The 52,087-nt window shown below is 42.6% G+C and overlaps 1 long non-coding RNA gene across 1 annotated transcript; it reads right to left on the minus strand.

The window, feature by feature from the left end:
- Positions 1-17,455: 17,455 nt before the first annotated feature.
- On the minus strand, positions 17,456-48,049 carry LOC135176749 (uncharacterized). The gene is made up of 3 exons (XR_010302809.1): positions 47,938-48,049; positions 17,863-17,978; positions 17,456-17,783 (listed from the first exon to the last, which is right to left on the minus strand). It is a non-coding gene; the product is annotated as an uncharacterized LOC135176749 (long non-coding RNA).
- Positions 48,050-52,087: the final 4,038 nt, after the last annotated feature.

Genomic DNA, 52,087 nt, shown 5'->3' on the forward strand with positions numbered 1-52,087 from the left:
ATCCATGGAGAGAATAAATTGTTCCTCTCTCGTTATAAATCGTGTTCTTTGGTGGTGTTTGTTTTGTTCATTTGGTGTTATATTTTGGTTTTTAATTTCAAAATGATAATAACTGCAGCAACAATTTCTGTTATCTCTTTCCAGTGCTATACTATTTTAAGCTGAGCCCTTCTGTGAAGGAAAAACTCCGAGGCTAGACTATATGATTTATAATCTAGTTGAACTTGGGGGAGTAAAGCAGCTGCACCACCCCTCTGGGTGAGGGAAATGACTGTCCAGGCCATGCTATTTGGTCCCCCTTTTTGCAGTGGCAAGGCTGGAGCTCAGACAGCCAGATTGGACAACCAGCTCCAAGCTGCCTCAAGCGAACAGGTTGTAAATGACAAACAGAATCATAGAGTCATGGTCTAAGAGACAAGAGCTTCAGTTACATTCTTGCACCACCAGGAAATGGCGTCCTGGGAGTACTCAGCAGCCCATTAACAGACACAGTTCATATGTCACCCACTCCAACACAAACCCCACCAGCAAGAGCCTGGGTGATACCAGTGCCTTCATGAAGCATGACACTGTAATTCCTACACTGACATTTCCCAAGACTAAGTAATCCAGTTGCAGCTCCCATGGCCAAGTAAGCAGAGGTCTTTAGGAGGACAGAGTTGGCACAGTGGTATTTCAGTGCAGTGCATGCAAACTGGCTCTGCTCAATGGCTATCTGTAAAAGTTGAAGGTCAGCTCATTGACCTCTATCTCTTCTGTTTATATTACCTCTCTAGGGTCAATAAGTGCTGATACAAATACCAGGCTCTAGAGACAATACAACACTTTATAACGTTGGCTCTGATATTAGGGTTCCAAGTCTCAGCTTCCACGTTTACTAAACTCCACTATAATCCCCTTAACAACAACACCTTTCAATAATGGCACAGTTGCTTGACTTCCAAGGAGGGTAGCACAATGAATGAGGCTGAAGAGGACACTGTTAAGCTGCTTTAAAAAGCCCAACTTATCATGTGACACGTCATTGATTTCTATTGACAATTTCATCGTAATGTCAGAACATAACCTGAATTCATCAATGGCCCTTGGAATAGAATAAAAGGAATAGTGAAAAAAAGAGTAAAAGGAATCCATCTTTCCCTCAAACAACCAGAGAACCAAGACTGCTAGGCAGCCACACAGAGCAAACTATTTATAGAGAACACATTATTTGATGAATTCTGTCACTGCTTCCATTTGCAAGTTATTCACAAATCTACTGCCATTCATTAATTTTTTTTTTTCCAATTTATGAAACTAGATTAAATTAGCATTATTCCATGGAAACTATTTTCAGTCTCAGAAAATTTTCCAAGTGATATTTACAGTGTTTGTTGACAAGGCAGCATCACCTTAGCCATAGTAAGGTGCTATCACTGTCCTCTGGCTTAACAAGCATCTCTTAAAGAAATTGGGATTGGGGGTTAACATGATCAAACCTTCAATGCTGTCTATGTTTGAAGGAGAAGATAAAACAGAAAGGCTGGCAGGACTTGGCATCGGCACTACATTACATTTCTATTAATAAAGAATGGCAATCAGCTCCAGAATTAATGTGGATCTGTTATCTCCTCACTCAAACAAAGAATTTGTGTCTAATGTGTTCATGAGGTATATGATGCAAATGATGGGGCCAAGCCATTCATTTTTCTGTTTGATTACCTCTGTACTTTTGCTCTGATCTGATTTCATATGTTTTTCTACAGCAAATCATGCTTAGTCATGTAGGATAAAGAGCTATCAGCATGGGCTCTCCTTGCATTTTTAGAGGCTCGACAGATATATTTCATATGCCTGCAAAATGCAAATTGAAATTTGTTAATTTCTAGGTTTGGGCCATCTGTTGCTCTACATCACTATTTAATAGATATGAGTTTGCACACTGAGCAGCTGAAAAGTTTTACTGGACTTACGGCTAAGCCACTTCCAAAATCCTCTACAAATATCAGACACACTGGCAGATGGGAACATTGAACACCACGATGAAAAAGAAAGAAATCCTGAAGCCTTAAAAACAATAAAATAATGAAAATAGCCCTCTTAATGTCAGTTTCGTGGGATTCAAATGATTTGCAAAAACTCCCCAAGCAATCTTCCTGCAGCACAGCTCCCTAATGAGGCTAGGGAACCAGCTTCTCTCCACACTACCACAAATAGCTGGTTGGGACTGAGAAAAAACTTTCTTGGCTGGTGTAGGCCTACAATATGCATAGAAAGTAAACTCAGTCTTTCAAGGAAATGATGCTACTGATGACAAGCTGCTGGACACTGCTTAGTTATCAGCCAACCACTTGTTCTAGTGATAGATCATCCTATTACATACTCTTACTTTCAAAACACTTATTTGGGGTAAACGATAGCAGATTGGTTTTCCAATAATGGTTACCTGGAATACTGTTTCAAGTGGTTATCCTCAAGTGGTCTCAAATGAATAAACAGTAAGGAAAACATCCCAAAAATGCCACTTGCCCTGCAAAGTTTTGGCAACTCAAGATATTTCATGATACTGTTTTGGATAACTGGAAAGAAAAAGAAAGGCAATCTACCTGGGTCGGGGTGGGGTGGTGTGGGGAATTAAAATAGCCATTATCAAAAGGAGGGAGCAAACCAAACAGAAAACCTGCCAAAGTGTTTGCTGATAGGGTGTGTGTACTCCTTTTCAAACATTATCTTATGCATTGTCCATCTTGTCTGCCCAAGTGACATTGTTTCTCCAGATATGGCCCATCCAGATACTCAAAAGCAAAAGACAGAGAGCCTTCCTGGGACCTTGTCAATCCATCTTGCACAGACAGAAGAAACCTGATAGTGCCTAGGATTTCTTGGCAAGAACAAGCAACAAAGAGCAGCCTGGAAGGCTAGCAGAGATGAGAAGCATCTCTCAGCAGAGGGAATACATCTTGATAGACATCCCTTCTCATTCTTCCCCAAACCTCCAGGCCCAGCTGGACTCAAAGACCCAACTGCTCTCCCCATTAAGACAAGGGACGTGGGAAGTGCACTGCTGGAAATACACTTGACAGGCTTGAAGGGACTGAGAACACCCTCAGGTTCATAAGCATCCAGGGTTTGCCAAATCATTTCAGCTCATCTCTAATTGTCAGCGATCTCTATTAGCTCAGTAGTGTGGCTTTGACATAAGGATGAACAGAAGGTTTGTTACTGGCTAGTGATAGGAGAGGAGCTTCTGGTCCAAGTAAGAAAAGCATCTTCCATGGCAGAAGGAGAATCTTTTTTTTTTCCTTCCCACATAAGCTATACTATGCAGAAGGTTGAATGACAGAAGACAGAAGGGACTACACAATGGATGTCCATTAGTTTAAACTTTTCCTGATAGCACTTAAAAACAAAAAACCAAACATTGTGATATATTACAATAAAGCATTTAAGTAATAGCAGAGCCATTTGATAGTCACCTCTAAGAGAGGGTTTTTAAAAAAAGAAAACAGCATTATGCATAGCTACTGCAGTACAGCACAACTCCATTTGAACCTTCAGCTGCAGGAGATGGCAAGAACTTCTCCAAAGTATGTGCCTTTGAGACAGCCAGTGCCATGATGCAACTGTCCCCACGTCAACTCAAGCTAAAATTATGTAGTGGAAAGAAAATGAAGAAGGGAAAGAAGAGTCTTGAGTAAGGACTAAAACAGAACCAAGACCACATTTTCTTGGATTCTGGTTTTTTTCCATTTTATTTCTATGAACATCCAAAGTTAATAGGACCTAAAAGCACCTCTTTGGTTTTGCAAAACCACATTTCATTAATTGATGCCTGGTGATGTGTCATTATAATTGTAATGAGATAGCTGCCAACCCTAGAAGGGTACATTGCTCTGTGTACCTGAAGAGACTGAAGTCATTATTTGATAATAAATTAGTCCCACTATATAGAAGTTGTATAGATGTTAAGTGAGGCCTGAGACAGAAGGTACTTGAGCTTCCTAAAGGTTTCCTTCCAGGGCCACAAGCACCCCCGCTTTAGATGTAGATTAATGCCCAGTATGGCAACCAGCAAAAGCATCCCTTAAATCCCAGAAGTGCATCCCTCAAATCTCAGGAGTGACCCCAACTGCACAGTAGATCTTGGGATGGGGTTAGGCATTCAGGTGGCAACAACACCTGCTTGCAGAGGTGGGTGGCTTTGCTGCCTGAGATGAGATGTACTATAAACAGGGAAAATAAACCAACCTTAAATTAAAGCATTTCCAACATAATGCAATTACACTACATAATGTTTACTTATCTTATATACACTCATAGAGAAGATAAATGTCTAGGAAAAACCACAATCCACTATTAAACAACCATAAAATACTTTGCTGTCTTCCCATTCATAAAGCTCACACAGTATAAATAGTGGTCAAAAGTTCAGTGAACTGTCTTGTAGTCTGGTGCTCCATTCAAACTCTGCTATTTCCAGAAAGTCTCCTGACACCATATCTAATTTTCAAAATGAATATGCTTTAATTTTCCCTCTTCATGCATTGTGCTTTTTCCTCATTTAAAACAGCAACAGCCTCTGGCAGTAAAGGACATCGCATTTCTATGCGAGATGAAGCTTTTTTCCCAGTGTATGTAGGAGAATGGCATGGGTCAAGGGAGAAAAAATGTATGCAAAAAACATCACACCCCACTGACCCTGGTGTATTTTACATTACAATTTTGCCATTTCCAATATAGGTTCATTTTGCAGTGGACCGTATCAGCCATATTTCAGGATTTACACACACACAAAATAAAAACCTCAGTACCTGGAGCACTGTCTGCATACAGTCTGTCCTAATGCAATCTATGGATTGTCTTATTAACGGGTAGCATAGCTTGCAGAGAACACACAGGCATGTGGGGAATACTTATTCATGCCGAGGAGGCAGCCCAGGTGTACCCAGTGTGGGTTTGTATATACACTGAATTACACCTGCAGGTAATACACACACGCATTTTTCTATCTTAAAACCCGAGCTGCTCTGCGCTGCCAGTTAAAACCCTGCAATCAGGTGGGTTTTCATTGGAGAGGGGAATTTTGCCATACAAGCCTTCCTCCTCTGAGCAATTAAAGTTTCCACAAGATCAGACACTCAAGCAGAGGTTGCCAATGCTTTTAGTGGGCAATGAATGTAGCTTCATCTCCTGGCATACTTCAGCAGGCCTTCTTCCATCTCTCGGCACAGGCAAAGGTAATTCAGAACCTGATTACACTTCTCAGCCTTTTGTAGTCTCCTTTAGCCCCAGGTGGTGTAACAAAGTTCAGCTGTGATCACACACTTGGGCATTAGTTTAGCCAGAGCACCTGAAGCCTGTGAGAGTACTACCAGGTTTCCCTGAAACTGCAACAGTGGAGGAAAAGAGGCACCTTTTGCTCTCCCAACCCTCCTTCTAAAACAAGGCACATCACTAAAAAAACCTGAAGTGCAGTTCTTGATGCAGTCCCTGTTTTAATCAGGGGTAAAACCCACATATTCCACAGGAGCATTGCCTGACTATAGACCATCAAAATTTTAACTTCACGTACCACAAAGACCATAAAGCTCATAGAACTAGCACACCTCACCATTACAAACAAAATCATTATTCAGTATTTTGACAGGAAATCAAAGAAGTCTGACTTTAAGCAACAGCTCTCATAAAAATCTTGCCTCTGTGTTCAGATGATCAGTTAGGTAAAGCCTCACAAGAGAGGCCATACGTACAGAGATGTGTCTAAAGATTAAACATAACAGCAAAGTGCAATTATATAATGAGGGCTAACTATAAGTGAGATCGAAAAGTTGTCACCAAAGACAAAATTATCATCTTTTATGCCAAACAAGTACTCCACCTTACAACTGCCATGAAAAGCAGCATCAAACTTTCTCTACTTGTCACCTCAAAAAAAGTAAAACAATGCTAAAAACATTAAAGCTAAAAGCTTTAAGACTTTAGGAAGAACAGAAAACCTACCTGAAGTTTAAGGTTTCCCAGGGTGAAGAGATCCACATGGTAAGATGGGGATGTTTCAAAGGGAAGATATAGCAGCACTTGCAAAAGCTGTGTGCACAAAAAGCAACCAGAAGCTCAAAACATGGTGGCAGATGCCCCACAAGTGTTTGGATGCAGAAATCTTAGCTCACTGGTTGTAATTGCTCTACATTCATATCCTACCAGTTCAAACTCCTCAAGCCCTCACTCAACCTACCCTATATCCTTGGGTGGATCTACTCCTGGGGTAAAGCAGTTCTGGGTTATTTCAAAATCCTGGCTATGGAATTGAAGCAGGAACTCATCAGGACAACATGTGAGCAGGGTTTCTTTTAACAAGAGGCAGCTGAAAGCCTTGAAATCTGGTGAATGTGGGGAAGGCTGTGGGTGTAGTCTACCTGGACTTCAGCAAAGCCTTTGACACTGTCTGCCACAAGAAGCTCCTGTCAAAGCTGGCAGCTCATGGCTTGCACAGATTCACTCTGATATGGGTCAAGAACTGGCTGGATGACAGAGCCCAGAGGGTGGTGGTGAATGGTGCCACATCCAGTTGGCAGCCAGTCATTAGTGGTGTTCCCCAGGGATGAATGCTGGGCCCAGTCCAGTTCAATATCTTTATGGATGATCTGGATGAGGGGATTGAGTCCAGCATCAGTAAGTTTGCAGATGATAGCAAGCTAGGAGCAGCTGTAAATCTGTTGGAAGGTAGGAGAGCCCTGCAGAGGGACTTAGACAGGCTGGATGGGAGGATAGAGGCCAATGGGATGAGATTTAATAAGGCCCAAGTGCAAGGTTCTACACTTTGGCCACAACAACCCAAATCAGTGCTACAGGCTGGGGACAGAGTGGCTGGAGAGCATCCAGGAAGAAAGGGACCTGCGGGTACTGGTAGAGAGTAGCTGAAGATGAGCCAGCAGTGTGCCCAGGTGGCCAGGAGAGCCAATGGCATTCTGGCCTGCATCAGGAACAGTGTGGCCAGTAGGACAAGGGAGGTTATTCTTCCCCTGTACTCAGCACTGGTCAGGCCACACCTTGAGTACTGTGTCTGGTTTTGGGCTCCTCAATTCAAGAGAGATGTTGAGATACTAGAACATGTCCAGAGAAGGGCAACAAAGCTGGTGAGAGGCTTGGAACACAAGCCCTACAAGGAGAGGCTGAGGGAGCTGGAGGTGTTTAGCCTGAAGAAGAGGAGGCTCAGGAGTGACTTCATTACTGTCTACAACTACCTGAAGGGTGGCTGTAGCCAGGTGGGGGTTGGACTCTTCTCTCAGGCAAGCAGCAACAGAAGGAGGGGACACAGTCTCAAGCTGTGCCAGGGAAGGTATAGGCTGGATGTTAGGAGGATGTTCTTCATGGAGAGAGTAATTTCCCATTGGAATGGGCTGCCCAGGGATGTGTTCAAGAAAAGACTGGATGAGGCACTTAGTGCCATGGTCTAGTTGATTGGATAGGGCTGTGTGATAGGTTGGACTGGATGATCTTGGAAGTCTCTTCCAACCTGGTTAATTCTATGATTCTATCTTGGCCATAGCAGGTAGGGACAATCTACTGAAAATGATCTTGAGTGCAGTTGCAAGTGCAGCAGGTTTTGAGCTATTTTAAGTAGAAAGGGTAGAACATGCAATATTTTCTTCAGCTGTTATCTCTCTTTAATGTCACAGAGAAGTGTCCTGTTTCCTGATAAGTTGTGGACTCAGGCTCAACAGGTTTTCTTGCTTACTGTCAGCATTTACCTGAATTGTTTTTTAATAAAAGCCTTTGAAGAAAGAAGATCTCCTGCCTGAGATGAGGCATTGGGAAACTGAGTGGAGGTCCCTGAGATTTGCTGAGCTTAGTAGCAGTCAGTCGCATCCCTGCTGTATCCAGCTCCTTCATAATAGCAAATCCTTTCCACAATGCTCTGCGCAGGACCCATTTTCTGTGCATGGCTATTGGATGGGAACATGACAGTGGTGCTGACACCTCTATGATCTCAAAAGTTGCTGCTGTTTCAAGTGGCCAATTTGAGCAAACTAAATGTGGATGATGGCAGAACCTGGTCCTTTCTACATCCATGTAGAGCTTCAACTTACAAACTGAATATTTATTTCATAAAATAATAATAAGAAGAATAGTAACCAGCAACAACAATAATTACAATAATACTAATGATGATGTTCCTTTTGCTTCAGAGCTCCAGTTCCATCAAAATACAGACATGTCCAGAGAAGGGTGACGATGCTGGTGAGAGGCCTGGAACACAAGCCCTGTGAAGAGAGGCTGAGGAAGCTGGGGTTGTTTAGCCTGAAGAAGTGATCTCATTGCTGTCTACAACTACCTGAAGGGAGGTTGTAGCCAGGCGGGAGTTGGACTCTTCTCTCAGGCAACCAGCAACATTACAAGGGGACACAGTCTCAAGTTGTACTGGGGGAGGTATAGGCTGGATGTTGGGAGGAAGTGATTTGCCATTGGAATGGGCTGCCCAGGGAGGTGGTGGAGTCACCATCCCTGGAGGTGTTGAAGAAACAGCTGAATGAGGCACTCAGTGCCATGGTCTGGTTGACTGGATAGGGCTGGGGAATAGGTTGGACTGGTTGATCTTGGAGGTCTCTTCCAACCTGGCTGATTCTATGATTCTATCATTGAAAGTTCAACTGCTATTGGCAAGCTGTTTTGAAAAGGGAAATGTCTGGAAGCAAATTATGAAGGGAAATAACAGGTGCTAATATTTTTTAAAGTCATTCTGGGTCAGGCATTATTTTCCTTTTCTTTCATTATTCATGATGATTTTTTTTTTTTACTTTAATGACAAGTGAATTCATAGGGCCTGACTCATCCAAACACTACCTGACTGTCTGAACAATGCATCCTGGCTGAGTCTGTAGATGTAAAATGGTCCAATTGGGAAGAGAGACAAAAACTAAATATTTTTAAACAGTGGATCTAAACATACACATGAAAGTATAACTCCCTTTCTGCTAAGTTCACTTCTCCATGCTCAGTCCACTTTGTTCCAGTTTCACCCATCCTGGTGTGAAATCTGTAGTACTGGAATCTCAACGAGCAACTCATTTTGTTTGCTGTTTCTCTGACCCTATCACTCTGGCCTCTAAAGCCAACTGGGTGGTGTCAAATCTTTTCAAACAAGCAAGGCCTCTTACCTTTCCTTTTTTAGCTTTATTCCCAAGTTAATGGAAACTCAGTATCTCAGTAACATGCATGCCCTTTTGCTGATGCAGGGCATGAACAGACAGCATGAAGAAGTGAGCCTACAGCCATTTGCAATACTCTCTGCTGAGAAATTGAAGGGCTGGAAGGAAAAATCTCAGTTCAGAAGAGCTTTCTCTCCAAAACCCACTTCCTTAGAAGAGACTTTCCCATTCTGAGTGTGGAGAGCACCAAGACTGCTGCAAGTAAACTCATACATTAGGAAACAGGTAGACTGTGTCTGTGGCAGCTTTCCCTTTCCAGAGGATGAAGTGGGTCCAAAAGAAGCTTTCAGAGTAGTAGTGGTGACAATTCATGGACTTACTTTCTCTTCCTCTAGCAAGTCTTTGCATCCCCAAGTAGCCCCATTTTTGTATGCTGCCAAAGAAAGTATGGCAGCCCAGAATTCCCTTTGCTTCAGGGTGAAATAATCCATATAACCATGTTCCCTTGAAGACAGGAGTTTGCAGTGGAATATCTTCAGCAACCTTGAAGGTAACTGGTGTACTTTGTCAGCTCTGAAACAAGCTCAGCAACATGCACCCTCATGCAGACTCTGCAGATGTGTGCATCTGCAGAACACACCATTAATAATTAATTCAACTATATAAACTACAAGATATATAAATACACAGACAAGGTCTCACATTTCTCCTGCCTGCTTCTCTGTCACAAAGACCCAAACTGAAACAAATTTAAGAAGATATATTGCAGAAATTTGCAGACAGAAGTTGTATCAAAATTTTAACTGTCTTCAGCTAGAGATCACTTCTATTTCCAGTAACGCTGGCAGCATGTACTGTATCTAGGCAGACGCATTTATTTTCAATTATCATTTCTGCATTTTTCTACAGCATAATGAAATGCCTGGTAAATTATACATTTTTGTAAAACACAAACTTGTGTCTTTATTTGTAGCTCCAGTCTTGCAGTATCGTTTTGTCTGCATTAGTTCTAGCTCTTTATGAGAGGCAAATTACTTTCCTTAGCTGTAGCCCACAGAATGCATTATCTTACTCGATAGTCCCACAGCCTGGTTCAGAGTGACCATGTCTAATGCTCAGACCTTCAGAGAAAAGGATGAGGAGTCCCAGCAACCCGTTTGCCATAACATCACCCATGCTCATTTGCTGCATTTTCGGTTCTTAAGAAGTTCAAGCCACCCCCTGCTAAACAAAAGCAGATTTTTTAGGGAAAAAACTCCAAGTCTCCCTTTAGAAAAATGTTCTCATGGCAGATGGATCTCAATATGTCGTCTCCCAAATCTTAGGCAACTCTGAAAATATCAAGTTCACTTATACCAATGGGCCATATATATATATATATATGCACTTCTTAATTCCCTCTCTCTTTAACTGGCACTTTGAACTAGTGAACACCTCTTTAATGTTGTCCCATTATCATCCTAATAGTACCTCCTGATATTCATAAATGTCTAGCAAGACTTTCAGCCATTTGGTATGAAGAAGAAATATCCAGCTAAATTGAGAAGATTACCACATCACCACATAAAGCAGTGACAGGCTGTGCGTTATTACAGTTGATTTTTGTTGACAGTTGGCTGTAGGCAGTTGTGTTTCAAATGCCTTTTTTCACTGGGAAATTAAACAAAATTCCATGTGAAATGCAGCCCTCCAGTTCAAAAACTGTAAATCCAAAATTAGCATTTCATACTTTGAAAGGTAGCACAGCACAATTTTCTATTGAAAGGTCTGTACAGTTGTCACAAATGGGTGCTTCACACATGACACTAATGCTACTGATGCCTTTTAAGAAAGCCACCTTTCTCTGATATTATTTTCTTCTTCTAATAATCTGCATACACTATAGTTCATCCCTATGGAAAAGAAAGAGAGCTCACTTAGTTATCTCTCATATGGGAGCATTATGCTTTCAGCAATTCAGACAGATAGGCTGGATGGGAGGGGGGTGGGCTGCTGAATCCTCCATAAGAGGGAATGAATTGTGGCCAGTGAAAGGTTAATCTTCCCTCTCTGAGTTCCTCTTTCCATTTCAGCCTAACCTGGAGAGCAACAAGAATTTGAGACTTAGGAAGTGAAAAGACATACTGGCACAAAATACTGTTTCTTCTGGATCGTGTAGCACTTGGTACGCAACGGCCACGCATGACCTAATTAACAAAAAGCTGTTGCTAAAAGTCAGGAAAGCAGAGAGGACCAGAACTTGCGAAGGAGTTTCTGCTTCCAGCAGATGCTGATCTGCCGTCTCTTGGCTTGGATATTTCCTGCTGCTAAGCCAATTTTTTGCAGGACTCTGATGTCAGCAAGTCACCCAAGCAGCAGCGTTTGAGATGGAGCCACTTCCCCATCTCAGGGTCTCTGACACAAGACATAGGCTCTGTCGTGGCTGCAGAAATGTACAGTTTTTCTGTATGCAATGCAGCGTATTGAGCCAAAGAAGTGCATTGCTTACTCCTGGGCATGGAGACAGCCATATAATGTGGTTTGTCAGCCAGATGTTACGTGATTCTTCACACAAATACTTTTCTGGCAGCTAACTGGCTTCTGGCCATGGCAAGTCAAATGTCCCCTGGTCAGAACTACTGGGCTGTAAACCAAATCACAAACCACTTTCATCTGCATTCATTTTTCTCCTCGGTGCAAGGGCAGAGGTATAAGGCCATGGGGATGATGGCCCATGTGAAGGATTGCCCTTTTCCCCAGTCCTGTCATCAGGGGAGCTAAGGATGGAGAGTCCACCTGGTGATCTCTGAGGTGGGCAGTTTTCACTGCTTGTAGTTAAGAAGAAAATACATTCGTATTAGCCAATGGTGATAGAATTATTTCAGTCAATATTGCAATGGTTTCATCTGACTTCATCACATCCTTTAAACCAACTCTCTCATTTGCTCATGGTTGAGTGAAGGTTTAGTTTTTACACCATGTGCTAATCCTCTCCCTGTTGTGACTCTTCTGACAGAACCAGACATGATGCCCATGAGAACCTGGCTACAGTCATCCATAATGAGGCAAGGTATGTCACCTACAGAAAAAAGCTCCTGATTCTCTACTAATGGTTAGATTTCCACCTAAGTACAAGCAAAGGTTAAATGAATCAAGCCAATAATCAAAGTGAGGTTGCTTACCAGTTGCCCTCCTGTGGCAACAGAAACCTGGACAGGAAAAGTGGAAAACTACAGCACTGGAGAAAACAGTGAATACGATGGAGCAATCCTATGTTGTCTGTTGAGGAGAGGCTGGAAATAGGCCCAAGTTTTTCTGCTGAGTGACCTGCAGCCTGTATGGAGTGACTGAATCATTTAAGATAGAATTGTTCAACGCTGGAAATATTTGGACCTAAGATCTGTACAGAATATCATAAAAAGGATTATGCCACTAATACACTCTCTCTGAACTCTGTATGCATTCAATAGCTCAGTACCTAATTTACAATTAATATTTCTTGAAAATTTTCAAAACACACAGGAATTCACCTCCCATTTCTACTTGAGACTAGCTCCTCAGGAAAAAAGGCAGTGAGACACGCATCAAACTGGCAGAGTGAAGGAGCATGGTCCATAAGGAAAAACACAATTTCCCAACCAAAAAATGCCCAATGGAAAGGCAAACACCAAAACCAAACCCGTGTTTTAAGTACAACTTGGACTGTTCTGATAAAGATAGGAAACTAAAGGTGCATTATCACTGGGGAGAAAAGGTTGAGCTGAATGAGATGTTATTGCCAAGCATAATGATTAAAAAGATGTGTGACAAGCCAAAAGGTGATTCAGTTTCTGTCACATGAAAACCCTGAGAAGTGCGGCATCTACAAGAGAGGTTCCTGCTCCATGGCACAGCGGACTCTTCTTCCAGGTCTGTGTTCATGGAAGGAAAGCATAGAAGGGCTGATCAAGAGGAGGGAGTTTTGGGAGCACTTGTGCATCCTCATCCTGAATAGAAGAGGGCATCACAGATGCCAGGGGCTAATGGAGAAGGCATGAGGCCTTAGCTTAAGGAAGAGCCAAGCTGATGTTGTGCCAAAGCATCAAATGGTCTTGCAAAGCAAGTCAGTAAACTCACACAAAGAAGACCTCAAGAGCTGAAATGTTCTTTCAACAGAGAAGATGAGACAATTTGATGTGATAGTGGTGGGAACAGGTGAAGAAAAGGGAGCAGAAGAAACCTGTCCAGTGGACATGGCAGGGAAGGTTACTCCCAAGAGCCTGAGTGGCTTTAGAAATGGAACATCTTCTCCTGCCATTCTGTGATGTGCAATTCTTTAAAACTTTCTTAACTCCAAAACTTTTGGGTTTGGCATCCCCACACTTTGTGTAAAGGAGAGAATCACTGGGTTTATTGTTTCAGCAAATTTAAAGGCTGAAAGCAGCTCCTCCACTCCTTTGGTGTCATTTTCTGCACTGCTCAGGTGATTATATCTCAACAGCAATTTTTGTACCTAACTCAGTAAGATATATTGAATTCAAAGTATTTATTTCGCAGTCACCCAGCTTCAACTGAAAGATTTCACTCAGCTTTGGATCACAAGCCTGGAGATGTCATAAGAAAAAGTCAATTATCCCCTGAATGGAGAGAAATACGTTACAAATTTTAGCTGAAGCAAAGAAGAGAAATAAATCTGTGTGCCTATTTATAATTATCATGCGAGAAATATAATGTTAGTTGAGCAACTTAATTCTTGTTGTGTTTTGGGATTTCCTACTTTGAATCTTTTTGCCTACAAGATGTAGATCTCCAGAGCAGAAAAATATTTTTTTCCTGGTGCTGCATATAAGTGCCTCTTGACAGGGATTTTTTCCTTTCAAAGTATTGTTCATGTGGCTGTATTTAGAAAATGCAGTTCAAATATTGTTCCTCACTTTGTTCTAACAAGTTGTGAGTAATACCTAGAATCAGTCACATGGTGAGAACTGTGCTCACGACAGGCACCTTGAAATAACATCACCTGGCCGTTGTTCACAAGGCTCAAGTGCTGCAGTTTCTCCTGATTCCAGGCTCATCTGTATTAGCAGCTGAAGCTGGATTTATCTGCTGGCCAAATAACTGAGGTATGCAGGCTTAACGCACTAACTTGAGTTGAGGTGTCCAGAAAACTCCTCAGGAAAGAACAAATTTATAAAACATCCTATGGGACATGAGAACTGGAGCTGAAATTTTGTGTTTTCCAACTGCTTTCACCCTTCCTCTTGGGAGTGCTGCTGATCTTTGATCACTTCCCTCATTTACAAATGCTGTCATCTCGCCTTCTCCTCCTAGCCCGTATCATTAATACGAATCTGGAAACAATGGCTTTCTTACTGCTAAAACATTGCCATATCCCACTATTTGTTTCTTCTTCTCAAATGGATCATTCATTATAACCTATATCCCCCAAAGAATTTTATCACTTGAAACCTGTTTGCAGTGAATCTAAAGTAGCTGCAAAATCATCTTCTCAGAAATTCCTGTGTATGCCAGAGCTGACTTCTCCTGGAAGCTCAATAAAGTGCCGAATCCCTCTGCAGGCAATATCCATTTTTCTTCTTTCCGATACAGTCTCCAGCCGTAACTCCTGCAGCTGTGCATGATCCTTTTTTTTTTTTTCTGCTGAAATTCAGTGCTCAGTGACAGTAGCTCTTGTACCCACTTTATCCCAGAGAGCCATGATAATTGCCTCCTTGCTTCATCATTCCCACCACCTCCATGCTTATTGCAGAGGTCAGCTTTTCTTTTATCTCTTCTATAACCAACTCATTATTTGCTGCTTTCTCTTGCAAGGGACAGGCTGTTGCTCCCTGGCTTCTGCCCCATTTCAGCTTTCAGGGTGTCTGTGTATTGTCTTTTGAATATTTCCTTCTACCTCTCAGCATTTCACTTTGTTTTCCAGGGTCCCCAGCAGAGGGTTTAGATGTGATGGAGTATCACCAACACATGTACACCTGCAGTTCGAGAGCTGCACAAGCAAGGATTTCCCCAAAAGATCTGGGCAGCCATTAGGACTGTGGAGTTTTTTCTGTAATAAACTGAATAGATGGAACTAACATGCTCCCTGCATCTTACTTCAGGAAGGTTATGCAATCTAGTCGTGTTAAAATATATTAAAGGTGCAGCTAGGGACCCAAATTGCCTAACAGCTGCTGGAATGAAGGGGGGGAAATGCTGACTATAAAACGAAATACTGCAGAAAACATTCTATGCTTCTAACGGTGAAGGTAGATATGGCTATGCACTATTTACCATCAGAGAAGCTCAGACCAGCCCTTCCATTTGAACTATTCGCAGTCAAGAATAAACCCCAATGTCAGTAGATGCATGGATGAAAATTCTAAGTGCACGGAAGGGCAACCACCCGTTACTGTTATACAAGTCAGATATCTAACTGTCTGAATACCATCTGAGATATTTTAAAAAGAGATGCAGATCACCAGTCTCTGGCTAACCTACAGAACTAAGGAGGATTTTTTTGTGGGACATACCATTTTTTTTAAATAACAGCAAACTCTGGACAGTTGAGGTGTAGGTAATAAGATCTGGACAGCACAGGCAGAACTGGAGTTACTCAAATCATCCTTGAAGCATTACTCACAAACTGTTGTTAAAGCACTGCAAGAGGAGTGCAGACAGGAAAACGTTTGCAGAGGTGTTGATGACTCTTTTATTTCCACTGGCTTTCAGTGGACATGCCTAAGCCCACCAATCCAGCCTCAGAGGTAGAGTCTAGCCTCATTCTGCCACCAGCCAGCCAAACTACCTTGAGTGACTTTGGTTTGGGTTTTTTTACCCCTCCCACCATTGTTTACTCAAGTCTGAGGCCCTGTGAGACAGTAAACGTTTTACTTCAGTAGGGTGTGCTCAACTCCTGCCACTGCAGGATTTGCATCTCAGAGGGGATTTTGAGGTACTGCAGTAAGAAGTCAAGCAAAAATAGCTGGCAGGTGAGAAGCACCATCTCTCGATCTCAGCCAAAATCTTTTTATTTTCGAGTTGGCTTGTTTTAATCCAAGAGAGCAAAATATGCTTGGATATCATATATGTTTGAGCATCCCTTGCCATCTCCACTTCTTAAGGTGAGTGGAAAGGCAATCTGTGCCACCACATTGGGGAATGTGGGTTTTGTAGAATACTTTATGTTTTTATCCAAGAGAGGAAATTTTGGAGCATCTTTTCCTGAAAGGTCCATGAGCAGGCCAGCTGACTCTCACTTCTCATTTTGCTTTTCAAAAACAAACCATAGACCACACAATGTTACATCTCATTGAGTCTCCTGAGGCCAGCAGGACCACAGCTACTGCCATTTGAATAGCAGGCAGACACCAAAAAATTCCAAAGAACTACAAGGGCATGCAATCACTGCTCTGCATCTCACACCTGCAACACAGGGCCTGGTGAAAGCCCCGTGGCCAGCTCAAAAGCACAGCCAGCAGCCCCAGCAGCAAGTCTGCTACTGTATTGTGCTCCTGCTCATCTCCATCATGGAGGTGATGTTCAGGGCCAGCTCTCAGGGACAAAACACTTTGAGCATAAACATATCCTTGCATAGGTCATATAAGGCAACTTGTGCCCACACAGTGTGAACTGTCCCACAGCTCTTGACAGCAGGGATGTGACAGGGGATGTAGCTCATTGCTTCTTGCAGGACTAGCCACCAGCCACATACCATGGGTGAGAGCATGACCTGCCAAGCTTCTTTCTGTGCCTGGGGATAGGTGATGCACAACCAGGATGCTCCTATGGAGGTCCTTCCTCCCATGCCTCCTATTGCCCACATTTGTGGGCTCCACTGCTGCACTTAGTGTATTTGCAAGACTCCATCACAGCTAAATTACTATTTTAGACTTGATACGAGGAGGCCCCACTTGCTTATTACTTTATACCTCTGCCACCTCCAAAGCATACAGTATTGCTTAAGGCAGATGTGAGCAGGGTGTGTGTATGTGTGTGTTTAAATTTTCATCTGAAGTATTTGCATGAGTGACTGGTTTCCTCTCAGCCCCACTGGGGAGTGGAGTATCTCTCTCTCAGTTCTCTGTTTTGTTGTGATATATAGAAGTAAGTTCAAAAAGGCAGAAATGAGGGTCTGACATCCTGACGCTTTGACTCACCCCCATGAAGTTATTGGTGTCAGTACAGCTGCTCTCTTCCCCTCCCTGCCCCCCTCCCCCCAGCCTCTTATAATTATCTGTTCCTCTGCCACACTCAATGATAAACAATAATGAGCTTTTACATTTCCTTGCTATCTACTCTGTCTCACTGTCACAGGAAAATATATACACAGCCATACATACATATACACACACAGACATGCAATTTATCAGTTAACTTCTGGAAAATATTCTATATCTCTACTCTGAAGATATGTGCAGGTTGTGGCCTTTAGCCTTACTGGGTTTTTGAAAGCAAGCAGTGATTGTTTTTTGAAAGCTAGCAGTGATTGGTATTCTAATAACATTTACTTGATTAATATAAAACTTTGGTGGTGAAGAGCTTTTTCTTCCTCTTTTTGTACCAAAGACCGTGGTTTGCACTCTGCATTTGTTAGCCCAATAAAAGTAGAGATATACACAGTACCTTTAATTCCCTGTTCTCCAGCACAGAGCAATCGGTCTCTGTGTATCACACTGTCCAGTCTTCACATCCGAGCATCTGTAAAGAGATAGCCAAGTAAATGTTGTGAATGCTACTCTCCATTCTTACTCACTAAAACTTTATTGAATTTGCTTACTTTTTCACCTGTTATAGCTGAGAGTCTTTTTGCTTGTCCTCTGCAGGGTCGTGGAAATGGCAAAAGTAGCACATAAGGAAAATCTTCAGGCCAGCTCATCACCTTCTCCCTTCAAGCTGTTGAGCAGAAGTATTAAGGTCTCAGAGTTTCATTTTTCTTGGTTTGGGCTGTTTGGTATTGTTTTTATCACTGGCTGCTGCAACTCGAAACGACATCTACATTAGCACCTTTAGCCACAGTGATAATGCAAGATTTCCAGGCAAGATACTTGGAGTGAGCCTTCTTTATGTTTTTTTTCCCCCTAACACTAAGGATATACAAAATTTTAATCTAAAATTTGACTTCATTCACTTGGTTGAGTTTTCATTCTCCCAAAATGTCAGATCAAAAACCAACCAACCAAACAAACCACAAACAAACAAAACAAAACAAAACAAAATCCCAACCCAACCAAAAAGAAAAAAAAAAAAGGCACAATAATTATTGCACAGAAAATACCTGAGGGGAATGAACTAAATTCAGCACCAATTTTCAAAGGTAGATTTTAAAGTTTCAAAATCAGAGCATAATTTGGCCTAATATTTTGTTTCAGCTTTTGGCTAAGTGAAAAAAAAAAAAAAAAGGACATGTTTTTTCCTGCCTGGGAATTATTGTTAAAATGAAAAATGAGTTTTCACAGACAGAAAAGTATCATTGCTGCAAGCAAGAATGAACAATGCTAAACCTCAGTCATGCGTAAAAGCCAAGAAGCAGCCAAAAAAGTGCTTTTCTGAGCAGGCTGGTGATGCCCATTTTGGAAAGTGCTGCAATATCCCATGCCAGCTCACTTTACCAGTACCGTCTGGGGAAATTGCTCTCCTTGAGACAGTGTCTACCTAATTTGTAGTGGTTAATAACTAACAGCATATAATTTCAAGTCCCAGCAACACTTTGCTGGTTTCTGCTTTTAATTAAAGCTGACTTGTAACAATGCAGGAACTGCAGATTTGATAGGTGCACTGCTGAAGCTGAAGCTTGTGCTGAATGGGGCCAGCAGAAGCATTATTCCATGTGTGCTGGCATGGGCATGTCTGGCAGGACCCCCATCTTCTTCTCCTAAGTATGCATATTAATTCATAGTCCAGTCAATTAGGGCTTGTTACTACAGTAATGGTAGACCTAAACTAATCAAGTGCCACTCACCCCTCTCTGCAAGTACGGATGAAGAAGGAGGTAGATGGAGCAAGCAGGTACCTTCTCCTCACCACTTGAGAAGGTCATTGCTTCTGCCTTTGCAACCCCTATGCAACTTCCATCAAGAGCAGGAAATAGGGTCCTCTATGTTACAATGCATCCTGAATACAGGATGCTTGGAAATAATTTGGGCATAAAAGAAGAGATTTTCATGGGCCTAAAGCAGATCTCTGCACCTTACTACCATCTGAGCCTCTGTGTAAAAAAATCCAGAGTAGTTTTGACCAAAGGTCCACAGCCATCAAACATTTGTCTTGCAGGAGGCGGATGAGTTTCAGCTTGCAGAGTCTTGAGGCGATTCTCTATCTGCTTCTGAATTTGTTTTTCAATTGCAATGTGTCTCTGTCCATGTGCCATTAAGAGCTCAATTCTTTTATTCGCCCCTCCAACACAGCGCCCCCCCCCCCCCCCCCCCCCCCGCCTTTTTAAAACATCATGTTTATGCAAGTGGACAGGAGGCTCTCATATCTGGGTCACACGTTTGCTGGAGGTCATTGAAAGGCTACAAAATGGAGCATGCCTAATTCTGCTGTTTCAGAAGTTTTCTCACATGTACTCAAGACAATTATGCCTATTAAATGAGTTCATTAAATTTCAGAAATCCTTTGAAATTATGACATACAAAAAAAACCCCTAAACTGCTGAACTCTATTTTTTTTAACACCTTCTATAAACGTCCTAATCGGAGGAGGTGATGAGGACCAGAGCTTGGCTGCCTGTGACACGGCTAACATATTTAACCACGTCCTGTCTTTATTGCAAGCCAAATAAACTAAGTAAATAAACACACCACCAAGGTCCATCAAGTGACCTTTTACAAGCATCGTTGTCATTGGCCTGAGCATCAGTCTGCTGAGAATAATTTAGAGACGTAAGATAAATGTCACTGATGCTCTTTAAGAGGTGTGGGGCTTGAGACAGGATGGAACATGCACAGCATTTCCAGGACTGAGAACTGGCTCAGTGTTGAGCTTCAAAATTCAGGAATACAGGAAGAAAGCAAAAGCAGGCTCCCTATGTCCTTGCTAATTCCTCCAGGGGCTACTGGGCCAGGGATATCCTGGTCTCTGTACTCTCAGAGGAGTATAAGGACTGTAGAAGGACATTTCTTAGGCTAGGCCGCACATGGAGAAAGAGGACACAAAGCAGACATGGAACACAGGCAGTACCATCCTATTGGGAGGTATCTTCCAACAAACAAATGTTCTGATATTCAAAGGTGCTGAGCAACAGTAACTGCCTGGTGAGGAAACCGAAGTTGCAGGTGCCCAGTCATTGTGATTACATGCCAGAAATGCTTAGGTGCTTCACTCTAACCACATGTAAATACTTCCTTGTAAGGAGTACTACACTATATGCAAACAAAAACTTTAAGTTTGTTATTGCAGTGTCAACAGTACATAGGCATCAGATTGTGGGGTTAGTTTGGCATCAAAATTTTCTATAAGACTGCCAAAAAAAAACCCCAACACCTCCCCCCCCCAAAAAAAAAAACCCAAAAAAACCAAAACAAACAAAAAAGAGAAACAAAGGAACAAACAAACAAAAAACCTAAAGTATTGCTTAGGGTAGGTTGGCTCTGAGCAGCACTGGCACTTATGGGGAACTCTGTATACCCACTGTAGCAATTTGGGTACCAAAATACACACAAGATGCTAGCTTGTTAAGGAGTGTTTCATTTTGTTGGGTAAGAGAGCATTTATCATAGTTGGCCCACACCAAAAACCAGCTTTGGACAGAAGCCACTTTGACTAATGAATGGGATGGAACGTTTTTTAATCTCTGAGATCTCTTATCAATTTATTTCAGATGATGTATAGTAGGTTTTTATTCTACAAGAATTATGATACTCCTCAAGTGCCAGCAAACCAAAGATGGTTTTTTGTATGGCTTTGTCTCTTAACACTATGTCATTTTGTCTTGACACTACAGCTGTCTCGCTGAAGACTCACTGCTACTGTTTCACTTTATCTTCATCTTCCTAGATTTGCATTGTCCTGCCTTCTCTCTGATCACACTAACTTAGATGGTGGTGAGAGAATAAACCTGCTGATATATTTGATTCATTTTAGCCACAAAATATTAAACAAGATGGTCTGCAACTCTGTGTTTGCTGATACTAGGAGAATTAACTCATCTAGATTAGTTGTTTTTATTCTGCACTCACCCTGGAGTCACATAAAGCCCTTGAGTGCTATCTGTGTACAGTGGCAGCCAAAAGGCACTATACTGGCACTGAAGAGGGAGAATCTTTGATCAGGTCCTTCTCCATCTTCCTGAAGTGTAACTTTAGACCAGGCTCTACCAAGGCCACTTCACTCTTTTGTGCATCCCCTTGAGCTCAATGGTGAATGAACTGAAATCTGCTCTGCTTCCTTTACTAGGTGCATGTGTCAAGGATCCCTATGATCACTTTTACTTGCTTTTATCTAAAGAGCTCCTTGCAGAGCCCAGGGTGTCAGTGGTCATGAAAAGAGCATATCTGTAATATAACAGTATTTTTCACCCCCTGGGTCATGCAATTAACTGAGACCCATTAGCAGCTCTGTTTCAAGCCTCAGGCATGAATCCTGAGCAATAGCAAAGAAGTGTCTGATTTCCTTCAGGAAAGGGAAAAGACCGATCTCCTTTAGGGACTCATCCATGTGCTGGAGAAAAGCTGGAGAGGAGTTGAATAAATCAATATGCTTTGCTATGTCTACCACTCTTGAGACTGTCTGACTGGAAAGATGCTGAAATCCGGTGGCTCTGCCATACAGTTCTACTACGTGTTTAGCAGGACAGCAGTGTTTACTTAAAGGTATCTGTGTTGGTGTTAGCTCTTGGAGGCAGGTCTCCTAAATCACCTCAAATTACTTAGATCCAAAGACAGCTGTATTGGTTCTAGTTTAAGCTTCCTGGAGCTCAAAGTTTAACAGAAAATACAATATTAGGATGCCTTCTCCTCTCCCCAATTTGGAAAGAAAAGGAATTAGATGTAGAGAGTAAAAGACCCAAAGAAGAGCCTTGCTTCAATTTGGAAGTTAAAAGGAAAAACTTTAACAATAAATAAAATGTATTTAAGGTAAAGAGAGTTACAAAAAGGCATGGGGAAGGGAAACAAGATACTATATATATATATATATATATATATATATATATATAACCAGATTGATGGCAATGGATGGAGGTAGATTCAGGAGGTGGCTGTCCCACCATGTGGTAGGGTGGCCACGTGGCAACAGGAGGAGCAGCAGGAACCAGGGTGCTGCTGGCAGGCAGGTAGGCAGGTCAAAGAGAAAGAGAAGCAGGAAGTTCCTCTGGTTTTATAGGGGGCCTATACTGGAAGTGGGAGTGGGCTAACCACTAAACCTGGGTTCAGGTTCAGACCACCCCCAAGGAGAAGTCAGGAGGACCTGAGGTCAGTTTCAGACCACTCTCAGGAGGGTTAACCCTTTACAATGGCCCAGTCCAGCTCCTTCATAAGTTAGAAGACATTTTGTATTCATCATTATCGGACAGATCCTCAGGCCTTAAATCTGCTTTACCAGCTGTCACAGATTCAGCCACGGAGGATTTGGTCCCAGGTAAAAGCAGAGAACTAGGGGAGAGCAGAAAATTGTGTCCAGAAAGGGAAATCAAATTCTTTCTTTTGGTTATCTGCTATGGATTTCAGGATCTGAGCCTACTATAGGAGGAAGGACCATACTGATCCCTCATAAGAGAAATCCCTCAGCTCCTATCAATAAGCACACTCACAAAGTGGAGCATCTGCTCTGACACAGGATTTCTATGTCTTCTCGTCAAAATCAGCTCTAGGAGAATAATGTCATAGGAGTTGTCAAAAACAAGAAGCAACATGTTAGAAGAATGCCACTTGGAAATAAATCCCTGCTTTTACTGGATAGCTGATCTGCTAAAAGCAGTTATTTGAAATATCTGCAGATCATTGGGATCCATGAATAATTGCTATCTGCATATCTCAAATTCTTTACAGTTTTGCTGTTACATAGCTATGCATATCTATAAATAGTAGAGCAATGTCGCTCACTGAATAATACAGTCTCTGTGTTTTTACAACTCATCATGAACTTCTATGTAATTTATTTTTTATTGAAGAATTCCAATTAATGGCTTCCTGGTGATTTTAAAGCCTCAAATTATCAGTCTCTGAAAACAAAGCAGAGAACATAATTATCATAAACCCAGAATTTTTCATTTTGAAGCTTATCTGTTTGTGCTAAGTATCTTGTCTGTAAGTAATTAGTGCCTTTTTTTTTTCCCAGTAAAAATAATGACCATTCTATGCTGCACATCCAAATTTTGTTAACTACTAGATGTACTGTATACATGGTATCTGAAAATGCACCACCTTGGATCAGCTTTAAAGTATTTCATCAAATGAAAATGGCAACAGCAAAATACATCTGTTTGTCAGAATAAATTATGCAACATTAAAATATATTATTAGATCTTTTTCTCTTCTAAGAGTAAAAGCCTTTCAAAAATGTGTACTTATTTATTAGTATGGTAGCTTAGGACAATGGTTAGCTTTCTTTAGGCTATTTCTAATTCCAAACTGCTGATCAGAACTGATCAACCAATAGTCTATATTCACAGAGCCCTCTGTACATGGGTAACTCAGTTTTTAATGAGACATCTTTGCCTTGTGCTCAGGACATGCAGGAATTCAAAGCTGGGAGTAAAGCAAACCAAGATGGGGAAAAATTGATGTAGGTAATAGGAGAAATCTGCAGCACCCTCTCACAAGCACTCTTTGTAAAGGAAGAATTTAAACTTGATACCATACAGCAAAACCCTGCTCCAAATCAGTACCTGGGGAACTGAGGTGAAAGGGGAGCATGTCTATTTACATTCACTCTAGTGCCAAGAGCAGGTTTGTGCCACTGATGTTTTAATGATGCACAGACCTTTGTACAAGTTTCCTGCTTGGCCTGCCTCAAGTCTTCAGTACCTTGCTGGGTTTGCCAGTGGAAACTCTTTTCCCAGCTCCAGGCAAACCAGTTTATAACTCAGGGTGCAAAGTGTTGTCCTGCCTGCCATCATTTAATTGTTGCACACCCCTTCATCAGGCTCAAACAGTTTCAGCACTGTATGGGTCCCCCCAGTACCTCAAGAGCCTCCTACAGCAAAGGGGTACAAGGATGGAGTGGGACCTTGACACAGAACTCTGGTCCCACATTTGCCCTACACATCCAAAACAGCCTCTAAGCCACTGACAAGGGTGAGAAACAAGTCCTAAATGAGAATGAATCTGCCATGTACTAGATGTACCAAATATTTCCACAAGCCTAACACACACACAACCCTGCCTTATTTCTTGTCTTGTACAGTAATGACTTTTCTATTGTGGTTCACATCAAGAAAAGAAATCACATAGTCAATAATCCAGTAGCAATGAACACTGGATAAAGAGAGAAGGAACGAATTAAGAAGACAATGAGAACTCTCCTGTACAAGAATATGTTCCTGGTGATCTGTGGGCTTTTCTCAAGAGCAAGCTCATTTCCAGGTTGCCCCAGCCTGAGATAGTCTGTTGTCTACCAGACACTGCAGCCTCTCCAATACCTGCAAACAGGTATGGAGCGAGTCCCTGATTTCACTTTTGTAAGGGATCCTGCTGATTGCAGTGCAAACTTCTAAAGAGAGAGAAGTTTAAAAATAGCCTAATGTAAAAAGATTTTATATCATAGTTTTATACCATAAATAAACCTGTCAGATAAGAGTAATGTCTCTTATCAACTGCCCTCTCATCCCACTAGCGCACTCCTTGTGATCCCCATTCACCATCCCCACTTCCTACACTGGCTGGCTGGTGAATGTCCCTTTGACATCTGAACAGGGTTTAAAGTCCCTACCCAGCCTAACCATGGTGCAGATTTGACCTAGCGAGTGTCAGGCACAGCTCACAACTCCATCATCCTTGAACCAAGATCCCAGGCTTCCCTTCTGATCTCTCTCATTTTGGTGACATCCAGGCCAGCTGCTGAAATGAATCTTTTCTTCCCCCCATGATCCCTGATGTTCTCCTACAGTCAAAAAGTAGCAATAGTACTGCTGTTCCCTGGCTTTTGTCCTAACTGTGCAATCCAGCCCGAACCACCTCGCCTCATGTCTCCTAACCACACATGCAGGCTGCAGGATGAAAGGGAGAAGCACAACAGCTTGCCCTCCACCTCACAGTCTCTTTGCTTCCAGATACTAAGTAAATGTCAGGCTTTTTCACTGTGTTGCCTACATGGTTAATTTTAAAAAGAAATCCAATATCATTGTTTTTCGTGCTAGCTGAGGTGATTCTGAAATTTAATAAAAACAGTGGAATTTTTCATTAATGACAATCGAGGTTTAAACTAGCACTAACTTTCTAGAGGGATGAGAGAATAGATAAAAGAAGGTCACCCCCATCTTATTGCAACTGTCTTCAGACACAACTTAGATGGCAAAGAACTGAAATGCATCAGTATTGCTTTACTAAAAGTAAAAACCTGGCACAACACATTGCTTCCAAGGATCCTACAAATGCTTCAGGAACAGGGACTCACTCAGTAATTAAAAGCCTTAGGCCAAATAATGTTTTCTAGAAGATAAAAATGCAAGGGCAAGGAAGTTATGTGAAATACTTTTTCTTGGTCAAGTGTTTCTGTTGCTCCAGGTCTGTCAGAGAAAGACAAATAAGGGGTTATTAGGGTAGGAACATGATCAAAGCATCCTGCAGATTCACAGTGCTTTGGTGGCAGTCCATCCTGCAGAGAATCTCTTCTCCTGTGGGCACCTAACTGCACTGCAGAGAAGAGAGATCACTATACTGTAATAAGTTTATCTAAAAAGTTGTTACCAGCATGGACTTTACCTTCCCTGATTGAAGCTCTGCAGTCTGCCACCACCATATTAAAGTTGAAAACTAAGAGGAAGAATGTGAAAAAAAAATATTTTGCTTCTAAAGTATATTTTCTTTAGATCTGTTATTGGAAAAAAAGAAATTCTACATTAAAACTATTTCATGAAGTATTTTTCTTTTGACTCTGTTGTTGTTGAAGGGCTCTCCAGGTCTCACCCATATCTGAGGTCAAAGCAAGTAAGGTCCTTCCTTTCTGCTAACTCTTCCATTTCTAAATCAGCAGTTTATCATCTCTTCTCCCAGGACCACCGAGTGGCCACCCTACAGCAATTTCTAGTCAGCAGAAAAAACAGAGAACTCAGCCAGTGGCCATCCACACTGCATGTGGGACTCAGAAAAGGACCAGCAAAACTTCATCTATCTCTCAGCCAGGTCATGTAGTGATAAAGCAAAAGCTTTTCCTGTGCCTGTTTGTCGGTACATAACCAAACAATTGCAAAAAAAGCAAGAACAACACCTGGGCACTCTACAACAATACTACTCTATCAATATTCACAGGTCCTCTGATAGGTAAGAATACATGTAGCTGCTTCTGAAGTTGAATAGAGGAGGTGCTATGAAACACAGAGAGGAGACAACACTGTAAACTCTTAAAGAGCCTGCCCAGCTCTAACATCACACATGCTTTTATTTGGTACTTGTGTCTTCCCATTAGCAAGATCTTAGTTTAATGAGACAAATATGACCTTGTTATCCCACACACACACCCTTTTGCTTCTGAATCTGGCCTCTTAATGGTCAAAAGCCAAAGAGATCTCAGAATCCACCTCCTGACTGAAGCTTAGCCTCAGGTTTTGCCTGTGCCAGCACTGCACCCTGATATTATGAAGTGCAAGAGATTACAAAGAAACTGAATGCAACACTTCTGTGGGAAGATTGAAGAACATGAATGACTCCTTGCAGCATGGCCCTTTCTTTCTCCAGACTTGTATTTCTAGGTTAAATCTGTCACATTTTTCCAACTTGTCACTGCAAGCAAGGAACTTACTGCAGCAAGAAATTCACTGAGTTTTCCCAAATATTCCCCAAGCAGTCATTGCTTCTCTCCCTGAGCATCATTACCATGGTTCAGGGCAGAGCTTACAGGCTAGCAGAAGGCACTTTGTGCTACATTGCTCCAGCCACAGAGATCACTGGGAACTTTGAAGCTGGAAATGGAAATTTGCAGTTATACATGATAAGGAGGAAGACAGCTCTTGTCTCCACCACAGAAGCCTGACCTTTTAACAGAGCAAATGTCAGGGAGAGATACACAAATGTGTTTAGACCAATATCAGTTGCTTCTCTGTGGTGGGTGCTCATACAGGCACAGAAAGGGGACATGATGTTGCAGGTCACCCTTGGAGAAAATCCCTTGGAAATCATAGTGTTAGCTGTAAGTTGGTAGATTCTTACAACAGAATATGGACCACACATACCCTCGTTTTGTGTGCCTGTGGTGGCACCACACAGTACCAGTTTACACACTGAGATGGGGATGTCTGACACAGTAACAATATGGAACACACTTGTGTGATTCCAGGTAGCACTTCCACCTCTCCTCCTCAGTCCTGGGAAATCAGGACATATTTCTGAAAAATCCATGTATTGCACCCAAGCGAGCCCTTACATTCAATCAAGGTAAATACATCCACCTCCTTTCCAAAGGGGAGATGGACATATATACAGGAGATCAACATGACTGGTCCCCTAGCACAGAGTCCATCAGATCAGTACATTCAAACACTACAATCGATAATTTGCCATCACAGAATGGAGGACACCTTTCGGTACTAGTTTTACTTAATTTTTCAGGTACACAGGATCACAGGATGTTAGGGGCTGGAAGAGACCCAAAGGAGATTATTAAGTCCAACCCCTCCTGCCAGAGCAGGACCACACAGTCTAGCACAGATCAGAGAGGAATGCATCCAGACAGGCCAACAAGACCGATATCCTTGTTGGAGTCTGTTACAGACCACCCAATCAGGAAGAAGAGGTTGATTTATTACTCTTTAAACAACTGAAGGCTGCCTCAAGATCACCTGCCCTTGTTCTGGTGGGCGACTTTAACCTACCAGACATCTGCTGGGACTTAAACCATGCAGAGAAGAGGCAGTCTAGAAGGTTTCTAGAGTGTGTGGAAGACAATTTCGTATCCCAGCTGTTACATGAGCCTACCAGGGGGGCAGCCCTGCTTGACCTGCTGCTCACAAATAGAGAGGGGCTGGTAGGGGATGTGGTGGTTGGGGGCTGCCTGGGGTCCAGTGACCATGAAATTATAGAGTTTTCAATATATGAAGAAACCAGGAGGGGCATCAACAGAACCTCCACACTGGACTTCCGAAGGGCAGACTTCAGCCTATTTAAGGAACTAACTCAGAAAGTTCCTTGGGAAAAAGCCCTTGAAAACAAAGGGGTCCAGGAAGGTTGGACCTACTTCAAGAAAGAACTCCTGAAGGCACAGCAGCAGCTGTGCCATTGTGCCGGAAGATGAGCCGACGAGGGAGGCAGCCAGACTGGATGGGCAGGGAGCTGCTGAAGGAATTGAAGATTAAAAAGAGAGTGTATCACCTTTGGAAAAGAGGGGAGGTGTCCCAGGAAAAGTTCAATGAAGTTGCTAGGTCTTGTAGAGGAAAAAATAGAGAGGCAAAAGCCCATTTGGAGCTCAGGCTGGCCACGGCTGTCAAGGAAAATAAAAAATGTTTCTTTAAATATATGAATGGCAAGAGAAGGGCCAAGGACAACCTCCAGTCCTTATTAGATGGAGAGGGGAACATAGTGACAAAGGATGAGGAAAAGGCAGAGGTGCTTAACACCTTCTTTGCCTCAATCTTCAATAGTGGGACAGGTTGTCCCCAGGACAGCTGGACTCCTGAAGTGGTGGATGGAGGCAGGGACCAGTATAGTCCCCCTCTAATCCATGAGGAAGAAGTAAGGGTCCTGCTGAGACACTTGGATCCTCACAAGTCCATGGGACAGGATGGGATCCATCCTAGGGTGCTGAGAGAGCTGGCAGCTGAGCTGGCCAAGCCACTCTCCATCATTTATCAGAAGTCCTGGCTTGCTAGAGAGGTCCCCAAAGACTGGAAGCTGGCCAATGTGATACCCATCCACAAGAAGGGTCATAAGGAGGAGCCAGAAAACTACAGACCTGTCAGCCTGACCTCAGTGCCAGGCAAGGTCATGGAACAGGTCATCTTGAGTGCCATCACAGAACACCTACAGGATGGCCAAGGGATCAGGCCCAGCCAGCATGGGTTTAGGAGGGGCAGGTCCTGTCTCACCAACCTGATCTCCTTTAATGATCAGGTTACCTATCTGGTGAATGTGGGGAAGGCTGTGGACGTAGTCTATCTGGACTTCAGCAAAGCCTTTGACACTGTCTGCCACAAGAAGCTCCTGTCAAAGCTGGCAGCTCATGGCTTGCACAGATTCACTCTGAGATGGGTCAAGAACTGGCTGTATGGCAGAGCCCAGAGGGTGGTGGTGAATGGTGCCACATCCAGTTGGCAGCCAGTCACTAGTGGTGTTCCCCAGGGATGAGTGCTGGGCCCAGTCCGGTTCAATATCTTTATGGATGATCTGGATGAGGGGATTGAGTCCAGCATCAGTAAGATTGCAGATGACACCAAGCTAGGAGCAGCTGTAAATCTGTTGGAAGGTAGGAGAGCCCTGCAGAGGGACTTAGACAGGCTGGATAGGTGGGCAGAGGCCAATGGGATGAGATTTAATAAGGCCAAGTGCAGGGTTCTGCACTTTGGCCACAACAACCCCGAGCAGCGCTACAGGCTGGGGACAGAGTGGCTGGAGAGCATCCAGGAGGAAAGGGACCCAGGGGTACTGGTAGAGAGTAGCTGAAGATGAGCCAGCAGTGTGCCCAGGTGGCCAGGAGAGCCAATGGCATCCTGGCCTGGATCAGAAACAGTGTGGCCAGTAGGACAAGGGAGGTTATTCTTCTCCTGTACTCAGCACTGGTCAGGCCACACCTTGAGTCCTGTGTCCACTTCTGGGCCTCTCAATTCAAGAGAGATGTTGAGGTGCTGGAACGTGTCCAGAGAAGGGCAACAAAGCTGGTGAAGGACCTGGAACACAAACCCTATGAGGAGAGGCTGAGGGAGCTGGGGTTGTTTAGCTGGGAGAAGAGGAGGCTCAGGGTTGACCTCGTTGCTGTCTACAACTACCTGAAGGGACATTGTAGCCAGGTGGGAGTTCAGTCTTAGCTGTAAAGACTGAAGGAAAGAAGGTATTCAGCAACTCTGCTTTCTCTACATCCTCAGTTATCAAGGCTGCCTCCTTGTTCAGCAGTGCCCCCACACCTTCCCTGTTCTTCCTTTTTCTACTGATATATTTGAAGAAGCCTTTCCTGTTCTGTTTTACTTCCTTTGCCAGCTTCAGTTCCAAGAGGGCTTTGGTCTTCCTTGTTGGCTTCCGCCATGCCCTGACAACTTCTCTATAGTTCTCCCAAGTGACATATCCCCTCTTCCATGAATCGTAAGTTTCTTTCTTCCCTGAGATTTCCTTCAGGAGCTCCTTGCTCAGCCGTGCAGGTCTCCTAGCATGTGTACCTAATTTTTTAGTCAGAGGAACACACCTAGCTTGGGCATGGAGGAACCAACTGTCTAGAGCCTTAGCCCATGGGATTTCTGCAAGCATGTCTCTGAAGAGCACAAAGTTAGTTCTGCAGAAGTCCAGGGTTCTAATTCTGCTTGCTGGTCTGATTCTACCCTTTAGAATACTAAACTCCAGCATGTCATGATCACTGTCCCCAAGGCTGTTCCCGATCTTAATGTCTTCAGCCAGTCCCTCTTTATCAGTTAATACAAGGTCCAGCAGCGTACCTCTCTTTGTTGGTTCCTCCACTATGCAGGTAGTAGTTCCTCCACTACCTGCATCAAGAAGTTATCATTGGTACACTGCAACAGCCTTTTGGACTGGCTGTGCCTGGCTGTGTGATCTTCCCAGCAAATATCAGGGTGATCGAAGTCACCTAGTAGTTAGGAGTTAGCTCTAGAGGCTACCTCCAATTATCTGTAGAAAGCCTCATCAACATCTTCCTCTTGGTTTGGTGGTCTATAGTAGACACCTACAACAATTTCATCTCCTTTCCCATATCCCTTAATTGTTATTGACAAGCTTTCAACCTGTTCTGCCTCCCCCCTTGGATAAAACTCAGCACATTTCATATGTTTTTGCACATAGAGAACAACTCCTCCACCTTGTCTGGCTGGTCTATCCTTCCTGAACAGTACACAGCCATCCATGACAACGTTCCAGTCATGGGAGCTGTTCCACCATGTCTCAGTGATGGCAATTATATCATAGTAATTCAGCCCAATGCAGATCTCCAGCTTCTGCTTATTCCCCATGCTCCAAGCATTGGTATATAAGCATTTCAGAGATGGAGTTAATCTACTGGCTTTCACTCTTGCAGTCTGACCATTCCCAGCCTCTTCCATGGCCACCAATCTAGCAGTAAGCTCTGAGTGTGCTGATTCCTCATTGATTCCTGTGGTCCTCTTCTGTAAGACTTAAAAAGTTCTTGTGTGCCCCCAGCATGCCCCAAGGTAACAGGCTGAAGGCTCTTTTTAGCCTCCCACCCTGATATGCTATCTCTTGCATTCTCTCCAGCACACAACTCATTGTTACCTACCTCCCCTGAGATAGCAGTGGAGCTGACACATCGCCCCACAATTGTCTCAGGCTTGCTTGTAGTAAGCCTGGCTTCCATCCTCCCCTCCTTCCAACCTAGTTTAAAGCATGATTAATGAGCCCAGCCAACCCCTGCGATATAATCCTCCTTCCATTTGGAGAGAGGTGCACCCCATCTGCTGCCAGCAGACCTGGTGTCATGTGGGGGGACCCATGGTCAAAGAAGCCAAAATCCTGCTGGAGGCACCAGTCTCAAAGCCAAGAGTTGAGCAGGTGAGTCCTCCTCATTCTTTCTGGGTTAGTCCCTTCAACAGGGAGGATAGAAGAGAATATTACCTGTGCTCCCACTCCCTTGACCAGTTGACCCAAGACCCTGAAGTCTCTCTTTATGGCCTTTAATCTTCTTCTTCCAAGGTCATCATAGCCTATCTTGAAGGTTAACAATGGGTAGTAATCTGTGGGCCACATCAGGGAGGGTACAGTTAAAAGGCAGCTGAGTGTACCTGCCTTAAACTATGTAGGAAGAATCAAATGGAGTCAGAATCCTTTGGTTCCTTTTGAGTAATTCCACAGCAAGGTGAGAACATCAGTGCCTGAATTACAAAAGGTGGGATCCAAGTGCCCAGATCCTCATGCCTGCACTGGAGCACATGCAAGTGCATTGCTTGCACCAGGGAGAAGAGTCAATATAGCAGATATACATAACTGGTCATTAGCTCCTTACTTTAACCTCACAGCAGACATGCTGGCCTTTGTAAGAAGCACGCAGAAGATCTGCAGAGCATGCACCACATGTGTCAACAAGTGCACTGGATAGCAGCAATGACACATGGATTATACACTGTGGGGCTTGACTGGTTCCTCAGGGACATGAGAAGCAGCAGTTCATGGCTGCAAGGGAAAAGTCCAAGAAGTCAGCAAAGTACAGTTACAAATTGTTGTGCTTCCCAATATAGTAATGCTGTTGGGGGGATAGGAAAAGGTAATAAGCAGAATTTTCTAGGAAGCACTCTGAAAATAAGGTACTAAGAAAAGTCACTGAAAATGTCAGGCAAGCCAACAGGGAAAGGTCCAAGGAGTGAGCAAAAGCACAGCATATACTTTTTCATCTATTCAATCTGACCCTGGGCCCAGTGCCACAATCTTTTTAAGGTTAGTGGTGGGAAAGCTGCCTTTTGAATGTTTGCAGAGGCCTATTAACATCCTGTGCTGAGGAACCTTAAACCCCAGGTAGTATTTCAGAGGAAATGGACAGCACAAAACACAGACTGAAAATTAACCACAGCAGACCCCAGGCCTAAATAAGTTCCACTAGCCCTTTCTGAAATCACTTAAAGGCTTTCCTTCCAGTTGGACTCCTGCCCAATCACTTTAATAGGTGCAGCAGGCAGTGTGTGGGGGTGGTGGGGTGGGGGTGCCTACAGGAGGGAGGAAGTGGATAGAAGAGAAAAATAAAGGGAAAAAGAAACCTATTTGGCTGTGCAATTTAAACATTCTTTTCAAAATAAGGTGAAAAAAAAACACCCAACAGTTTATCAAAAATTGCAACTGTAGCAGGGACAGGAAAAACTTGGTGAAATACTCTGTGGATGGCTGCAAACCTCTAATGGAAAGTTGTGCAAGTGGCTGAGGCCAAAGTAGGCATTAATTACAATGAAAAATCAGTTTAGTGCAGGCCACAACTAAATTGGAAGCTGGTCCTCTAGGTAAAACAAAGAAAGTGAGCAGAAGCTTTAGATTTGATTACATGGCAATACAAGAAAAATGTGCTGTATGTTGTCTATTATTAAAGCTGCTTTTGGGCCTTCTGTGTGTGCCTAAGGGATTTTAATAAAAAATTAGTAATAGCCCTGCTGCCCTGGCTTGCTGCGGCTTTTGGAGCATTTGCGGGTACAAGGCTAGTTCTGCAGTACAAATTAAGTCACTTTAGACAAGCAACCTTGGAAGCATTATGTGATAGCAAAGTTCAAGCACCACACTTCTGCCTTAAGAAGACCAGAAGTCCCTTGCTGGAGGCCAAGTCTGGGTTTAGAAACTGCAATACAATTTCATCAGGAAAGAAACCCTGCAACTGTTGTATTTGTCTCATATTATTCTTGGCAACACTAGAAATACATACCCAGGTTCATAAACACTCTCTAAGTGTACAGAACACTGCAAAAGAGCAAGTTAACAGCAAAAAGTCATGATTAACAGAGGGGTTTGGGTTTGTTGGGGGTGGTTTTTTATAACTTTCTATATATTGATGTAATGTCTTTATTACTAGTATCAGCCCTTGGTCCTTGGCACTGCTGGACACAACTGAGTCAGGAAATACTGCCAGCATTCATTTAAAAAAATACAAAACTCTACCATCCCCTCAAGTGTATAAAGATTTCTTCTCTAATCCCTTTCATATAGAGATGTATTTTAAAGTGAAATTAATTATAATCTTTATACCCCAGTATATCCATACCTTGGAGGATCCAATTCTGCCATTAACACCCTGGCTACAACTTCTATAAATTAAAAGCAAAATTTGCTATATGTAGGATTTTCTAAAATCCAGGGAAATAAGGGCAAAAGGAAAAAATATATTATAGGGCTAGAGAGACGAGGAAACATCTAGGAAGAGACTAAGCAGCTTTGGGTCTCCTTGTCAATGGACTGCTGTTAACGATTGTTCCAGCAGGTCCCCATCTCTCCAGCACTACATATTGGTGGCAAGCTGCTTCACAGCTCCTGGTTGGGTAAATATTCAGGGATTTTTAGATCATAGACAGTGTTCATGTCCTAGAAACACTGTCCAGTCCCAAAACTCAGCCTGGGTAGGACAGCTCATCTGTCCTTCAGTATTGCCAGTGTTTGCTATTGTATCATGAGTTTTATCAGGTTTTTGTGATCTGTACTAAAGAGTCTCCCCCTGACATATTTCCCCCTCTCTTAAGCCCATGAAACAAGAAAAGATCTGCCACTGGTTGAAGTCCATAATTTTTAATATCCATCTCATAATTGTTTCAAATCTGACTCACAATTGAGTGTATAAGTCTGATAGTTTGGCAACTCTCATCCTAAACTTAGTGGCTTGGTGAGCTGTTCTCAGGGCAAGCAATACAAACATGTGTGTAGATCCAGGGGCTTTCTGCCTGTCAGTTCAACACAGACAGCAAAGCCCCTGAATGCTGTGATGAAGAAAGGGGTTCTTCTCTGCAGCAGAACTTAAATATGACCTAGAAGAGTGCTGAGAAGGAAATAACTTTAGCTTTCAACCCCTTGTCACTGAGATGAGTTGCATGCATGTGGCTACATGCAGATTCACATCACCATGTGCCATGCTGTCCTGATTTGTACCAACACCTTTCTTCTTTACAGCTGCACACTGCCTGCTTTGCAGAGCCAGGCAAGACTGCCACAAGAAAGTACTATCCTACTTTACTGTTTCAATCACCAGCAGAGATGTGCTATAGTACACAATCCATGTAGACTTCCCGTTACCTTAAAAAATAAGCTTTGACATGAACACAGACTTGAAAGCTGGGTTACCTAAAACCCCCATAAAAGCATTATCAAGAAAAAACAACTTTGAAAACTAAGTTTCTGTGGAGCAGAGTAGTGCTGGGGGCGGGTGGACCATTCCTATAATGCACAGTCTGCCCCCATTACAGCTTGTACCTTCTCTCAGTGAGAGGATATGGAAAAGCAAAAGGATTTACTCAAGAGCACTAGTGTAACCAAAGCAGCCTTATGTACCCAGTTGCTGAGGTTGCACAGTAGCAAGTGAGGTGGGAAAACCATACCACCACACCTTACATTTCCCAGCAGCTATCCAAAGCTGACTGCAGAGCCTTTTAATCCTTTGTGAACATGGGCTCACTAGTGACGTTTTGCAGTGGCAGCAGCCAGTGCCAGACAGCAGCCCGATAGATGAACTCCAAGGCTGATAAGGCATCTCTGCCAGTGGGCATCAGTGCTGAATAGCCTTATGTAGATGTAGTATTTAAAATCCAAACCCCAAAGAGTCCTCTTTGCATATAACAGGTATATCTAAACACACACATATTTTGCAATATATTCAAGTTTGAAATATGTTAGTGTGCCAGCATGTACAGACATCCTTGGAAGGTTCACATACCCCTTTCTTTACAAACCTGCTGCAGCCTTTGAGGCTGCCTGGCACCACATTTGCTCACCAAATGCACAAGGGGTCTCCAGAATCAATTCTCCTTCTCCAATAATCTTAAGATTAAGATCTGTTAAAAAAAACAGCACCGGGGGGGAGGCGGAGGGAGGGAAGAGAGAAAAAAGGAAAAGCAAAACAAACAAAAAAAAACCCCAGGGGTAAAAAAAAGGCAAAAACTGCCAACTTTTGTCTGTGGATTCAAAGAGCCTTCTTTATGCCAGATTCATCTATATTAAATTGGTTGTGACCTTCCAGGTGTCTTTAAGGTTGAAGTGTTTGCTGGACCATTTAAAGCTCCTCTCACGGGCTCTGGCGACTCTCCTGACAGAGAGCTGGGCTTTTAAGAGTGTAGCCACCTTGTCAATGCTCAGAGGTCACTAATAGCCTGCCTTGGGCCTTCCAGCGGGTCGCATTCGGTTTGCTAGCCCAACACAAAGGAAAAGGAGAGGAAAGATGGGGAGGGGGGGATAATTATCATTCTTTCTCTCCACCCCCACCTTCCCCACCCCCCCCGCCCCGCTCCAGGCTGAGAGTTATGCTCCATGTCACTGTGTTAATGTGCTTGCATCCAGGGAGACACATAATGCTCCTCTCAGCCCTGTTTATTAGTGAGATCCATTTGCAAAAGGCCCTTCTTTTGTACCACAATATGAATGTGCTTTGATGGCAAATAATTACGCTAGTCCTTTTGACATGAGGATCCACAGGCTGCCCTAGTTAAGCCAGTAATTAGCCTGTCCTCCTTTTTTTTTTATTATTATTGAGAAGCTACAAATTATCCTCATATGAGCACTGGCCATTTCTTTTTCTCTTTTCTATTCTGCCTCCCTCTCTCCCTCTCCCTTGTATCTCTCAGCACGTTGGATAAGGGGAATGCAGCTGCACTAGAGCAAGATAAAGCTCCGCCATCAAGATGATGAACAATTTGGATGAAGAGGCTTCGAGATGAACACAAAAGCTGAAGAAGTGTGGCTGATGCAGCCCCGGACAGCTGAAGAACGCTGCCGTCTGCAGATGAATAGCCCTCATTTGTGAATATACAGATTTTCCATGATGAATAAAAACTGTGTGTAGGTCACAATAAATAAACTTTTTTTTTTCCCCTCCTTCTTCTTAAATAATAATTCAGGTTCCCGGCACCAAACAGCTGTAAATTGAAGGTTGTGCTTAGTTTTCTCAACTCTCAAAGGGGATAATTAAGCTAAGCTCATATTGTTTGATATATTAGTGTAATGATGAGCTACTATATTCTGGCTTGTTTCTAGTTATTTTAGGGTTTTTCCATTATCTTTTTTTTCTTAAATTACATTTATAAATGTAGAAACAGCATTTCTGAAACACAGTTGCCCTGTGTTTGGGTCTATCTGAAATGTATTCATATAACACTTAATTAAAAGATGCAACATCCCCTTTTTTGGAAAAAAATGCATGGAGGTAAAAAATATTGACATTTTTCAACTAGTCCTGACAATCTCACTCAGTTGACAAACTTTTATCCTTATTGGTGGAAGATATTTAAATGAGGCTATATTCTTTCTCAATACAGACAGTCATTAAACTTCTGAAACCTCAAGACTGGTACTTCCTGGCAACCATAAAAACCCTGCAGCCTCCATGTTTTTTTTAATAGTTTCTTTGGAAGATCTACAGAAGGCCAATATGATTTCTGAATTACTAATTTTACCTATATACTAGGGTTCGCACACAGACTAGTAGATGTGATTTTTTCAGAGTAACTGACCAGATTCTGGAGTCTCAAAAAAGTTTTTTTTAAAAAATCTGCAAGCCAAAGAGGCATCTTGAGAAGAAGAATAAAACCAAAGGAAGACTATGAACTCGAGTGCAGGTGGACAGCAACAGTCCCCATCGTGCTCATAAAAATAAGGAACACTATTTTAACAGAGCAAATGCTGAAGTGGACAGAACATGGTCTTTTCTGATTTCCAGATGCCTCAGACTGACACTGATCAGTTAATTTGATTATGAGGAAGTTCTTCACAGAGAGTCATTTGCCATTGGAATAGGCTGCCCAGGGAGGTGGTGGAGTCACCGTCCCTGGAGGTGTTCAAAAAAAGACTAGTGAAGGCACTTAGTGCCATGGTCTAGTTGACTGGATGGGGCTGGGTGATAGGTTGGACTGGATGATCTTGGAGGTCTCTTCCAACCTGATTGATTCCATGATTCTTTTACCTAGAGGTACTGAAGAAGAATTTAGAATACTCAAGACATCCTCCTGGTGTATGGGGTAATGCAACCTATCCCTCCTACTGCACATTGTTGACCAACTCTAGAACTCCCCAACAGTAAGAGGAAGCAGAAGCCAGGGCAATCCTCACAAGCGTGTTTATACTCCTACAGAAAAAAGGGGCATAAAAAAAACCACAATTTTAGTTTTCAGATTGGATCGGTTTAATCTTGAAACTCTCATCCACAGTAGGACTAGTCATTAAAATCATTGGTCATTTGGCAGCTTTCTAGGCTAGAATGGCACACAAAGTCTCTCCTCCATACTCACAAACCATGAAAGCTAAATAACCTCCTAAGGACCCTAAATTTAAACGCTGTGTTATGGAGTGTACTAAAGAAGATGGAAGTAAAGGAGCAATGCAGTGATTTGACTTTTAGTATCAACATAAGTCAAAAAGACTTTTCCTTTTGCCCACGTTTTGAGGATTAAGTCCCACAGCACACACTATCTATTTTCTAAGGCTGTGGCATAGCTTCATGGCATGGTGAGAAGAGACAGTACAAATATTAAAAAAAAAAGTAGTCAGATTATCCTACATCTTGGCCTGTTTCTGGAACCAATGTCTTTTGTGATTCAAAAATGTGTGTGATTTGTCCTTTTCATCTCTAGTTTGGGATCAAACAGGAGCAGAAGAGCAGCTCCTGTGATATTTACGGCACAACTAGAAACTCCAGAAACCTTCCACCAAAGCCTGTGTCTATGAGGTTTCACAATTGCTTTGTGCAGCCACAATGCTCACTTGACATGGATGAACATTTGGGTGTTAAGGTGGCTGGATGCCAATGCCAAACTTTCTCAGCTCTTCAAGCCTCAGCAGAGTTGTATCATCCCAGTTTCCCAGTGAGGACCACAGGTCACACTGTCACTTCCTAGGCTTGTTTTCATATGCAAGGAGGCAGCCCAAATGTAAAAGATTTTTCTGGATTCAGGATCATGTTCCCCATCTTCATTACAAGTTCATCATTATCTGCTCTAAAGCTTTGTTTGTATTTCACTGCCTTTGTGCTCATTCCATGAAACACTAATGAGATGTCACCACAGATGAGGTGGGCCCTAACTTTCTCCTCCTAGGAACATCCACCTCCACAGCACACCACTCACAATTGTCTTAGAAAGACCAATTAATCAGAAATTGAAAAAAAAAAATCACATTTAAACAACTGGGGTTTTTACCTTCACCTGTGAGAAGTGCCCACCAGTGGTTCACTCCAAGAAAGCCCTGCCAACAGTCCTGATCCAAAGACCATTAGAGATTATAGGTCTTTCTGCTAGTTCCAAGAGAGCTTCAATCACACCATTACTAAACTCAGTGAAAAAATAAAACTCAGGGCTTTACAATGCTGTATAAAGGAGGAAAGCAAGGACCCTTGTGCTGTCCCTAAGAACCACAATTCACAGGGCCCTACAGGTTTCTTCACAGTGGCACTCATCATAGTCAGTCTTGGATTATCATCCAGAGTCCTCTGAGCACTTAAACCAATGATGGATTTCCATTCATGCTTGCAAAAGATGGCTGAACATTTATTAACTCTCTCACTTGCTATGACCCCCCCTTAAAAAAAGTGCTTGCAAAAAAAAACCCATAACAATAGTTGGGAGAATAGATTGTTTTCATCTGGCAGATGTGTAAAAACCCCACATCTCTAATTTGTATATAGCCCTGTGTAGATGGTATTTCATAATTAAAGATCTTTAAGTATTTTTTTTGACATCCAGGAAATTATTACTCTCATTGTTGTTAGGACCCTGAATTCCTTGTCAGAGTCATGCTAGAACCTGTACATATCTGTAACATGACAAAGGGAGAAGGCAGCACCTGCTCTAAAGATGTAATTTTAGCATGCTGTAAGAGACAAAGAAGGGCAGATAAACCATCTAGGAAGGTTTAGGTAAAGGTGGAAAAATGTAAAGGTGAAAAAACCACAACCCTGTTGTGCTATAATAAGTTCAGCTTCAGTTTGTGCTATTATAGGATTTCAATTTTTTTCAGATTATGCAATCTGATTTAATAATCAGTCGTTCAATACCACTATTGTTCTTCCTCATCTCTCCCCAAAGAGCTGATGGAGGTAAAAGTATTCATACCCTGGTGGGAAGCAGTGCTTTCACCTCCAAAAGTTAAGACTCACCCAAGGGATCATCAATCAGCAACTCACTCTAAAATTCTCTTTAAAATGTTTTACTAGCTCACTTTACTTGGCACTTTTATCACTATTTATATCTCTAAAGCAGTGATATAATTAGTAAAGCTATTAATGTTTCTTGTGTTTAGCCTTACAAAAGCTACAAATATCTATAAATCTGGCTTATAAGCAAAATAAATAATGACAATAATTCTGTCAAGCATCAATATAATTTGGTGGACAGCATTGTGTAAACCAAGCAAATATCTGAACCATTAATGAGCTTAATCTGTGACATTTAACTGCCCCTTCAGTAAATTGTTCTACAGGCCAGAGAGGAGTGTCCAGGTTAGTTACTTTACAGACTTCCCTCCTTTGCCAACATTTTCTTTCCCACAAAAGTGACTGGTCTGATTTATACAATTCTGCCTTGCACTCTCCTACAACTTGAGTCAAAAATTCTTATGACATGTGTGGCAAAGGATGCTTTTTTTCCATCCTAGCAGAACTTTGATTTTTGAGGGATGCTGATGTTCTGCGTCAGGTTCGTTTGGAGAGGAAAAAAATGAAACAAAACAAAAAACCTGCCACCAGAAAAAGCTCACCTTTCCTTTTTTTTCCTTACAGTAGTCACTTTTTAGTGGTAAGGGCATTCACTTAGGACACGATAAAGTCAGTTTTAAGTCTCTGCTCTGCATGGTTCAAACCAGTAACAGGAATCTAGGTCCTAGCATCTTTGCCTTAGGGTTAGGTTCTCTCATTCAAGCCCAAATTTATGCCTCAGGCAGGAGAAACTTTTCATCTCTAAAACATCAAACCGGGATGTTGCAGAGTCTTGCTTTTTGTCATATTGCCTGATACAGGGATTTTTGTGAAACTCTTGAACACCTCAAGCCTTCAAGACTTTGAACCATGACATGGGCCACTCTTTATTCTGCTAACACTTGATTTTCTTTAAAATTGAGTGGGTTTCCACATATGTGTGAAAAGCAACAGAAAGCATAGACGATGCTTTGGCAAAATAACAGAAGTTTTTGTTCTCCACTGCTATTTACCCCATGGAAAGATTTTCACCTCTTCAACAAGGTACACAGACATGACCCAAATTTTTAGAAACCAAGTGAGGCTGACTTTCAGTAGGACAGGAGAATACTATAAATGTCAATCTAAATATAAACCCACTGTCCACAGTATTACCATTTTCAATAAGAAAACAAATGTCTACACTCATGAGCCCTGAGTAATAGGTCTTTTAAGTAAAAGTATTAGAAAAATATATCAGCTATAAGATATAATACTGGCAACTACTACCACAGGATAGGCATTTTTAACTTTCACTCTAAAATGACTGGATGATAAGAGAGTACAATATATATTTTGAATTCAGGGTGAGAAGATCTTTTTAATATAAGTGTTTTATGATGTAGCCATACATCATTTCTAACTAAAATGCTAAACACAACAAAATCTTTTTCTGAAACATAGATAATGATGGATATTTGTTATTCCATTTCACTCTATAAGATAATTTTTCAAACCAAACTTTTATTTTATTGATGGCATAAGAAGCCATCTTCTTTCATATCTGAGACAGTTTCATGAAAACTGTGAGCTACAAATCAAGTGTCGTTACCTAGAAAGAATTTTTGGATATGTGATCTTTCATTGGGATAGTCCCACATGATGTGATTAAAGGCGATTAAAAGAACCAGGTATGTTTTGATGAGTGCTTTGGCACTTGAAAACCCCTCTGATCTCAGAGCAGGAGTTTTGAGGATATAATAATAATGGGGATCTTGGAAGACGGGAGGTGGAAAAGCAGAAGGGAACTAAATCCAATAATGTTTGTACTGTCACAAAGCCAAGAAGGTTTGGGATACGATTTAATCCTAGGGAGCAGACCTACCCAATACTCGAAGGCAAGAGATAAATATATGCAGTAAAACAGAAGCATATCTGCAAAGTGAAATCCCTTGCCCTTCCCCAGGCAATTTTTTTTTTTTGCTCAACTCCAGAACTCACCAGCAATTTGGCTGTGTGTGCTGAACAAGAATCCCAACAAATTGCCTGCTTCCTCCTCTTTATAGTCTTGGTGAAACATGACGTCTGAGAAATTGTCTGTGCTTTCTGTTTCTCTCCTTGTCTGCTTTTGTGTGTGCTACCAAAGCAGACTGTGTCGACTGTGTCAACACCTATATGGATGCAAAATATTTTAAGAACTGGCTACAGTAAAAAACATGAAACATCTTTTTAGTACATGGTCCAAACAAAGGGATAAAGGGGAAAGGACATTTCCCACCACTCCACTAACAAATTGTGTCAGTGTGAAGGCTTAGTCAATCTCAGAGATTACTGACCATCACAATTTGTAGGGTTGGGGAGGAGTAGTTGTGTTCTGTGCTACACTGCCTCTGTCCTCACATTTCCAGCTACTGTACCACTTCTCTGTTGATAGAGATCTTTCCTGACATTCACAAGGTCTGCACAGCATTTGACAAACAATTTAAAAAACAAACAAACAAAACCAAGCCAAAAATAACTGAAACTTAAGGACTGAGGTTTTTTTTTTAAAGGCCGTTCCTGAAGTAGCTGATATTAGAACAGTGATGCGAGGTTGTATAGATTTTAACACACCTATGTATTTCAAGAGGACCTGAATTAAAACCTCAGCTTTTCACATAGGCTGTAATTCAGTTTTCTCATTAAGTACCCGACATATACCAACTGATGATCTGGTTTATAGCAGGAAAATTCAGACAAGAGCATCATCTTGCCCTGTTACTCACTGGATCTGCCTGCTCAGGGAAAATCCACCCAAGCCAAACTACTTCAGGCAACTGCCTCTGTTTCGTTTGCAGCCATGCCAGAGCTGTGGTGCTCATCCCACCAAGACTTTCCTATCCAAACATAATATTCACATCACTACATTACAGGCATGCCCCAAGCTATGGATCAGGGAGATCAAGAATTGCTATCTTCCCTGATCATTCCTAATTATTGTGCACTTCATAATAATGTAAATAACACATTGCTTTTTTCATGTCAAACTGTGCAGCATGTGCCAAGTGAGACAAACTCTTTGCAGCAAAACCTCTGCCAAACAGTACTTTGGCAGTGGGCTGTCTCAAATGCCAGAAGACTAAAGATCAGTCAAAAGGAGGGCTGCTTCTATGACCCATCGATAAAAAACAATTTCAGTAAATTAATAATTTTAGAGGATGCAACTGAAATTTGAGGAACATGGAAGAGCCAAGAGAGAGCAACATCTTCCCTTCTCCACTGGAGACCTACCATCAGCCTCAGACTCCTTTAAATTAATCCACTGCTACAACATGCATCTGCACAGGGATTACACTACTCTGAAGCCTACTATGCTGAAGATTTACTCTTGAGTGATAGATATGAACCAAAGAAAGTTTATTACGAGAATTGTGTGAGTTCCACCACCACAGTCAGAGGCTCTATCCCCTATTTTATGCCATTAAAAATAGTTGGATAGGGAACACTGGAGTAGATGACTGTGACATACCTACAACAGAGACTCAAGGGCTGCTTTTATAGCAGTTTAATTTAAAAAAAAAAAAAAACCACCAAACACCACACAAAACCAAAAAACACAAAACCAAAAGCACCCACCCACAAATAGGCTTGCACTTGTTTTTCTTTCAAGTTCTTTCACTAACTGCTTTGTCTACATACCTCCTGAAAATTTTGGCTATGGTGCATAATCAGAACAACAGTTCAGAAGAATTCAACAATCCTGGACACAATTAATCAGGACTATTTTAGATACCTCTTGGGTTGTTGCCGATTTAAGAAGGACTGACTGGTGAGAAGAGGATTCTGGTAAAAGAATCATCTCTGTTGAGTTAGGGAGACCTTTGTAATTATTTAATTTTTAGCTCAAAATCATGGTTTGGAAAGGCTGTTTTGGAGAACAGACAGACAGATAGTCCTTCCCTCTACTGCTTGGCACACCCTTTTATGATTCTTAGCTTAACAAAGTAGTCCATATTGTTATTTACACACAGGCAAAACCAAACTGTACACAGCTGGCCTCAGAATTCAGTCAGAGCAGGAATAAGAACAATCTGATGGAAAAGTGAATCACATACATCAGTGTGAATTTCCCCATAATCCTAGATGAAAAACCCCATGACATCCACAAGGGAACATCTGAACACAGCAACAAAATCAAACACACCCAAAACAACACCCCAAACAAACAAAAAACCCCAAACCAACGAACAAAAAAAACCACAAAAAAAAAACAACAACCAAACACCCAACATGCAAACAACACCAAATACACACAAAACCCTCAAAAAACTCAATTTAAACCAAAATGCATCAGAGCTGTAAGAGTCCAGATTTTGAACACGTTTTCATTATTCATTGGCTCAGGTTTCTTCTTTATGTTACACAGAAAGCAAAAGATTAAACCAATGACAATGGGAGCAAAGACTGGAGGGTGGATGCTTTGGACAGGCTGACCCCACAGAGTTGGGAAGAGGGCACTTTGACTGTGCTTGGGAAGTAGTTTCAGCACACTCAGAACTTCACAGCACAAGGGTACAGCAGCTCAACTAATTGGGGAAGATAAAAGGCAGATTTTTATGAAACAGACACCATCATTATCAGAAATGAAGGATAAAAACTTGAGCAGCTGCTTCTCATTTTATCACTGGGATGTCTCAGAAGGAGAAAAGAATTATAGAAGTTTTTAATAGTTCCATTTAACCACAAGAAAACTATGTTAATGTAACCTTAAAACTTGTGAAATCAAGACAATTCAGAGTTCAGGCCTCACCTTCTTCCCTAACTCACCCATAGCACTCAAGACCACGTTGCAGGTGGGAACATTGCCTGCTTTAGGATAGTGCCATTTATTCAGGTAGAATATACCTCTGACTTGTAACATCACCAGCAACACCCAGTACAGCCCCACATATCTAGGAAAAATGCAGCTCTTAGAGATGCACATAAAATGCTCTTCTGCTGTCTATGTTTTTTCTTCTTGTTTTTTGCTTTGTTTCTTATAATGAAAATAGAAAAGCAATAAGCAGTTTTTTTGCAAAGTAATCCAACACAAAACTTCCCTCTCCAAAGCACAGTCAAGGACAGCTTACAGCAGCACTGACAGAGCACCCCAGACAAACACTGTCTGAACTTCCCAATTCCTCCAATTAAAGCAGAAGCCAGGTTGATTTCATAAACCACTTTTTTTTCCAAAAAGCATAAGAACTGTCCCCAAAACCTGCCAAGCTATGCTAGAGCCCGCACAGGCAGTGCAAAACAGGCACTTTTAAGAGCCCTGAAAGTCTGAGTTTCTAATGAAAATACTGACAGACTCTTAACCATGCAGCAGCGTGAACAGGCGCCACCACAATAAACATTTAAGCCTGCTTTTCTCAGAAAAGCTTGGCCCAACAGCACAGGAGAAGTAAACAGGGTCGGTAACTTAATGACCTTTGAGCATTAGCAGATGGCCTTTTTATGAGCACAGATTAGCAGAACATGAGAGTTTTTGATGGCCACTAACAGGTGCCAAGGCTGCTTTTCCTTCTCTATATACCAGTAAAGCATCAATCCACTTCAAATGGATTCTCTGCTCCTGCCCTCTCCTTTATTTCTGTTTACACCCCAGCATAATCTATGACACAGTAACATATGTCCAGCACCAACCTGAAAATGCTGCAGGTTGCCGAAACCAAACAAGAGCATCTGACCTTTAAGAAAGGGCATCATCAGGTGGGTCATATCACATATGAGGTGCAGCAGGTTCAAGGCTAACAATCAAAATGGTTGTCTCTCTCTGGTATAAGAGATCAATAGGAAACCCCATCAGGTTTTAAAGCTGTTTTAAAGCAGGATGGAGTCCAGGCAAAGACAAAGCAGACGTTGCCTTTCTCTTATTTATAATACCACTGTACTTGCCCCTGATAACCTTTCTGACCTCTTCCCAGCCTACCTCTCCTCCCATCAGGTCCTGTCATAATGACCCTATCCTTGTCTCTGTCCTGTTAAAAACACCCTGGTGTCTTTATCAGCCAGGGCAGAAGTAAAAGCCCAGACCACACCTCAGCAAATATTCCTTATCCCGGCCTGGGAACAACTCTGAAACACACCAAGACTCAGAGCAATTACCAAATTGGCTCCTCTACATTTATCTCTGTGGGTGGGTAGAGAAAATCCCTTGCAATTAATCTCAGATGCTGCCTGATTAAGCACAACTCAGGGGTTATGAGCCTTTCAGAGCCCAGCAAGCTGACTCCAAGGCTGAGGCTGCAGCAACCGGGCTGCGACAGACCCTGTCCTGACCCGACCTCAGGCATGGGAGGTGTCGCAAATGTTGGAGTGCTGGTGGGCACAGAGAAGGAAAATGAGTGTCGAGGGGAAAAATCTAAGAGCAGAGCTGAGAAGCAGATTACGGTGCCCTCGAGAGAGACATTATGGCATTAACCCTCAGGAAAACATACCCTCACTGCAGCAGCTCCCTGAGGCACCCACGGAGCCTGTGCTGTAGAGCCTGCGCTGTCTGGGCCTGCGTTCCCTGTCCTCTTGCTTCTCCTGCCGCCCTCTCCTGGGCCTCCGTCCCTGCCCTGGGTCTACAAGTGCTGCAGCCACCTCGCTGGCCCCTGCTCCGTGGGTGTCAAGCTGATCAGGCTCTGTCTTCTCTCAGCCTCAGTCTCTGGCCCTTTGCTCCCACTGTCAGACTCTCTCTCTGGGTTTCTATTCTCTGGTCACCCCACTAACGGGGCCTCTGCTCTCTCAGTCTCCCACTACCACATTCCCGCTCACTGGGCCTTTACTACTGGCAATCCACCATCTTCATCTCCCACTCACCTGCCTCCTACACCCAGATCCTCCTGTTCTCTGCAACCACGTCACCTCGATGCCCTGTTCTTTCAGCCCCCACTCTGTGTCTCCACTGTCTTGTCTTCCTGATCAACTGCTTGGCCTTCCATGACTGAGTCTCTGCTCTCCTAGCCCCTCGCTATTGAACGCCTGCTCGCTCACTCTGGGCCCCTCATTCTCTGGGCCTCCCACTCTTGAGAGATAAAATTCACCAATATCTTATTTTCAACAGAGAAAAATACCATGGTACAAACTCCAGATGAAACCATAGAAGGGCCTATTAGTAACGGGAGGTTGCAGTGCCAATCTTCCAACCTTCAGGTCTGAGTCAGGCTACAGTGAACATATTATGGCTGGGATTTGGGCCTAAACGTGAGGGAAAGAGACTGGAAAAGTCAGGGGGAAATCTCTTGATAAAACAATTAAAATTTGCTGCATGAGGGAATCACGTTCAGATCTGTACTTCATATGAGGTACTGCAGAAAGTGGTGTGTTAAACTGTCCACTGTATGGGAAATGCTGCAGAAGAGGATGCGTGGAGGTGAAGTGCAGGGAAACAGAACTCAATTACCAGCAGTGCTGGCTCTTGGGTCCTCCTGGCACCAACTGCTGGAGTTGCTTCTCGGTGTGGGTGGACTCAGCCTACACATCAGCGTGAGGCCAACTACAGTGGTGTTAGGAAGAAGAAATACACAGTTGCCATCTTTTGAGTGCAGGACACCAACCAGAGGAGGGGGAGAAGAAATGTCAAAGACTGTGTGGGATGCTCTGGGAAGTGGAGAAGCTCTCAGCAGAGCTGATGTAGCCCCTTATTCGTATGTACAGGTGTTTAAATAAAATGAGAACATTTATCATCACCTATGGCAACCCTCATTTGAAAATTAGGCCAATGACAAGTGTGCCCCTATACTGGACCGCAAGGTACCTTTTGTTTGTACTGAGGACTCCTTTTGGGCAATCCATCCTGAAATGCCATTTGGATTATGCAGCACTTCATAGGAAAACACAATTTCTTGATGACATCTTGCAGAGGTTCAGGATCTGCACGAGAAGAGGGTTAAATGTATAAACCTGAGGAAGGTTAAATGTATAACCAGAGCTTCAAAGTAACTTTGAAAAGAGTGTATTGCTGTGCAAATCCTAAATGAACTGGGACTTTACAGTAAGGGCAAGATGTGCAAAAAGACATGACAGCTTGGCAACACCAAGCTTCAGAAGAAACAGGAGTACTACCTTGAAGAAACACTAGACCTAACAGGAAGCACTGATGCCCGTGGACCATCTCAAAGAGAAAATTAAATCAGTATCTTCAAAGTTTATTGTCAAAACAAGGACCTACACCTTGCAACCAATAAGACAAGCTCAGACAGGGTGCCCAGGAAGGGGACACAGGGAAGAACTCTGCTGAGTCCCACAAAAGAAGCTCCTTGAAAATGCATTACATGGGAGGACTCAGCATTTCATTGGCTTCCAGCATGAAAAGGGAGAAAGTTCTCAGAAGTGGGTGTTCTTCCTAGGACCTCAGGCCAGAGAAGGAGCACAGACAGGCAGCCAAATTTGCGGACAAGACACAACCAGAACTCATTAAGTCACCGCTGTAATGCTGGTGGTGCCTCCAGGGAGACCACACAGCAGTACAGAGCACCCTGTAGACTAACTGAATGCAGTTAATTATTAAGTGGTTTGAGATACATTTGAATTTCTTTATTGTGCTCATGTTGTTTATTCTGGGCTGAGGAAATGGTAACTTGCAGGAACTTTGAGAAAATCCATTTGGAAAGGACTCTTCTGTCACTAGGGGTTGGAGTGACACATGGTTAAGCCACCCCATTCCCCTCCAATCCCCTCCAGTATTTGCAAGCATCAGGTGACAAACTGACTCTGGTGCAGGCTCTTGAAAAAGGACATCACAAAATAAATGAGACCTGTTCCCTCTTTTGATGGGAAATAGATTTCTGCTACAATCTACAACATTTTGAAAAATAATCTTTTTTGTTAATGAAAGCTGGCAGTGGGATAACAACCTTCCCAAATACATTAAGAGGTCTAGGTTTTAGCCATACTAAGACTTTATGATCTCAAAATCCAGTATCACCTTTCTAAACTCTTTAGTGTTGTGGGGTTGCGTATATGAGTTGGAGAGCAAGGCACAATTTAGTATAACCAGTATAACCACATCAAAGGCAGTAGAGAGATACTAATTTCCAGTGGAAGGTACATTCATGTGACTGCTGTTTGCCTGAGAACATGAGATTATGAAGAGCGAAATTTAAAGCAAAAGGAGATATAAATTAGGAGAATCAAGCAAAGGGAAACACTCACGTGAGTCTTTGTGAAGCCAACACACAGAGGAGTTCTGTTCCAAACTACCTCAACGTTAAACCATTTCTCCCAAGTGTTTTACCCATATTTCGGTGCACCTAAACAGCAACACCCAGGGATCCGGACTGCAGAGAGTTAATTCTTGTCAGCCAAATTCATTTGCAGTGCATGTCTCCATACATTAGGGCTGTTATCCTCAGGGACAATTTTGGCCACCACAATCTCTGTTCAGCCCTGGATAAGCAGGAATGTCTTTCTTTACTTGCAGGGCTGATTTGTGTCCGCTCTGAATTTGGCTCTATGTCTTTCTCTTTGTTCTGTGTATAGTTAAATTGACAAGATGAAAAAGCCATGACTAATTAGACTGTTAAATTAAACTGCTTTAAATTTATTTTATGTGATGCATAAAGTTCATAAAAAGAGGTACTCAGAGTAGTATCAGTGACCTTTCTCCAGGAGCTGCAGTCCACCTGGATGCTTTCTTGAACCAATTGGCTGAAAACTCCTGGATTTCTTAACACCTTTTATTCCCTCTCTGCCACTTTCAAACCTGAAGGATTTATTTTTATCGGTCCCTCACCTACATAATGATTTTAAAATTCCTTAGGTTCATACCTTAAAATATAGCTGGGAATTAGAAGTAATGCCAATTAACAAGTCGAGGCTCAAAGGCACTGATGGAGTTAGCTTGCACTTCTCCCTGGAAAACTGTCATAGGTATACATAAGAATCTGCACACCTCAGGATTTCTGTTTGGAACATTCTATTTGCAAGCATGGTGCGTGCAACCTTGCTACCACCATGGTGCCTAAAGACCAGACAGCTCTGAGCCAAAAAGGCTAGCAGCAAATCTGCACTCCCATACATGTGCCTTCCTAGACAACTGCCTCCCTTCAAGCTCCAGACTAGCAGCAGATCCCAGCTCCTCTGTTTGGAAAGGCTTGGCTGGTATGTCTGTGTTTGGACCTGTGGGTCTGTCCTCACCACACCAAAAAGGCAGTTCATACACTCCAGGCATCAGCTGAAACCTGGATCTGAAAACCTTGAATTTCAAGAAGGACAAAAATCCCTTATTTGATATGCAGACGTTCCTCCCACTCCCATACACCGGGCACACAGATAAAAGGCGATTTGATTAGACCTTGTGAGCCTCTGCTCCAGGATTTGGCACATTAATGAGGCCAGAGTTTAGTTCCCAGGTACGTAGGTGGCTTCAGGCATGTTATTTTACTTTCCCCAAATCAGTTTCCTCCTCAGTGGCAAAGTGGTGCTTGTAACATAAATAAGATGTTTTCCCTACAGCCAGCAAACGCTTTTGATTTTTCTGGGAATGCTGCTTACACCCTTTAGGACCCCTAGCAGTGTGGGGTGGGGGTAGCTGCAGTGTTATGGGCAGCATCCAGGCACCTGGTGAGAGTGGCTCACTTAGGAAATTTGTCAAGTTAACGAATCTTCTATTATTAAGAGCTCCTTGAATCCTCTTCTACCACCAGTTATGCTGCTGAAACCACTGTCGTCTCTATTTCACACTTCATTAGGAGTGATATCAGTTATTCACCTCCCAAATCCAGGTTCAGGCTTTCTTCCTGTATCTTGTCACCATCCTCTGAATGCCAGTGGCTAGGCCAGTCTGGGTCAAAATCTGCCTGCAATTACCTTCTTCAAGAGCTGCTGGTAGGAAAATGAACCCCCTTTTGATCCCAGCTTTGAAAGGAAATGGCCATGTAACCTCTGAGACCATGATCTGGGCAGTACGGGGCTGTGTCCTCACGGTGCTAGGAAGAGGCATTCTCCATGCCTGAGGAAGACAACCAGGGAGAGCAGAATAGCTTTTAGGAAGCCTAAAATTGTATATTGTGGCTGTGGCATCCCCTGATCCTGCTGATGCTGCACTTCCTTGCTTCACACTCTTTATTTGGGAAGGACGGGTTTTCAGCAAAGGTGTGAATATCGCTCCCTTTGCCGCTAATCCTGACACACCAGCGGCCCACAAGCATGCTGTATTGCTAAGCAACACTTGGCAAAATCCATGCCAGGTTGTGTCGGTCCCTTTTGATGTTTCACAGAAGCATTGTCATTTCCATCTCTGGCATTGTTTCCAGCATTTTGGGTGTCAGTGTTCCTGAAAACCATCACAGAAAGGATGTTTATTGAACTGTCAGAGGGTGAATGATTGACACTAGGCACAAGTACTTTTCACGTTCAGGTTTTGGCATGACACAATTGGATTATTTCCTGATAAATGCCATCCAATTCTACCAGATGGACCACTGAGAGATATGCCAACCTGTGTGAGAAATGGAGTAGATGTTCAGTGCCACTTATTGGTAGATGTGTGCTTCTCCACTCTATCCTTTTGTGTAGCTGAAGGGTATTTCACTGAAGCAGTGACTTTTGTGATGCTCGTAATTAGAAGAGCAAGGCAATTTTTGTTGTGAAGAAGGAAAGATTTCAACACCTGAATTTGATTCCATTCACCTTAGTGTGGAAGTGCAACACCTTCTTAAATTTAATGTGTTCTCTGTGATTTGTGCATTAAAGAGGCATGCATTTTGAAAGTCAGGTATTTCTCATATATAAATAATTTCAATAAACCAATCTTCTGCCTTCCCGTTCATCTTTTCCTAATGGCTCATTTACAGATCCAAATGCGATACAAGGATAGTGAGGCAGGTAAAACAGCTAAAAGCAAATGCATCATACACACACCCCAAAGTTTATTAAACAGTTGAATTAATTTCACTGACACTCAG

This window comes from Pogoniulus pusillus, chromosome 7, assembly GCF_015220805.1.
Source record: "Pogoniulus pusillus isolate bPogPus1 chromosome 7, bPogPus1.pri, whole genome shotgun sequence".
NCBI lineage: Eukaryota > Metazoa > Chordata > Aves > Piciformes > Lybiidae > Pogoniulus > Pogoniulus pusillus.